This window comes from Euprymna scolopes, chromosome 10, assembly GCF_053919585.1.
Source record: "Euprymna scolopes isolate OS-2025 chromosome 10, ASM5391958v1, whole genome shotgun sequence".
In the NCBI taxonomy this organism is placed as follows: Eukaryota; Metazoa; Mollusca; class Cephalopoda; order Sepiida; family Sepiolidae; genus Euprymna; species Euprymna scolopes.
The window spans coordinates 130178427-130250515 of record NC_136491.1 but is presented as its reverse complement, the minus strand read 5'-3'; positions in this window follow the sequence as shown (position 1 = coordinate 130250515).

The following is a 72089-nucleotide window of genomic DNA, read 5'->3' as shown; positions in this document are numbered from 1 at the left end:
AAGCTTATCTATGTAGGTGCATTCTGTCGCGCACCCTCGTTGCAGCTACAACAAGCTTTTTAAGCCCATAGGCATGCAGCTCCCGTCTTTATTGTATGCGAAGAATATGATCTTTCAACCGTCACACCGGTCAGCTTTATCAAGCTACATACAGACGGCGAAAATAGCATTTTTCATAATCGAAAACCTATTTAAAAAATCCCCCTTGCAGGGTCCTGTGAACCTCTTCCAAAAAAAAAAAAAAAATAATTAACCGCCTACGTAAATTTAAACCTATCCACTTTTTTAAATTCTAATTTGACTAGACCGACCATTTTATCTTAATCTAATCTTCTGATTTTTTCATTACTATTTTGCAGACCACTAGAAAACAACAATTATACATTATATAATACAATACGAAATCATCAATGCACATTTTTCTAACAATGAACATTAACTTCTAATTACATAAAACAACCTTCTTCAGTCCTTAAAAAAATGTTCAAAAATGTCGTTAAAACTGGAAAAGCAATATTCACGATTTAGAGAACAGTCTCGGCTGAAAAAAGAGCATCAATTCCTTTTTTTCTTTTCTTTCTTTTCTTTTTTTAACCCAGTTAAAGACAAGCGATGGCCATTTTCTCTTTTTTTTTTGCAACGGTGTAAATATTTCAAGTTATGATTGACACATTTCCAAACAATTTCATTTGTGCGTGTTCCCATTACATTTTCTTACTGTCTCATCGATCCTTTTCTTTAAACAGAATAAGGCAATTCTTTGTTTGTCCCTTATAATTTTTACATTAAGTGATATTTTTCTTCGTTCATAACGAGCTAATTCCCAATACGATAAACATTTTTTAAACTATTTTCTATATATAAAGTTTTACATCTGTGTGTCTGTATATCTTCCTTTTCTTTCTTCGTGAAAAGGTTGTACGTGTGTATTGCTTTTCTTTTTTTTCTTTTTTTTTCTTAATTATTTTTCTAATTCGCCTAGTGTTTAATGGACCCTACGTTGTCTGTGTGTTGATTTGTATTGTTTTTCTACTGTTCTTTCTTTTTCTTTTTTTTTCCATATATTTTATTGTTTTTCTTGTCCTCTTTTTTTTTCTTTTTTTCCCCGTGGCAACCGAAGTCCTTTTTTTTCTTCTTTGTTTCCTTTAAAACCCACCCTTGCTAGGTAGTCTGGTCAATTACGGCACCAAATTACAGATATGTTATATATTGGTTATCATTGAAGGCACCATTTACGTTTTCTATATAACATAAGAAGATTCCGTGTGCGTATGATAGTCTCTAATATAAATGGTTGCGTGTTTGATTATCATAAAGGGAATCGTGTGTGTGACATGTATTTTCAGAACCTACCTCTGCTTCTTCGATGTTGGACCATCTGGAAATTTCTCATCCTGGAGGGAGACTTGATACCTGTTTTTGGGTGATGATTCAATCACTCCAAGACAAGGAATTAGTTTTATAGTTTTTATTCGACTTTCCCCAGAGGTCCTGCAGGAGGTGGAAGTGAAATCGGCTTGTGTGGGTTCTTCTTCTACACACGTCAGCGTTCGTCTCCCCCCTCCCCGGTTAAGAGGGGAAGACAACGGAAAAACCGTCCGTCTTCTTCAAAGCCCAAATCAAATCTCACCGATCGAGCCAACCACGTCACTCATACGTAATCTGGTCAGCTGACCTTCGGTTCTTGTAAACGTGTCTACACTCCACGTTCACTCACCTCTCTCTCTCTGTCTCTCTCTGTCTCTCTCTGTCTTTCTCTCTGTAACACATAACGGCCAAAAAACGGTCGCGTAGCTGAAACACAAATGTAACTGAACAGAAAAAAAAACGGTAATAAAAAACGAAACGCATGTTTGCTCTACAACAGTATTGAGAACTTTCTTCAGGTTTTTATTAATTACCATTTCTACTATATATATATATATAAATATATATTATTCTTTTCTCTCATTTTTCTGGATGTCTTACGTCTATTGATCTTTTTAATTTCAGCTTGTATATATATATAAAATGGCACCTACAATTTGTTGTTCAGCCATCTTCTACACAATCGCTTTCTATCTGTGCATCCGATGATCATCAAGCGACATATCAGAGGATCTCATACACAGACATTTATATATATATGTATATATATATATATATATATATATATATGATTGTATGTATGTATTAAGCATGTATGTGTATGAGGTAATAGAGATTAACGTTACATAAGAATTTTATTACATTATTAGGCCAATAATTAAAACAAATGATAACAATAAGTCAAATGAAAATAAGGGATACCTCTTTCGGCCATGGCATTTAAAATTGAAATGTTTCTCGTCGGAAGAGCGAAAATCAGTATTATACAAAGTATGGGCAAAATAGATAACGCCAGTTGTAAATACATTTCATAAAAAAAATGAAAAGCTTATAGTGGGCATACAACGAGAGGGGAAGGAGATCAACCTATTAGAAAATCTTTAAAGTCAAGTGTAGCTGAGTAAAACGGAAAGTGGGTAGAAACTTTTTTTTATTTAATAAGGGGAATGTGTAGAGGTTTACGCGGGAAAATAAGGAATTAAACTAAGGAATAAAAATAGAATTGGAAATGCCATAATTTTGGGGTATAGGAACCAGGAAAATTAGCTTAATTTCCGATCCCAAGCACGGTGTATTTGTTTGTTAGAATATTGTTTATTCACAGCAGAAGCCTAACGGACGTATTGCCACAAGACAGAAATCTCCTAAACAATTAACAATATTTTTATTTGTTACGATAATTACAATAAGTTAATAAGTTTCTTCATCAAATCATTTAATATTGAAATGTCTTTTTGTTCCATTTACTAAAGCCCTTGTATAACACCTTGCAGTTTATAATTATAAGATTTACACTCCTGGGGCAAGTTTTATTTATATATTGGTGACGTTCTACTATTCGTTATTTTTGCGTTAATTAATTTATCAAAGGAAAAACATATAGATAAAATATCAGTATTCGTTTATCGTAATTTTCAGTAAAATATATAAAAGAAAACATATAAACTGTGTGTATAATTAGAAAACAAATTATATCTAGCTTTGAAATACCCCCTCAAAAATGAAAGTATAAGTTTTTAGGCTATAATATCTGAACATACTGACAAAAAATCAATTATTCAAATAGCGTATTTATTAAAATATTGCTGAGTCATACATTATTAGCACAGAAAACTTTTGTAAGAATACATAAGATAGTTTGGCCAATTGTTGTAATATTTTTGATTCATAATAGGGTAAATATTTATTTTCCGAAAATTACAAAAAAATTCAGAAAAATTTGGCACAAGGCCGACCATGGGGGAGGGGGAGGGACGGTATTTGCTGTCTAATTCTAACTAATCTTACCTAACTGGTTCCTACTTCACTCTACTTTCACCACCGTGAGGCCTGTAACAGACTTTATCAGCGGCACCACAATGCGACAATAAACGAAGGCGTGACATAAAGCCTCAACCTCATCGCCGCACCGCTTACAAATAAGCGAATCCGCCAAGCCAGCTGAGTAAAATCTCTTACCGACCCAGAGAGCATCCTGAATTACCAGCCAGGTTAAGGATGCCTCCTCGTTAGTTAGGCATCCCGACCCAGGCGCCCAAGTCTAGATTGAGCGAACCTTCGTCAAAGGAAGCCTCTCACCAATAACATCTCTTAATGATCCCCTCACTAACACCCGATATAATGCCTTTCGGGATAACAGCAGAGTGTTGGAGAGTCTTTCCTTAACTTTTAAGAGGAACTTCAGCGCGTGCCGGCACTCGCGGTAGAAGGGACATTCATATCGGGGCAACCTGTGTGCCTCCACCTTGGACTCGTACAACCCTCCCAAAGCCGGAAAGTAACTCCAACGAAAGGGTCCCTGAAGAGAAATACCCCTCCAGGCACCGATGCGAAAACCCGAAGACTTGTCGCAGTTGATTTTGGCACCTGTTACCGTTTCATACAGTCTGATTTCTACGTTAAGGCCGGAAATTACATAACCCATCCCCACCATCTTTGTTTTTACAAACAAGTTTTATCACACCCATGGTGAAGTACTTTCGGATTGCGCCGTTCCTAAACATGAATTAAATAAAACCGTCAGCAAAGGGACAAAGATATGCGACAACCTCAAATACACTTCCTAGGGCAGACCATCGATCCCCGTTTACTTATTACGGGCAATCTGCTTTAAGCCTTCAATGACTTCATCCTCCGTTGTGCCACCTTCGCACCTAACGGTTCGGTCGACGAAAGACGAAAAAAGTCTGCCAAATAGGTGTCAAACTCTTCTAATGACGGACCGGGTTCCATAGAAAAACGCTCCTCCAGCACACTCTGGTTTGTGGTCACGGAACGCCCGTCCGGCAATGGGACACGAGCGATGTGCCTATCAACCGCTTGCCTAAACTCCTCTGCACGCAGTTCAGCGGCCATGTTTGTTGCTTCCTTGGGCAATATTTTTAACCAAGCCCTAATCACTAAATCTTGGTGCTCCTTTTCATTAAGGGGAGCAAAATGATCCTAAATTACATTAACGCTAGAACTATCCCTCTCCTCCACTGCCCGATTTAATCTAAACTCTAGCTGCACTGGAATATAGGTTGAGTCTTTTGCTAAAGTTGGCAGAAAATGACCTAATCGCTTCCTTAATTTTTACCCACCTCTTATTTCCAATAATTACCCCCGTCAATTCCCGCTGTTGGGTTAGTAATAGGCCGTCACGGAAGTTCTCCACATCGAACAACGACATGTTGAGCTTCCAATAACCGGCTAATCTAGGCTTAAGTCTATCTAAGTTTACCCGTACACGGACAAGTCTGTGATCCTAGTAAACTATATTGTGGACACTTGGACAATTCAATACTTCTACATCGACTCGCCTAACTAAGAACTGGTCGATAGAGCTCGATAGCTGTTCGGAGTGGAGCCGCGTCTACCTGTCCCAGTCCACACTGTGTCACGGGGCTTTTCATTTCGGAAGTCTTCCGCTTAGATAACCATTTGAGAAGTAGACATGAACTGCTCGATTCGCCGAAAAAAATAGCCAGCTCAACGTGGCTATTGGGCGCATAAACCTCAATAAGTCGAATCGCCCTAACCTTTATGGTAACATCCAAAACACATAATTTCCCCTCCGGATCCATGTAGCACGGCTCACACGATACATCTAGGGACCTTTTAACTAGCAAGGACACCCCTCTAGAGTGAGAATTAAAGTACGCTGAGTAAGTCCTAAAGGTCTTGGACAGCGCATATAAATGGTCGCCAGAAATGAAGTGGGTTTCCTGCACACAACAAATATCCACTTCGAAGTGCTTCAGATCTAAACTCAAGCGCCATTTTCGCGAGTCAGCCCTTAGCCCCCGGACATTTACACTAGCAAGCTTGAGATCCATGATTGTGTCTTAGGGTTGAGAAGCAGAAACGAACATCGCGGTCGTAAGCGTGCCGACGGCTCTCGTGAGGGAATAAGAACCCATCTGAGTGTCAATAAGTCCGTCACGAGAGATACTGCCGACATGCGAATGGTAAGTTAATTTGGCTATCCTATAGAGGGAAGCGTGCAGTTTGACAGGGACCCTCATAATACATTTCCGCAGGTTTCTAATATCTGAGTCCTTATAGATTGCTAAGGGGAATGCTAGATTAAACGCCTTATTGACTTCATCTAGCATTGCCCATAGGTCTTTTGTCTCCTCCTTTTTTCGGATGACGGTGAGCACTTTTTTTGCTTGGGGAAAATTAAGGGGGTCATCGATGGGCTTACCTGCCATCTCCCTGAAGTCTCTTAATTTTGTTAAGTCGACCCCCTTGGAGTAGACGGAGTTGTTAATATGGGGTTAACTAAGTTTGCAAATATCCCTACCAGGTAGGTAATGTATCTATTTCCCGTATCCATAGGAGTAGGGGTAGGGGATGAGTGTCTTGCGGGGGATGCGGGAGGGGATGAAATGAGGGGTGACTGACGTGGAAGAAATAGGAGAGACATGAGTGGAAGACTTAATTGGACTGGGATGGATAATTTGGCAGCGGGAGGAGCTGAAATGGGAGGAGGCATTCTAGAAGGCAAGCTGGTTTTAGATTTTGTGGGAGACTTCGTGATAGGGTTGAGGTTTGTTTTAAGGCTCAATTTAGGTGAAGGGTTCTGAAGTTTAAGGGGAGATTTGGGTTTTTTTTTGAGCATCAAGTCTTTTCTTTTTCAAATTGACAATTTCCACATACGTGTCTCTGCCAGGGTCTTTTTCTACTTTGTTCCAGGGATAGTCGACCAGGAGTTTTTTTTTACCAATTACTATCTGCCAGGGTTCTCGTTCTTTGGGTGACTCGTCTGGAAGGGTGAGGGGGTCTTTTGTTACAAGGTTGATCCCCCAATTCTGCCCCACTCTGGTTTGGGGGTTAGGTGTAGGCTTTTAAAGTTGGCATTCGGAAGTTAAGTGACCTATTTCTCCGCAGCGCCAGCATGTTGGGCGCCTTCCTGCTACGATGATTGGTAATTTCTCTTCACCAACTTCCAAAAAAGAAGGGATGTTGGCGAGGTTTTCTTTATCTAAAAGGATGCCTAATGACCAAGTTTCATTGAATTCGTCACAGGATACGGATACTATTTCTCCGTATTTTAGTAGGAATGCGCATAAGTGTCCACCATTTACGTAATGCGGAACATGGAATATGCACACTGTTGTTAGACGTTTGCCCATATATTCATATCTCAAAATGTAGTTCGTAGTGATGATTTCTTGTTGCGAAAGTGTTATGCAGTCTTGATCCGAGTTAAAAAGTGCGCCTCATGTGTTATACTCTTTACACTTAATTAGTCTTTGCGGTCTGTATCCAGTGGTAGCTAAGAGCGTATTAATAATGGCCGCTGAAGCTCTAATAACTTTTTTTTTGTTTTCTTGTCTACAGCAAAGAATGTTAAAGGACGCTTCCGAATTTCTTCCAATTTTGGCAGATCTACAATTAGGCCTTTCTCAGTTACTAAATGGAGACATTGTTTAACCTTTTCAATAAACTGATCGACATTAATTTCAATTTTAGGCCGCTCACTCCAGTTGTTTGGAGAAGCCTCTTCCGTGTCCACAGTTGACTTTGTGGGGTCCTCGGGTATCTGGCTAGCAGCAGCAGCCATAGTTGAGCCGTAAAGACAAGAGGAAATAGTTCCCCAAAAAGTCCGATTGGATAACAACAACGGCAATAACAGCAACAACAACAGCAATAGGAACTGATTCATAATAGGGTATGATCCCACACAGTCGGGCGATTCTATTTATAAACGATGCTGCTAGGAACTGACGAGTCGAATTAATTCACGTTCTGCTAACAACCAATCAGAAACCAGAATTGCTTCATAAATATTAAACGTGTCTGTGCATTTTACACATCGAATTCTTTTTATTTTTCTGTGGAAAAATACTAAATTGGCTGGACTGTTTTTATCGGATCCAAGAAATATACCTCTGTCGGCTTTAATATTCAATTTACTCTTTTTATCTATATATGCGAAGCGAGTTGAACCAAATATATGCATTCTGCTTAAATTTGCTTTTTTACTACAGAAATATTTATATGGAGTTTTAGATAGTGTTTTGTTAAAGCACCTGTTGCGTATACAGGCTGCCGCCATAAGTGCGTACGTCCAGAAGTTTTTGGGGAGTTTTGATTCAATGAGTAGCCATTTCAAAAAGTGACCGCCACGCTCTTTCAGTAGTGCCGTTTTGGTGTGGCGATCTAGGAACTGATTTTTCATGTTTGATATGATGGTTAATTAGTAAAAGTTCAAAGTTTTTATTGGTGAATTCCGTACCGGTGTCAGAGCGAATACACTTTACTTCACCGTAGAGTGCCATATCGCCTAAATATTTTTTAGTTGCTAGCAAGGTATCAGATTTATTCTTTAAAAAGTAAACCATTATTAAATCTGAATGGTCATCTACAAAATTCAACACATATCTATAATGTTCTCTGGCCATCGGTTCCACGGAACCGTTCAGGTCACAATACACCATTGATAGGATTTTTTTGGCCTTCTTGTCTAGTATCTTGTCTTGATATTTTGTCATTTTCCCTTGCGTACAGACGTCGCAGTTGATGTTTTTTTATGTTTGTATTTTTATTCCATCAACTACAGTCGGCAACTTTTTGATATCAGGAATATTGCAATGTCCAAGAATTTTATGCCATGTCTGTAGATCATAGCAGGCGATTTTCGATGGGATTACACTATTTATATTATATAGTCTTCCATTTTCTTTAATGTCGTATACAGGTCCATTCGGGTATACCAGTTTTGATTTATTGGGGCTAAAGTTTATATTTGCACCTTGTTTAGTGTCAGCTTGTACAGAAAATATATTTTGTTTAAATGTTGGGATTAAAAGAGCGTTTTCTAGAATACAGAAACGGTGTATCTCGATTGATACATCGTAATAAGTCCTTTGCTTTGAATAAATTCTATCCCCAAAAGCCAGGATATTTTGCCAAGATCAATCATTTTAAATATTTTACTTAATTTGTTCTTAACATCGGTCCACATTATGCGATTATAATATCATCGACCCAAAAAACCAAAATCAGTAGTTTATCATCTCTGTGGGTATATATACAGGGGTCTGAAGCGCATTGTCTAAATTGTTGTTTAATCATGAAATACTGTATTACAACATTGAGCACTCTTGTTTAGACCATATAATGACTTATTCAGTTGCCACACGCTATTTTCAATTTTTCATATTAAATCTTTCGGGAGGTTTAATAAACATTTCAAGTCTATTGAGGCATTCAAATAAGCATTTTTTACGACCATTTGAGGGATGTTTAGGTCATATTGCGAGCCGATTTGCAGTAAAATTCTGATTGTCGTTAGGTTTGTGGTCGGTGAAAACGTAGAAAATATTCTATACCGGAAATCTGAGAGTATCCTTTAGCAACAAATCTAGCTTTGTGCTGTTCAACGCGTGATGCTGTAGTCTTTTTTGTAAATACCCATCTTGTAGAAATAATATGTTTATCTCTTGGAAGAGGCACTACCGATTAGGTGTCATTTTCGGTTAAAGCATCTATTTCTGTTTTCATGGAAATTTTCCATTCATCACAATGTTCTGAATTAATTGCTTCGTTAAAGCTTTTTGGCGCATTTTCCATTGAATAGCAATAGTCGATCTTATAATCTTTTATATTGTCGACCACAAAAATATTGGGTCGCCTTCTATTTCTTTTGGGATATATTTCATCATCATCATCATCATCATCATCATCATGGATACTCTTGTCTCCGTCATTTTTGTTGTCTTCGTTTGTTTTAATAATTTGAGGAAATATAATTTCATACTCTTCATATGACGGGTTTTCGTCTTTAAAATTAAACGTACACGAAAATAAAAATGTATGTTCGCTAACAGAGCTCTCCACATTTTAAATGGACGTACGCACTGATACGGACATCCTATATACGCAACAGGAGCTTTAACAAAACACTATCTAAAACTCCATATGCACCTTTCTGTGGTAAAAAAAAAAAAATTAAGCAGAATGCATATATGTGTTGTTTTTTTACCACAGAAAGATTCATATGGAGTTTTAGATCGTGTTTTGTTAAACCATTTGTTGCGTATATAGGCTACCGCCATAAGTGCGTACGAGAAAGGAAAGAAAAAAACCCTCTAATTAAACGAGTACATAATGCAATATGTACCCCTTTAATGAGTTTTTTGTTGATTTTTTTTGTTAATTAAACAAATGCAAAAATAGGTCATTTTTGAAAAATAAGAATGAAAACTAATGTGCACAAAAATATCAGTTGAAATTTATGCGCGCCTTAAAATCAGTATGCAAAACGTATTTGTCGAAAAGAAAGCTCGCACAGAAAATGTTTGCAAAAAAAAAAAAATGACGCAAAAAACTATTTGTCAAAAGTAAATTTACAAAGAAAAGGTTTTAAAAAAGTGACTTGAATTTTTTTTTTTATTTCAACAAAAGTATTAATTACACATTAGTAGGTTAAAGTGTTAATACAAACAAAATTGATACAGTTTAACGTCTTATTCAGGACTTATTTTTTTGTTATATAGAAATTTATATACATACATACAGCTTCCTGAAAAAATTATTCAGTCGAATCGCCCAACAAGGTTTGAAGAAAGACGCTTTAACTTTATTTATTTTTGTTGCGGGTTTCGTGAATACATCAGCAATATTTTGCTCTGATGATATGTCATTCAAAATAATCGATTTCTTTTTTTACCGCGTTTTTTATGAAATAGTATTTCATATCAATGTGTTTAGATCTTTGGTTGATTATCCTGTTCTGTGCTAAGTCTATACTGGCTTGATTATCACAATTAATTACTACGGGAATTTTAGTTAATTCTGGCTCTAAAATAGTCTTTAGGATATTTTTAAGGTAAAGTGCTTGCTGTGACGTGTGCGTGATCGCGATAAATTCTGCTTCACACGTAGAGAAAGATATAATCTGTTGCTTTTTAGATGTCCATGAAATAATAGACCCATTTTCTGAGAGTCTGAAACAATATCCAGATATACTTTTTCGACTTTCGTCGTTCCCCCAATCTGAATCCGAAAATCCTTCTAATTTTAGGGGAGTTTTTGATTTTCTAAATACTAACACCCGTTCTTTAATTCCTTTTAAATAACGCAGGACTTGTTTAGCTCTGTTTAAATCCTTCATTGCCGTTCGTGATAATTTTTGTTACAGTTTTGTTACTGTACAGCATATGCCGGGTCTGGTCGCAGTCATTAAATATACAAGACTACCTATAATTTCCCGGTATAATTTATCATTTATTATTTCTGATTCCGTGTGTATATTTTATTAATACCCTTTTCGACCTGTGTAGAAGGTTTCTTGCACTCCCCATTCCAAATTTTAATAGTATTTTGTGGATGTAACCGTACGTACTTGTGGCGTATATTTTATATGGAAAACATATAGATAAAATATCACTATTCGTTTATCATAATTTTAAGTAAAATAGATTAAAGAAAACATATAAACCGTTTATATGATTAGAAAACAAATTATATCTAGATTGAAAATACCCCCTCAAAAATGAAATTATATTTTTTTTGTACCCCATCAATGAAATTATAATTTTTGTACCCCCTCAAAAATGTCACTATGTAAACATACTGACAAATCATTAATTATTTCAGAAAGCGTACTTATCAAAATATTGCTGAGTTATACATTATTTGTGCATGAAACATTTGTAAGAATACATAAGATGTTTGGCAAATAATAAAATACAAACTTTGGTTTTGTTCCACTTAACCAATAAGAACCAAGTTCTATTTGGGCTGACATAATTATTTCTATAATTATGATTCTGATTATATATTATTAGGTCAATAATATGTTCTGGTTTGCTTCATTTTAATCTATTGATTGCGTATCTAATATCAGTTGAACACACGACACATGCCTAACTATATAGAAGATCCGGAAAACAGCGAACATAATGCATGCATAGGATTATATATATATATATATATATATATATATATATATATATATATATATATATATACTAGCAACAGTACCCGTCGTTTACTGGGTTCTAAAACAGCCTACAGAAAATGGACTCTGATTTATTAAAGTTGCAAGGAGATAGCTTCGAATTTTGGGGTATCAAAACCTAAGCAAAATATGATGAAAGTAAAAAAAAAAAAATAGATAACCCCATCATTTATTATACCATGCCTGTTCACACTGAAAATCTTATCACAATATTCTGTGGATCTATATTGAAAAATCTTGTTAAACTTTGTGAGATATTTCCATTCTATGGAGGTCAGGAGCGAACGAACACCCCATAATTTTATTATACCATATTTCTTCAAACTGAAACATAATTACCAAAGTATACTTACGCAGATAGATATGAAATGTCTTTATTAAATGTTGTGCCTATTTCCATTCTATGGAGTACAGGCGCGAACGAAGACCCCCCCCCAATTTTATTATACTATCCCTATTTAAGTTAAAACATGCTTATCCAAGTATTATTATATACGTCTCTAGCAAAAACACTTGTAAACGCTTTTTTTTTTAATTTACATTTTTTATTTCCATACTTTGTTGACCAGGCGCGTATGCAGACCCAACAATTGTAAGGAATCATCATTATGCCAGATCTAACATACCCATTCCTATGTCTCGAGACACCTTCTATTATTATATGCGATAAGTTTTCTATAATAGTCAACAATATAGGAGCCTATTCGTGACCAGACACACACGCACACAGGCGTTCAGCTTTATATATATATATATATATATATATATATATATATATATATATATATATATATATATATATAAAGCTGAATGTGTGTGTGCGTCTGGTCACAGACACACACAGACGTTCACACAAACAGACGTTCACACACACAGACGTTCAGATTTATATATATATATATATATATTTATATATATATATATATATATATATATATATATATAATAGAAAGCTGAATGTGTGTGTGTGTGTCTGGTCACGAACATGCTCCTATATGGTTGACTATTTTAAAAATCTGATTACATATAATAATAGAAGATGTATCGAGGATCTGGAATGGGTATGTTTGATCTGGCAGAACGATAGTTCATAAAAACTGTTGTGTCTGCGTTCGCGCCTTGCCCCAAAAGTATGGAAATAAAAAATGAAAAAGAAAACGTTTACAAATGTTTTGGATATTAATGTACATAAGAATACTTTGATTAGTATGTTTCAACTTAAATAGAGATGGTATAATAAAATTATGGGGTCTGCGTTCGCGCCGGTTCTCTACGGAAATATGGCACGAACTTTAAGAAAGACTGTGTGTCAGAATATTTTGATAATTATGTTTTCGTTTGAAGAAATATGGTATAATAAAATTATTGGGTGTTCGTTCGCGCCTGATCTCCATAGAATGTAAATATGTCACAAAGTTTAACAAGGGTTTTTAAAAGGGATGAGGGTCTACAATAACACCTTTACTTTCATCTTTATTCACATTAGCTTTTATTTATTTCTTTAGTGGAATCATATTCTGTCGAATGAAGCCACTTCATAAATTCACGTTCTTATTAAAGTGAAAGCAAAAAAAAGTCGGAACTTTAGACAATTCTCCACAAAAAATTTGCATAACTCTGTTATTTTCCTTCTCCACTTGCACGTGGCACTCTTTCGAAAATAGATAAATAGATAAATAATAAAAAATAAGAACTTTACTTGTTATCGTGTCAAAAGAAGAAACATCCTGTTCAAGTGATTACGTGTCTTTTTAAAAACATTTACACAACCTTTTTATTTTTATTTATATATCTGCTTAAAAATTTTTTGTCAGTGTACTAGAAGGAATTAAGTTGATTACAACCCTTTTTGCGTGTTTTTTACATTACAATAGTACAACTCTGAATCCGACAGCGCAATACTACACCGTTCAATACTGTAAAACTGAAATGAAGCCGTTCTGCTTGAAAAAGGCGCCATTTTCTTCTTATTTATATTTATATCGATTCTTTGCTTTAAAAAAGTAAAGTAATTTCGTGTTTACTTTTTTAATATCCCATTTTATTTTTTCGGGTCATTTTGCTAAAGTAAGTAAAGCTTCATTATTTTACAAAACTGTTTTTGTTTCTTTGTTTTTAGTTTTTCGTCGATATTATTTAGTTAGAGTGTTTAGCAGAAAAGCCAACAAACGACTACCCGAAAAATAAATATTCAAGAAATAAATATTACCATCGTCAATAAAAGATTAGTTCATGTTATTTTTTTGTTTTGAAATAGTGTTTAATGCTCTTTACTTGTAAATAATGTTTAATGCTCTTTACTTGAAATAATTTCAGCGAACCAAAGTTAAAACGAAATTTGAGGCGATAACTACTTAAATGAATTTTTATATGAACTACACATGCCATAATTGAATTTTCCTCAAGCACAAAATAACGAAAACATTAAAATATGTTTATAAATATTCCTTACGTTGACGAAACTCTCTTAAATTGTTAACACAGAATGCTCAGGTGGCCCTCCTTTAAATTGAAAACGGGGCTTTCCATTTCAAAATCACTGCCATTTTGATTTTTTTTAAACCAGTTCCTGAACTTAAAAAAAATTTAGTTTTTTTTGCAAACTACGTAAAAATACAAAGCAATGAACTTTTCTACCATAAAAGTAACTTTTATTGACTATGGTAACATTTATTTATTGTATATATATATATATATATATATATATATATATATATATATATATATATATATGTATATAACATTTTGTAAGGAAACATAAATTGGTTGGTCAATCTTGGCTACGAATGGAAACAAAGTTGATATAAAACATATATTTTCGCAAAAATTATCTTTAATTTCATCATATTTTTCTTAGGGTAAAGTTTTTGAGTATAAAAACCTATCTGTTTACAACCCATCTTTTTCATAACCTATCATACTTTCATCCATCACAGTCCATTTTCTGTAGGCTGCTTTTGGATCCAGTCAACGAGGGTTACTTCTGCTTGTATATATATCTATATATCTATCTATATATATATATATATGTATATATATATGTATATATATATATGTATATGTATGTATGTATATATATATATATATACATATATATGGCGAATACGGATTAATTATTGTAAATTATGAATCTGTGTCAAATGGAAAAACAAAACGAAATAATTCCTAATTTACAAGTATAAATCTTTACCTTAAGTATTAAAAGACGTAGCTCTATGATTAATATACCTATAGAGCTTATTATATATCTACAGTACCATGAGCACTATTCTTTTAAAGTATTAATTCATTACTTAAACTTTGCATTCTAGACTTCCGGTTTACTCCCCCCTGTCTCCCTTAATATGTATATATATATATATACATATATATATATATCGTAATAAATAATCGTGCTACAACAATTCATGAACAATTGTTAATCGTAATTTTATGACGCATAAAACTAATGTACAATTAATGAATTCACACACTCGTTAAAGGATGTTTTGCTTTCTCTGAGTATATATTAAAAGTCTTTTGTACCGCCCAGCTTTTCCGTTATTACTTTTGCTGATGTCGCCAAGGACCATAATCGACCATCAGTCTATGGCATTTATTTCACGCTTAAACACTCTAAATGCATGCCAGTCTGCCAACGCCAGGCACAAAGAGTGGTAATCATGTTGACGGCTCACCTCAGACGTTAGGCCGAAGATGACCGGCTATTGTTCGTGGTAGACTAAATTTCTTGACTTTGATGCGGACTAGCGCCAATGAGATGGACTTGAGAGTGCTTGTCTTAACAACAGAATTAATGAAAGACCAACTTGGCAGACGTCCTCTTCTCTAACAATTCGTCTCAACAGTTGACAGCCATGATAACTTACCCCACCATTGTCCAACATGTTCTGTCACGTTGGGTGTAATTTAGAATCAAGATATATATATATATATATATATATATATATATATATATATATATATATATATATATATAACAGACGAAAATAACTTCATGTCTTTCCGTCTAGTATTTAACACTGTTATTGGTTTCAAATTAAGCGTTGAAGTAGAGAGAATATACATGATGTTGCCCGGCAGAAATTAGTACAAACTTAATTCTTTTGTTACTTATTTCCAAATAATGTTTCTTTTTACTTTCATATTATGTAACAAAAAGAAATAATACACATATAGCAAAAAAAAATGTCAGATACATCGGCTAATGGAAATACTACCTACAGTATATCATCACATTTATATATATATATATATATATATGTATATATATATATATATATATATATATAGTAGCAGGAAAATCCGACGTTATTCATTTATTCCGAACGCACCCCAATAACCAAATGTTGATTTTACGAGGGGCGTGCAATAAGCAAGTCCCAAGCCACACTTTCCATAGGAGTAGAGAAACGAAACTTGGCACAGTTATTAGTCTTTTTCTACATAGATACTACCCAGAGTTATGCATTCATCTCATTGTTTGCTGCAGCTCTGGGGAGCGTTTTTCTTAGAGCATCCAAGGTTGGTCTTCCAACCACGACGTGAAATCAAGGCTGCATCATCTGGGAAACAGGTTCCTTTAAAAAACAACTTCATGGCTGGGAAGAGGCGAAAGTCAGAGGATGCAAGGTCCGGAGAGTAGGGAGGACGGGGTGAAATTTCATGACCACACGCCTGTGCTTCTGATCTGGCGACATGCGAGTTGTGAACCGGATCATTGTCCCACAGGAAGAGGGTACCTTTGCTGATCTTGCCCCGCCTCTGGACTTTGATAGCTTCCCTTAATTTCCTCAAAAGTGAAGCATAATAGGCTCGTGTAATTATGGTACCCTTTGCCAGGAAGTCTGTCATCACTACTCCGTCCTGGTCCCAGAAGACTGTAAGCATGACCTTACCAGCGGAGGGCTGCAAGCTTCCCTTCGTTGAAGGTTGTGAGTCCAAGTGCTTCCACTGCATTGACTAGGCTTTGGTCACTGGATCATAGTGATGGACCCAGGTTTCATCCTGTATAATCAATATTTTGAGAAAAATTAGACTGATCTTCTTGGCACATCTCCAAATTCATCCTCGAGCACTCGACGTGTTCTCGCTTCTGAAATGGTGTGAGAAACCGGGGAATCCATCTGGCAGACACCTTATGCATATGCAAATGGCCAGGAATGAAAGTTTCCAGAGACCCTGTACATATCTTGACATCTTGGGCTTTTTGGCGAATAGTACTGCGCAGATCTTCCAAAATGGCAGCCTCAATTGACGGACAGATGCCTCACCAATGGCAGAAGGAGGGCGACTAGGTCTGGGAGCTGTTTCCACAGACTTCCGGGCATGTTTGAATTCATGATGCCAGCGTTTTACAAGGTAATATGATGGGGCATTATCACCATAAGTTTCTTTCATTTCATCCAAAGTGTCCTGTGATGTGCCTCCTTTCAAATACGATAACATGATCACTGTTCGATATTCAACAGGCTCCATTTCACACCTGACTCAGTTCAAACACCTGTAAAACAGAAACCACAATAAGTTCGGAGCTGTAATTTGCTACATCACCCGTAGGCCTAGGAATCATTACACATGCCAAATTTCAGCTAGATCAGCCAACTGGAAGTGGGTCAGGGGCATTACTTATTGCACGCTCCTCGTATGAAACTTTTTTTCTTAATCTCTTGAACTAAAGTTAAACGTGCAAAAGTCAAGTATTATGATTCAATTGTGCTCTAACACATTTTTTCTAACATGCCCCTTTCTTATAAAAGAATATACAGTTGATTTTATAGGCTGGACTTTTCTGCTTGTGCGGTGATAAAACGCGTCAAATGCACTTGTGATGCTATCTTGTATAAAAGTGTTAGTTGTACTAGCAAAGACACCCGACGTTGCTCGGTAGTGAATGATGATCAACGAATGTTTCACTCTTCCATATGTTATGGGATCGCAATCAGTGAAATAGTCATTTTTTAAGTCAAACTAATTAATTGACTGTTATAGATTTGCCCTACAGCGGTGCACCGGGAGGAGTTTCATACATTTCCCTTCAATAACTTAGTTCACAATACATTTATTTTACATTGCATAGTAAATAACTTACTGTTCTTTTTTAATTTAGTTTGGAATGCAAACCCTATATGTCATTGTACAATGGTGCTCTGTAGTAAAACATTTATTCGAACACGCCCATGTAATATACAGAGAACCTACTATTCTGTGCCTAAACCTAAATGTAGATTGCATGAACAAAGCTTCTGTCTTAGAAGTGCAAGCCTGTAGAACTGTCTTCCGTTTCCCTGCTTTCCAGCTGAATACAATCTGATTGTCTTCAAGTCCAACGTAAACAAGTTCTTGATGAGCCGTTCCACTTAAGTTAACAAATTTACCGAATTTCCATTACTAACGACTCTTATCATATTCAATTGACTACTGTACACTCTTTACCCTTATCCTCGCGTGGACTCTGGGTCTGGAAAAGTGGTGACTCCTATGTAAAAAAAAATCAGACCCTACTGTTTGTGCAATGACAATGAGTTTAATTTAAGTTAAAATGAAAAAATATAGTATCATGGCACAGTTGTGAGTTAAACATAACCATTGATTTCGAAGGCTGTAACACTAAAGAGAGGCCACATCAGACGTGTAGGATTGATGTGACGTTTCTTTTGGTTAAAAGTATTTTTTTGTTCCCGGACGATGATCGGGTTGAAGGAATAAACATTATTATTAATTTTTTTTTGTGAATAAATTCTGAGCTAAGACTGTTGTTGAGATGGCGGCGGCAAGAGTGCCTTTGTAGCGAAAGGTTAAATCACATTCTAGACTTCAAAAGCGAAAAAGAATGCATAAAATATTTTAGCCAAAATACACAGGCGTTTGATCTACAAGGGCCGAAATCATAGTTGTACAGGAGCCGGAGGGGTGGGGATTTTACACCCGCAATTGGCAAAACTATGAGCCAAGTTGACCTGTGAGTTTGACAATTGAAAAGTCCGGTTGTTTTTGATCTGAGAGAAACACACGCAATGACTCGGCATTATGTTTAGAACAAAGAATAGGAAAAAAATGAATTGTCCGAAATTTCAAAACAATAATATAACGTATCGTGAATTGTCATTTTGTGAATCAGGTCGAACGAAAATTGAAGTTATGGAATATTTTGGCTCGGATGGGAAAATGTGTTGTCCGATAAGTTCAAAGCGACAAATGCATTCTTGGTCTTTTGACGTAAACAAAATATCTGATATAATAGAATGACCGACAACCAGAACTTAATTCAAAGATAAACTAAAATTCCTTTGAATTATCAAAGCGAAAAATGAGATCAATAGATAATTTTAAAACAAATAAAATCGCGTGATTTGCTTTAAGTCAAAGGAAAAATAATTTTCCTGGGTATGGAAAAATTCCATTAGTAAGCCAGGGAGGAGTTAAATAATACAACGTGTAAGTTGGGCGTTAATTAAAGGAGGAGTCAATCCAATTTTGGAAATGGACCAATGAAAAAGGGCCCGTCGAAGTATAATCAACCAATGAGAAAAGGCCCCGTCGAATTATAATCAAGCAATTTGATTGGTCGATGACGAACATGGGTGTCGTCATCATTCCATAATTGTATTATAAAAGAAATGAAAAATCAGAGATTAAGTAAGAACAGAAGTCAGAAGAAGAGAGAGTCCGGAATCAGAGTCAAAGAGAGCTAAGTCTCGGCAGAATCAGCTCTCCTCTCTCTCCCCCTCGCTTGTTGCCTGATAACTCAACGCTTATAACGCGTCGATCACTTAACGAGAATTACGCAAAGTCCGCGATACCGACCAGGTATTTCAACAATATAAGCTCAGTTGTAGAACTAACTGCTTGCTTGAATTAATTGCCAACTATATGTATATGCTGTAAATACTTCTTTTATGAATTTCTGAAATATATATAATATTAACCAACCTCCGAAGTTTTGTTGCTGATGTGCGTTGATCCCTATATGTGGATATTTCTTTATTTGCCATTTGTGACACCGTATCCGTCAATGAACACCCAGAATAACTAGACGATCCACGGAGACCAGGCCTTGAGGACCGAGCATCCGAGAAGAATCCCCAACGCCTTAATGAAGAACTCACTGGGTGACGCGACGTACTAACGGTTGGCAGACCTGGTTGCCCAATCGACATATTATAACTGTACCGACCAGGATGCAGATCATAACTGGGACGCGATCAGGGGTCAAGGGCGTGTAAGACCACGTGTTCAAGGTCACAAGGCAACCCTGTCAGATAAAAAACTACTTATTTAATATGTCAAGCCTTGCTGCTTCTGCACTAATATAACTTTTTAGATGCACTAGTTATGTTAGTCTTATAGGGGATGAACTCAACGCGAAATCGCCTGTCGCTTCTTTTATAGATTTTGTTTTGATTATCGGTACTTATCGAATGGCATTCCGATATAAATCGTATATGAGAACACTGCCAAGAAAATAAAGTGCATAAACATCGGCGAAGACGTGTAAGTGTTGATAGAGAACAAACGCACATGTACACATACACAGACAATGTCCCTTATATATATATATATATATATATATATATATATATATATATATATATATATTTATATATACTAGCATTTCAGCCTGCCGTTGTCCGTGTGTTTGGAGGTGTGTGTTGAGAAAAAAATGTGTAATTTTTTTAACTTCAACGCCTGAACATTTATTGTTTTATGCTCAAATAAGAATATTAAGTTAGATCCATGTCCAGGGAACATATATCTAAACTTTTCATTGTTTATTCCCAAAATTGGCGGAAGAGTGTGGTAGAGTTCTCAAAAGTAACATCGTTGAACTTTGACCCCTTAGCAGCTAAATATCTGACCGTAAACTGATTACAAATATTTTCTCAAACCTCAGAACTTTGTATATCAAATTTCAAATCTGTAGACTGAAATTTAGCAGAGTTATGTGGTAGGGAAATGCACACAGACACACAGAAACTTGCAGAGACAGACAGACGCTTTCATTTTTTATAGATATAGTAGCATTTCAGGCCGGCGTGGCCCGGGTGTTTGGATGTGTATGTTGAGCAAAAAAGTGGGGGGGGGGTAATAAGAAGGCAGGCTCGAACCCCTACCGCGAAGAAGGAAAAGCAAGGGGGAAAACCTGTCGTCTTTGCTGTTACGACCACCGCCAAACCGGAAGTGATGTAATTTTAATTAAGGCGAGACAATCGAAAGGAGAGGATGAGTTTCAAAAATATCCGCGAAAATCGTGGCTCTCCCCCTGTAGTAAAAGTGCCAAGTTGAAGGTGAAGATATTAATGTTTTTAACCAAGTTTTCGATATCTGTCGTCTGAAAGGTCGCCCTTCAAAACAATACTAATCCTGGTAAAATTTGTTTCCTCTGCTAAAAGTTTTAGACAGACATGTAAACTTACATACATACTTATATATATTCGTAACTAAAGTTTCTCGACCCAAACCGATTAAAAAGCTTGCCCTATCTCTGAATACTGTTTATGTAAAATTTCAAATGTTTAGACCAGAAATTGAGTAAATTGGTAGAGACCGCAGAGGTAATTTCTTTTAAAATTTGACCCATATTTCGATCCCTTAACATTTATTGTTTTGGACTCAAATCAAGTTATTAAGTTAGATCTTTGTCCAACGAACCTGTATCCAAAATTTTAAGTGTTTAGACCCAAAATTGTCGGAGGAGTTTGGTAGAGTTCTCAAAGGTCAACTCCTTGAACTTTGACCCCTTAACAGCCAAATTTCTGGCCGAAAACCGATTACAAAGATTTTCCCACGGAATAGTATTCTGTATATCAAATTTCGAGTCTTTATACTTCAAATTGACAGAGTTATTGCATTGCACAGAAAGACACATGGACACGTTCACTTTTGTAGAGATACTAGCATTTCAGCCCGGCGTAACCCGGGTGTTTGGTGGTGTATGTTGCGCAAAAAGTGGTAGTAAGAAGGCAGCCTCGAACCCGTACAGCGAAGGAGGAAATGAACGGAAAAAACGTGACGTCTTTCCTGTAAAAATCACCGTCAAGCCGGAAGTGACGTAGGTTTAAATTAAGGCTAGACAATCGAAAAGAGGGGATGACTTTCGAAAATATCGGCGAAAAAAGCGACACCTCCCAGTAGAAATGTGTCCAGTTGAGGGTGAAGAAATTAATGTTTTAAGCCAATATTTCGATATTTGTCGTCTTAAGAGTCGAGCTTCCAAACACCATTGCTCTTCGTAAAATCCGTCGCCTCTGTCAAGTTTTAGGCAGACATGCAAGCACACATGCAAGCATACATGCACACATTTATATATTTCGAAGCTCAAATTTTCGGCACATGATTGAAATACTTGCCATATTTCTGAATACCCTTTATGTAAGATTTCAAATGATTTGACCAGACATTGTCTGAGTAATTTAGTAGAGACCGCAGGGGTCAATTAAAAAAAAAACTTTTACCTCTATTATGATCCCTAAAACTGCTTGTTTTGAACTCAAATACAGTTATTAAGTTAGAGTTCTACAATGTCAACTCGTTGAAGTTTGAGTACTAAACAGCAAATGTTCTTCCCGACATTGGATTACAAAGATGTTCCCAAATCTCAGTACCCTGCATATCAAATTTCGAGTCTGCAAACTTAAAATTGACAGATATTATAGATATACTAGCATTTCAGCACGGCGTTGTCTGTGATTTTGGATGTGTCTGTTGAGCAAAAGAAAAGTTGAAGTAAGAAGGCAGGCTCGAACCCATACGGCGAAGGAGGAAAGTAACGGGGTAAAAAACCTGATGTCTTTGCTGTTACGACCACCGTCAAAACGGGAGTGACGCAGGTTTTAATTAAGGCTAGGCAATCGAAAGGCGAGGATGACTTTCAAAAATATCGGCGAAAAAATCGACTCCTCCCTGTACCCAGTTGAATGTTAAGATATTAATCTTTTTAGCCAATTTTCGATTTTTGTCGTCTGAAATGTCAAACTTCAAAACAATGCTAATGTCGGTAAAATCTGTCGCTGTGTCGAAGGTTTTACGCAGGAATGCAAAAATACATACATACATACATACATTTCTATATTGTTAACTAAAAATTTTTGATCAAAACCGAATAAAAAGCTTCCCCTATCTTTGGATACACTTTATGTAAATTTTCAAATGTTTAGACCAGAAATTGTCTGAGTAAATTGGCATAGACCGCAGAGGTCAATTATTTTTAGCTTTGACCCCTATTATAACCCCTTAATTTTTATTTTTTGGGCTCAAATTAAGTTATTAAGTGTAATCTTTGTCCAAGGACCCTATATATATATATATAATTTCAAGTGTTTAGACCCAAAATTGTCGGAAGAGTTTAGTAGAGTTCTCAAATGTCAACTCGTTGAAGTTTGACCCCTTAACAGCCAATTTTTTGGCCGTAAACATATTACAAAGATTTTCCCAAATCCCAGTACACTGTATATCAAATTTTGATTCTGTAGACTCAAAATTGGCAGAGTTAGTGCGTAGGGAAATGTACACACACACAAACAAACACACAGACACACACACTGACCCGTTCTCTTTTATAAATATACTAGCATTTCAGGAAGGCCTTGCCCGGGTGTTTAGATGTGTCTGTTGATAATAAAAAAGTGGTAGTAGGAAGGCAGGCTAGAACCGTACCGCGAAGGATGAAAAGAACTAGAAAAAAACTGACGTCTTTCCTGTAAAGACTACCGCCAAACCGGGAGTGACTTATATTTAAATTAAGGCTAAACAAGGAAAGGAGAGGATGGATTTCAAAAATATCGGTGAAAAAAGCGACTCCCACTGCAGAAAATGGCCCAGTTGAAGGTTAAGGAATTAATGTTCTTAGCCAATTTTTCGATATTTGTCGTATGAAAGGTCGAACTTCAAAACGATACTGATCTTGTTAAAATCCGTCGCCTCTGTCAAAAGTTTAAGGCAGACATGCAAGCATACATATATATACATACGTGCATTTACATATTGGTAATTAAAAATTTCCGATCCAAACCGATTAAAAAGCTTACCTTATCTCTGAATACCCTTTATGTCAAATTTAAAATATTTAGACCAGAAATTGTCTGAGTAATTTGTAAAGAACGGAGAGGTCAATTATATTTTTAACTGTGCCCCTTATTATATCCCCTTAAAATGTATTGTTTGGGGCTCAAATCAGGTTATTAAGTTAGATCCATGTCCAAGGAATCTATATATAAAATTTCTAGTGCTTAAATTGTCGGAGGAGTTTGGTAGAGTTCTCAAAGGTCAAATCGGTGAACTTTGAACAGCCACATTTCTGGCCGAAAACCGACCACAAAGATTTTCGCAAACATCAGTACCCTGTATATCTAATTTCGAGTCTGTAGACTTAAAATTAAAGTGTTATTGCGTAGAGAAATGTACACACAAAGACACACAGACGCACAGATACACAGACCCGTTCACTTTTATAGCTTAAACAAAAATATATACGTATACATAAATATATAAGGAAAAAATTGTGTTTAGTGTAAGATTTTTAGGCAAATATTATGCAAGTATAAATCATATAGATTATTTGCATGAATATAATTACACGACTAATTAACTAAAGAGTATCATCCCATAAAAAAACGAAAACACTAACAGAGAATTAATTAAAATGAATGTTTAAAAGAATATGCAATTTAGCTAGATCTTTTGCTAGTGAATTCAATGCCACAACCCATATATAAGATAATTGTATTTTCTTTTAAAATAAATAGAAAAGAGGGATTTTAATATGAATATTAATACACACAAAAGAAAAACGAATTTATAGGAAGTGTGTGTATATATATATATATATATATATATATATATATATATATATATATATATATATATGCATGTGTGTGGTTGCGCGTGTGTGTAAGAATTTAGATATTTTTCAGAACAGTAATCTCCGCATTATAATATTAGGTTGGTGCAAAACAATATAGTTTTCTCATATGTGTTACTTTTATTTTATTTGCTTCTTTCAGTCGTCTTACTCTCCACCGTTCCACCTTGTCTATAATTTTTACTTCGTCCTATAGTCGTAGACGGTTTCCCTTTTCTTTCCAGGTATAGTCACCTATACCTAACTTTTCAATATCTTTTTAAAAAACTTAAATATTAATTATTTTAAATTAAACTACTTTTGCCTATGATTTATTTGCGCATGTGCAAAACTAATAGAACATATATTATTTTAATTAGAACTAATATAATATATATCATTTTAATTGGAATTCATTATTGAAATGAGTATTATTTATATTAATTTATTTATTGCGGACTATTATTCTCATCAACAACTAATAAAAAGATGAGAATAATAGTCCGCAATAAATAAATTAATAATAGAAATATGTCGGCATATTAAAATGAATATTTTAAATTTCAACTTGCGGACATATTTCTGAATGCGCACTTCAGCTATACAAATATGTTACTAGTTATAAACACTCCTTATCGTATGATTACCGTTTCCTGTGTAGTTCAGAGTAATGCGAACTGTAGTTTAAGACTATATTGATTAAATAACTACATGCAAATGAACATATATTAAGTCTATTGTCTTATTTATATAGATTATATGGAAGTATACTGTTCTTAATAGAATGTTATATATACAAAAGTATTTTCTGCGTATTTACTATTTTCGCACCGCAGAAAGATGTGAAACAATAGCGGGAAATAAGGAAGTCCAGCAAGCATCCTTAAATGGGGAAGCACTCTGTTAAGTTCAAAACTGTCTTGACAGTTTCGTCGGTATTGCCTGATAGAAGCGCTTCAGTCAATAAAAAATAAATGTATTCTACCAGAACCACGGGAGGAAATGATCTAGAATTGTGGATGTTGTGCACTACACAAACCATAGTAACTCCTTGTTTTAAAAACTTATGATTTCGCTAGAGTGGTAAGCTTTTCAAGATGTGCCAGCTTGTACCAGCATGAGTAAATGTGTGATTTAATGCTTAGAGTCGATGTAAATATAGACATATTTCAATTGATTTTTCATGTATCATTCGTTTTTCTTTTGGCAGTTTATGCATTTGATTGAATGCATATGATAGGATTTGTAATCCTCGTGGCAATTCTTCTTTCTAGTTTGCATGTCAACGGCAATCAGCAAAATAACAAATCATCACTGTTCCCTGTTCTCTCGCTCACATAATCTCTTTCTTTTTTCTGTATCTGTTTATATGTTTCTCTCTCTTTCCCTCCATATATCTCTATTTTCCCAACTGTCTCTCTTAATCTCGCCTCCCCTCTTTCTCTTTCACCTTTTCTGGCACTTTTTATCCTCACTCACTCTTTCCTCGCTCTCTTACTATCGATCTCGCTCTTACTCTATCACTTTCTCTTACTTCCTTTCCCTTTCTCTCGCCCATTTTTCTCTTTCTCCTTTTCTCTGGCTCTCTCCCACTCTCTCTCTCTCTCTCTCTCTCTCGCTTTTCTTTCTCACGCACTCCTGGTATAAACATATTTTTTCCTCGATATTTCTTCTGAACGAATTTCAATGCTGAAGATCGAAATTTAAGACATTCGTCGACGTAGACATCTCCAGATAACTCGTCCGGTTTATGGCCGTTGCGTCGTTCATTGATCGCACATGTACTCTAAACGCCAGCTCAGAATTCTTAGGAATCGTAAAAACATATCACACCTAAACTCTTCATATTTTTAAAGACATCTGCCTATATTTCGGCAACCACTCGAATTCAAATAGCAATCCGATGTAAATAATAGTTTACTCATAAACAAAATAAATAAACATAGTGTATCTTAATAAATTTACGGCGCGTTCCGTTATCTTTTTTTATATCCTCTGATGCATAACCTACTTTAGTTTATTTAGTAAACACAACAAAAGTCATATAAAGTGCGTTCATTTAGGTAGACTTCTGAAAGAACTAAAAAATTCGGAGTAGGTAAGAGTATGTTTTATATTTAAAAAAATAAGACAATTGTTTGGGTGCGTCTGTGATATTTTACTCCGTTTTGTGCGTGAAAACCGACAGAGAAGTTGAACAGTCTGACTCAGGTTAACGCAAAGTATATTTACCCGTGGAATAAACTACTTTTTAAAACTAACACAGACTGACATATTTACTGGGATTTTTACAAGGCTGCACAAAAGCATGCTATATAATACTCATAGATTTTTTTCTACGCGTTAATTTTTAAATTTTATTGCAGTCTTAATCGTAGCAGACAAACCAACGTCCATAAATATGAAGATAAAAAATCTTCTATAGAGAGATATAGCGTATCACACATAAATAAGTTAGTGTACTAAGTTGCATATATATATATATATATATATATTTATATATATGTATATATATATATATATATATAGATAGATAGATAGATAGATAGATATAGATATATATAGATATATAATACTGGTAAATCCGTAAATGTATATATCACAATAATACTGGTAAACCCGTAACTGTAGAGGGACACCGAGAAATAGTGCGAGAAATAGGGGATGTAGCCAGAAGAACGATATTATGTTGTATATTATTCATATATTTTCATATAAAACTGGCTATAAAAACTTGTTTATTCCTAACTTGATCACATGTAAATGTAACAATGTGGAATATATTCGGAGAGAACTTGACTGTTTACTTGACACCGCCCTGGAGTGCCTAAGGTGTTTATGTACAGAGGCTTGTCACCCAAGCTGGTATGGAGATACTATCAAACCAAAGAACCCCAGATTAAATAATGCAGATGATGTTAGAACTGTTACTGGCTCACTCGATTTCAATATGGCAAAGAAGATGTGAGAAGCAATGCGCGTTCAATTTTCAAAATCAAATCATCTAAAAAGCTGGTAAAAGTTCATTGATAATATTGGTAACTATATAAGAAAACAAATTCTTGAGAATAAAACTTCACTCGTTCTAATGATAAACGTTTCTATTTCTACGTTAATTTCCAATGTTTTATTCCAGGAATTAAAATACAAGAATTCTTACTTTTGAGACGCCTTGGGGCATAAAAAATATATATATCAGGCTGCCAAAAAGTTCGTGTGTACTTTAAAAAATATATCTTTATTTATATTTGCGATAGAAATAATCTGTAAAAAATGTTATAAAGTTTCATGTATCTAGTTTTAAGTATAGTTATTGAATAATTTTTCACCACAAAATTCGTAACAATTTTTAGATGAGTAAAAAATGAGTAAAAAATATGTTCTTTTGTTTTTCAGAATCAATTTGATCCCATGGCTTTTATTTTACACAGTGATCACCACTTATCAAGGCCCGGAAGCCACTCAGGGATAAGGGTTATTGCAAGTACATTACGTTAGTGTGGAGATTTGATGCAGTGTTTACTTAAAGGGGTGGTTCATTAGGAATATGTTAACGTTGGACTTGAAGACATCGAAGTTGTATTCAGGTGGGAAGCAGGCAGATGGAACATAGTTCCACAGGCGTGTAGTTCTAAGAAAGAAGCTTTGTTCATGGAATCCACGTTTTGATTTAGGAACAGATAAAGAGTGGGGGAAATTTTTCACAGTGGATTCAGCTAGACGGGTATTTTTCGTGAAAGATTGGCGAGGGGGGACCAGAGATTTGAGTTCAGACGAGCACCTGCCATGGAAATAACGATATAAAAGGATAGGCTCTCAACCTCTCTTCTCTGGGAGAAAGGTTGCAGGGTAGAGAAAAGGGCATCCCCGACTAAGCCACGAAGTCTATTTTGTACTCTGTCCAAGCAGGATATCCTGTTTTTAGCAGCTCCTGTCCAGATATGGCAACAGTATTCCATCCTTGGACGTACTTGGCTTTTATATATGTAGAGAATTGCATCAGTAGTGAGATATATTCTGGAGCGGTAGAAGGGTCCCACCAACTTTCCAACGACCTTGGAAAAAGACTTGATGTACGTGTTCCACCCAGAAGGTTGTCAAAACACGGGGCCTCACCCAGAAGAGAGCTATCCATCCCAGTTGATGCCAGCTGGGGATCAGAGCGTTGATTATGTAAGGATAGGAGTTTGGTTTTGGATGCATTAAAGGGAACCAGCCACATCTTCCCCCTCTGAACCACGCGCTCGAGATCAGAGGAGAGAGAATCAGAGAGAACTTTGTCATTTACAGCCTTTGATGTGTTGCCGTAGATGGTCGTGTCATGAGCATAGATGTCAACGAATGATTTAAGTATGTGCTTAGGGAGGTCATTGATGTAGATCAGGAAGAGAGTTGGGCCCAGAATTGACCCCTGAGGGACTCCAGCATTTACATTGCAGGCCTCCGATTTTTGTCCATCTACCACTACTCTTATGAGCCTATCGAAGAAGAAATGATTTAATGATTGAGAAAACATTTCCAGTTATACCGTAGCTGAAAATCTTGTGAAGTAGACCCTTATGCCATACCTTGTCGAAGGCCTTTGATATGTCAAGAGCAATTGCCCTAGAAATAAAGCCTTTGTCGAGAGATTCACTAATCCTGTGGGATATAACCGTCAGCACATCTGCGGTAGATCTTGCAGAGCGGAAACCATATTGTGTGTCACTAAAAATGTTTTTCCTGCAGAGGTGGTTGCCTATTTCTCTATGAGACTTGTTGGTCTGTACTGAGAGGGAGATGACTTATCACCTGAATTCTTAAATACAGGGCAGACTGATGAGGTCTAAATAGTTTCGTAAGTATGGGAGCGAGTTCTGGTTGAAGCTTTTTTAAGACTATAATTGGGATGCCATCAGGGCCAGTTGCTTTACTGGAATCTAGGTTCTTGATGAGCTTGGCGACCTCATGCACGGATATTTGTATGTTACCTAGCTTGTTCTGTGTTATAGGAGGAAATATGGGGAGTTGATGGCCTTCGTCGCATATGGTAGAATTAGCTGTAAAGTTCTTTGCAAATAGTTTGGCTTTGTCTGACTCTGACGAGATGACTTCTGGTCCATTGATAATGGTTGGGATAGAACGTACACTTTTGTTTAGGATCCTATTTGTTATTTGCCAAAACTGGTTGAAACCAAGGCGCTGATCAGCTTCCTTGGATTTAACAGACTGGGCATATAGCTCTCTTGTATTTTTTATTACTCTTTTACAGTGTTTTCTGGCAGTCCTGAAAGCAGCTTTAGTTTCAGTGCATCTATTACGTTGGTAGCTATGGAAAAAGTGATTTCTGTGCGCGATAGCAGCAGCACATTCTGGGGAGAACTATGGCTGGCTGTTAGGTTTTTGTTGGAATTTTTTAGATGGTATGATTTGGTCTATGCCTACAATTAACCATTCGATCAGATCTGATACTATAGAGGACACTTCCTTTTAAAACATGGAGTGCAGAGGTAAATCAGATATAGATGTACGGAAACTGTCCCAGTCAGCCATAGAGTATCGATATACAGTACGGTGGAGGGGTACGTCTGGGGGCTTCTTACATTTCGTTTTTATCTTAACTGATACGACGGAGTGGTCGGAGGATCCTAGAGGAGAATGAACGGAACATGAACATAGCTCAGAGGAAGTTGAGAGAAAAAGGTCCAGGAGGCTTGCATATTCACTGGGTGTATCCGGCACACGGGTGGGCTCGCGAACAATCTGAGTGAGGTCATAAGCAATGGCAAAATCATGACAAAACCTCCCCTCATCGTCTGTATTATTTGAGTGGGTCAGCCATTGTACGTTATGGACGTTGAAGTCACCACAGATGTTGATGTTAGTCGAGGGATGTGCAGACAGTATGTGGTCTATTTTCTCAGATATGCTCTTAAAGATAGTAACTCCGCTGTCGTGGGGCCGATAGAGGGCAAATATAAATGCAGTGGTGTTAGCAAGTGCAACCCTGTAGCACATATAGGGTAAATTAGGATCTTCTCTAGAGATATCCCTGCCAAACGGGAAGCCATCCTATATGTAGGCACATATTCCATGACCATGGCGATCTTTTGTGTCAGATTTAGTTTTTAACTTAGAGTATCCGTTAATTATGAAGTCATCTAGGGAAGTGGTCGGCCCTATTCCGGTTTCACTTAGCTTCAATTGAAGAACAAGTAAACTGTGTTCTTTGGTTGGCTGAATTGAAATTTACTATTGCTGCACAAAGAAAGTTTAGAATTGAATACAATAAAAAAGCGCCTTATAGGAACATCATTGTTAAATGGATGAAAAAATTTAAAGAGCCAGACTCTGTCCATGATAAACCACGGTCTAGAAGGTCATGTGTCAGTAACGAAATTGTTGCTTGCATAGAAGAATCCTTTACTGCAAGTCCAAGAAAGTCTGTAAGACGGGCATCATTAGAGCTCGAGCTGACAAACTCTACTCTGCATAAGATTCTGCGGGCAAAACTTCATATAAAAGCTTACAAAATTCAATTACATCAACAGTTGTTAGAAGAGGATTATTATACACGGCTAATTTTTGTCACCAGTTCAATGAAAAACTTTGCAATGATGATGCATTTGTGAGTAATTTACTGTTTTCTGATGTAGCAACATTTCACATTAGTGGCACGGTCAACAGGCATAATTGCCGAATTTGGGGAACTGAAAACCCAGATGAAACTGTTGAGCATGAAAGGGACTCTCTTAAAGTTAATGTGTGATGTCCTTTGGGCATACATCGAATCAAAAGGGCAATATTTTTTGAGGTCGTGTTATTAACAGTGACGGCTACATAGATATGATGCAGAATTACTTCATTTCGCAACTTGAACAATTAAACTTGAAAGATGGTACAGTGTTTCAACAAGATGGAGCTCCTTGTCACTTTGCTCGGCGTGTTAGACATTTTATAAATCAGGAATTTCCCAACAGATGGATCGGAAGGGGTGGACCATGTCATTGGCCTCCACGTTCGCCGGATTTAGATTTAGATTAGATTTTTTATGGGGACATGTGAAAACAATTGTGTATGCAACCAAACCTAGTTCATTGGAAGATATGAAAGCTAGAATAACTAATGTGATTTCAGGCATTACTATAAATCATTTGGCAAATGTTTTCGCGAACTGCACAATCGTGTTATCCTTTGCATTGCTAATGATGGGGGGCATGTGGAAAGTTAAATCAAATTTCAATAAAAGGTTTAAACATATCGATTTACTTCTTTCAAATCCATTTCAAATAAAGTTATAATTTATTTAAAGTGCACAGACATTATGGATACCCTGAATATATATATATATATATATATATATATATATATATATATATATATATATATATATATATATATATATATATATAAAGCTGAGCGTCTGTTTGTGGCTAGTCACGAATAGGCTCCTATATGGTTGACTTTTATAGAAAACTGATCACATATAATGATAGAAGATGTATAGGAAGGGGTATGTTTGATCTGGCATAATGATGATTCATTAAAATTGTGGGGTTGCGTACGCGCCTGGTGCAAAAAGTATGGAAAAAAAAAATTTAAAAAAAAAAACGTTTACAAATATTTTTGATATAGATGTACATAATAATATTTTGATAATTTTCATTAGGCTGTTTTTTAACCCAGTAAACGACGGACACTTTTGCTAGTACATATATATATATATATATATATATATATATGTATATATATGTATATATATATATATATATATATATATATATATATATATATAGAGAGAGAGAGAGAGAGAGAGAGAGGGAGAGAGATTAGATGATGAATTAATGTTGCCACATATGAGGAATGACTTAAGAGTAGGCTACCCCGCCTTGAACGGGTATAAAACCATTTTTCAGAATTTGGTGAGAGACGACGTGTACTGATTCTTAGTTGCTCTTTCTAACAGGGGGGACATTGTGAGGCTTTCTCTTGTCTACCTTATCTTTTTTATGTAATCTATGACTCCCTGTAAAATTTCGCAACCAATACGCGTTTATTTACAACAACCGTCAATAATTCCTTTCACTTTCTATCTCTATCTAAGTCTAAATGCAAATTCCATGAGCAAGTTTTCTTTTCTAGAACTGTAGTAATGTGAAACATTCTACCGTGAGAATGCTATCCATCTGACTTCAACAATTCCATTTTGAAATGTAAACAAATGTCTTGCTGAATCGTCCTTATAAGTAATTGAGCCATACCTAAGTTCCGCTGTTGTTGATCATGTTTTTTCGCGATCTACTTAACTTTGAAATATACTTGCCGTTATTATCTGGTATTGGTCTTACATTACTTTCTTAACTCGCATATTGTTTTGGTATTTGATTATGTCACTTGATGTCTAAAATTTATATGGCGAAGAATTTTGAACTTTCCGTGCTATCTGTTATTCCCTAATCGTATGGGAAAATATTGATTGACAGATTCTATCAACCAAATTATTCCACCGAACATATTCTGATTATCCTTAAAAGTATACGCATTCCGAATGTACTTTGTAAAAAATTATATTTATAAAGACGTTGAATACAAGTTTACGATTTCTAATCTGCGATGAGTTGGACTCTTTTTTATTCTAATACTATGACATTCGCACACGGATACAAGTTGACTTATGTAGAGAAGGATTAATTCATGTGTGTGTTTTCCCATTTGTGCAGCGAATTGTAGCTACATTTAAATGTCACATATGTTGCATCTCAATGAAAAACACCCTAAACAGTTGCAAGAGCTCAAGTTACAAATTTAATACGAAGGGAGCCATTTTCGTTCAGATGACAGAAAGCAATTTCCCAATCCAATTTCTTTCGGACTTTTTGGATTCAAACATCTATGTCTGTTTTCTGTTATTAAATTGATTGAAAAAAGAACATAATAAAAAATCCATTTTCCCAATTTATTCTAACGAATCGATTTATTATCTTTGGGTTTCCTCCGCTCACTGACGCCATTTTAAAAACGTCTTTCTTTCTTTCTTTTTTGCAATCCTCCCGCATGATTATGCAATTCTATTATGTATAAATAAACATAAAAGTTCATTTTCGCTAGCCATGATCTTGATCATGGTACTCTCGCGGCAAAATGAAATATGATTCTGATTTTAGACACGTACTAATGCATCGAAAAGATAAGCGCGGTGCCAAATGTAAGGCCTACTACGTTTTGCTTAAAAAAGAGTTGTAGAAATGCAAAGGCTGGAATATTACCATTAAAAATGAGCGACTTCTTGTGTCATATAATTTATTTTTCTACATAGTCACCGTCATTCCGTATGCATTTTTACCAACGATGAACGATGACTGGGCATTGCTGTTCAGAGCGTTCTCTGCCATAGGAAAGTCGTTTTAAAATAAAAGGCATCTATTTTTTAACTCCAAAAGTTTAAGAACTACGAAGACCGGAGTAATACAATTATAAAGAACACCTTTTTGTGCCTCAGAATTTATTTTACTACATAATCAAAATTATTATCAGTGCATATTTTCTAGTAATCAATAACGCATATCTGCTTCTGACATACGTCTATGACAGGAGTTGCTATTTAGAGATACACATCATCAATATCTGCATCAAAGTAATGAATGTTTCAGGTCATGAATGCATAGGTCTAGTCATCATGAAAAACAATTTCTAATTTTTTGTGGGTTAATTAAAAAAATAGAAGGCATTAATTTTGTATGTTTCGATCATGTGTAAATTGATCTGTCATAGTTTTGATTTATAATAGTAATTTAATTTATGCACTTGTTAATACAATAGATTAACTTTAATAAAATGAGTCCAATTGTTTATCACACTTTTTACCAGTTCAACCGAAGGGGTATTCCTCAGCACTCGAATCAACAGAGTATACGCCATTAATTAAAGTTTTTTTTTTGTTGGCTGAGGTATGGCGGTCTTTAGTGTTACGAATTTCCATGAGATCCACCCCACCTTCTTTGCTTTTTCCCCTTCAAAAGATTAGTTTAATAATAACTGTCTGAGACATCCCTGAAGGGGATTCGGGCGTATTTATTCAAGTGTATTATTTCTAGTCGAACATTTTTTCTCCTTAGCAGCTGGCCTTTCAACCCCATTTTCTAATCCTTGTGTAACTTCATCCCACCCTGAAAGGGAGATAAACACATAATTTATTCTTGTAGTTAGAGTTTTATTTTAAAATATCATGTTCCTCGTATCATCGACAAAACAAAAGTTAATTCCCGGACGCGTAGATAAAATGAACTCGCTAGATGCGTACACATATGTTTATTTACAAGTGTTCAGGTTCAACATTGAAATACCATGCTTTCTTCCTGTCAGGCTAAATTTGTAAGTATTACTCGGATGCTTCCAGATCGCCATGTCTGCGTATAATGGCTTTTTGCAAGAAAATTTATTAGAAAAAAAAATTGCAATCAGTATTATATATTGGGTTTAATATAATAAGCATTAATGAATTGACTCTATAATAAGGAATATAGAAACTTGCATCAATTTACACATCATTTGTAAGCATTATTTTACAACTATGCAACGCCGGGCTGCGTGCTAGTACTTGACAAGCATATATTCTCATCGTTTATTTAACATTTTGATCTAAACTTATTTCATGATCTATACTATTTAAAGCAGCTTAATAAGAGCTTGCTGAAGTTGTGTCGAATGCTATTAATCAATTTTAATGTAATTGAATAGCTTGTCCATATTTTGCGCTCTTAAACTCTTTAATATATCCACAGGAACTGATATTTGTGAAATATAAAATTATTGATGTCTTATATTTACTGTTAAAATTTAGAAAATATCGGAGTAATCTGAACTTTTACAAAAAAGTAAAACCCCATTTGGATCCTTTCATAAAATAAAATTAAATTAATAGGAACACATTACAACTCTTAAACCTCCATAGTTATGTTTTAAAATGCATAAAAATCGTTCGAATTATTTGGATTCTCCAGATTACTGTCCTCGTCGTAAGTGTTATTTAAACACTCCTTCGGTCGATATAACCGTCAACACGGTCCGGGTTATCTACTAAGCAGCTCTAGTGGAGACCTTAACGCACTATATATGTGAAAACCAGATGAATAGGGTTTGGAACTGTGAAACAAATTTACTTTTGTATATATCCAGTATAAATAGCCGCTGAGAGGTCAGAATTGACAAAAAATAGCATTTGGCCGGCTTAATTCGATATACATTTTTCTATGTCTTCACAAGTATGCATTTCTATATTTTACAACTTTATTTTTAATGGTTTTCTATGCGCCAGAGGACAATATGCGATGATAACTAATAAAGCGTGTTACCTATTTATTTGTCTCAGTTCTAGCTCTTGGCACAAAAATAATATATACAATTTATCTTGGCAATTACTAATATATATATATATATATATATACATATATATACATATATATATATATATATATATATATATATATATATATATGAGACAATATAATAATCGATAGAGACGAATTTATTTTATAATAACAAATATGAAATTTCCATAAATTACAATATAATATCTACATTATGTTACGACGGTTCAACCCCCGGCGCTCTGAGTCTACAAAACTATGAATAATTCGACCATTAAATAATAATCTGTAAAACGCGAATATATTTCTAAATCTGTAATAATTCCATTACCTCATGCAAAAATATTACGAGATTAATTCAGAATTCTTGGAAATAATCCGTTCGTTTATTCAAAGTATATCACCACAAATTGAAGGCTATTTTACAGGCAGATTCTTCGGCATTATTATTATTATTTTATTCTTATTACATACAGATATAGACTTCGAAAATGTGACTACTGCCTTAGGGGTTTCCAATATATTCATGCTGCACTAGTGTTTTTTTTTAATTTGCATATTTTTTCATCGTGTTTTATCTGTCAGGTAATTTTAAGGTTAACAGGCACTTGGCTGATTTTTTCAAATACCAAATAAGGTTCCTAATCCGCCTTTTCTAATAAAAGCTGGGTTTAAAACACGTGTTTCCTGCTCAGTTCCGAAACACATTCTGTCGTGTTTCTGTTTCTATCTATTCTTTTTTTCTTGTCTCTCTAAATCCTGAAAAAAACTCAAATCAAATTTCGGTTGTTTTTAGCTATACAATCATCTTTTAAATTTGATCCGTGCTTCATCCCTTACAATCAAAAACTTGAGATCACACATATTTAGTCAAAACTAATGACATTCCTATTTTCCTAACTCTTTATTGTGTGGCTCCAGATGGTCGGCTGTCAATAATCCTGTAACATATTTATCAATCAGTGTCGTCAGTTAAATAGGAATATATATTTTAAACTTGGAAAATATCTCAGTCTTTGTCAGTACACTGTTCGACAAATCAATCAAACAGAAAATAAATAGATTTTATGGGGAAAAAAAAACCAACCATCCAAAGAAAATGGCCTGCTTCTAAATACACACACACACACACACATATATATATATAGCGTAATGGTTCGGAGCCTTGACTGCCGTACAAACGGTCGGGTTTCAATCCTGGCTTGAGGTAGTTGCCTGTCTAGCCGCACTGATGAGCTGTGAAACAGCGAAACAGTACTGTATGTGGATGACTATATATATATATATATATATATATATATATATATATATATATATATATATATACATACACCATGCATGAGAATAGGAATACGTTTACAAAGAGCAACAAAACAGTCCAAACTGATTATATAATTTTATTATACTTACCCCGGGGCGGGTTAAATTAATACAGCAACCAAAAGAGTACAGAACGAATATCATACCTTTGAATGAGACGAAAAATCAAGATATAAAGCGCATGACAAGAATTAAAATATTCTAGAATATTCAATGCAAGGTAGAGATTGTAGTAGATGCCTAAATTTGAAGATGTCTTAAAAGAAACTGAAATTCAAAGAATCATCCTAATTGTTTAATGTTGTGAATATGATTTAACACAAATCTGAAACATCTGATTTTTTTTATTGTGCTGTATCCCGCATATTACTCCCTGAATACCCTGGAGACATTATAGTGCCTAAAAACAATTATAACGTACACAATAAACTGACATTTGAAGATTTATTAGTTGATGTATGGTAAATATTGTAAAAATCGATTTTAATTGCAAATAAAGAACGTAGAAACGGCTGGAAAATTTTGTTTGAAAAATTCAGGCTATTTCCCTCACAGAAACATTCTCTCAGAAGTTTACGCTGCTGCAAAAGTGTGAAATAACATTCCAAATGAGACCAGGTCCTCGAATAATCAAGTTTCACTCTTTAACTTCCTAAGATTCGGTTTTAAAAGTACAAAAATGTAAACTAGTTTTCTGTAAATAAATGTTGACAAGCAATACTTATATTAGAGTGGTAATGTGTAGGCATCAATATCTTTTTTATGTCCAAGATATAAAGCATATATATCGAAACCTGGTCTTCTGTTGGGATATCCTTTTAGCCTGTAAACCCTGTGTATTGTTTTGTTGCAGGTCAATTTTTTTTATTTGGAAATTGCTATGAAATGCAGAGAAAAGAAAATGTGGTACACTGAAACAGCATGACAAGGTGCTTATTTATCTGATTTTTGTGAAATTTGAACAAATATTTTTAAAGTTAGAATAATTTTTATATTTTCTGCTGATAAGTGTATAAAGTGTATATTTTCGGTAAAATAAAAATAATATTCTAACTTCATATTTCTATTTATATGAAATAAAGAACATATCCAGTAATAATATTATCCAATATCGGAACGAATTTTACATTATTCTGTTTAAGTAAATATTTATTTATCAACAAACTTCCATGCTTCAGAATCACTTTAAATATCATCTTGTCAACTGATGATGCAAATCGGCGGATTTGAGATGATATGATGCTATAGGAATCTTCCATCCAAAGTTAATCCTCCGACTAAAATTGAGCACCTCCTTCATACACTTTCACATTTATTATTGACCAGAGATGCTCAATTGAGATTATATCTGGAGAACAAGGTGACCATGTCATCAAATATTCTCCATTAATGCCTAATGGCTTAAGGTAGCATGTGGTAGCCTTAGCTGAGTGGGATGGTGCATCGTAGTGCAAAAAAATATATTTGTGGTTACGCGCCAACGGAATGTCATCAAGCCATGATAATAAATGCTCATTTAAAAAAAAAATATATGACTGGTTCGTCAGTTGAACACTTTCTGGCACTCTAAATGATCCAATTATTTCATCAAAGATTATTTCAGCCCAACATATGGCACCTTCACTTCCATGTTGACGATGGAATCGACAAGGAGAAAGGAATCCATGCAGAATCTAAAATTTCGCCCACCCGCCAGGTCCATCAAAGGTTGCTCTGGGCTTATCGGTGAACAGAACATTTTTAAAGCTGGTTTTCACGTATTTCTGAAACCAAGCTAAACGTTTTCGCTGATGAGTTGTATTTAAAACAGGTCTTGCTATAGGCTTAATGCTTTTTTGCAGTTTCGTTTAAGACATTGCAGCGTGTCTTTCTGAACAAGGATGGTATTCCGGCCTTGTCAAATATAGCAGCACTGTTGCTGCCAGGGTGCTTGATAAGTTGACCTAGTATTTTTCTAACATCACGAATAGAAACTGCCTTTTTTGTGTTTTTATCCTTCCTTGATTTGATGTTTGGAGTTTCAACCAATGAATATCATGTTCTTCTATCTCTTCCAAGTTCCTTGGCTTGATATATGATAGACAAACCTTATTCAAGGGTTGCAAGAACACGTTCCTTTTCACTAGTTCTCAATCACTCCTTTCTAGGCATTTTGGGAAACCCAAACAAATAAAATTATGCATACTTAAAACTACTAGAAAATAGAAAAATACGCATTATTTTCAAAGTATTTGTTCAAATTTCACAAGAATCAGAAAAATAATTCACCTTGTTTTGACCTTCCAGTGTACTAAATCTCACGTCTCTTCGTTGCATAGAAATTTAAAAGTTAAAAATACTTACCGTCATAAGCCCTCTGAAAAGCCTCTTGTCAACTGACAAGGTTCAGGTTTTGTGTGGGGCATTATTACGACCTATGGTCTAGGGCGTTTAGTTCGCTTGCCAGAATAAAAGGCATATAAAATAAGGTATAGTTTGTTATAACAGTTACATTTCTCAACCTTTCATACAAATATTACTTTTTTCTTAGGTTTTAATAAATGAGCTAACCAACACAATTTATAGTTGCCCTTTTACTATCAGTATGCTAACTACTGTCTGAGGATAAAGCAATGATTTAAAAGACAATGGAATAAAAAGATTGTTAGAATTTCCACGTGCATCTTTCGAATAATTTATGTTTAGTGTTTAAATTCAATTTCAATATGTATATATATACAGAGCCGGCAAAAAGAAATGTTTTTTTCAAAAATTGCTAATTTAAGCTAAATTTAATGTAACTGTTTAAACAAACTATACCTCATTTAATCTGTCATTTACTCCTCGATAATTTTACTTTTTCATATTTTACTTGTGATTGAAATATTCTAGAGTTCACGTCAAATAAAAAAAAATAACCTCAAATTTAGGAGGCAAAAGGAAAGTCCGCAGTAGCACATTCGCTTTAAACCAGCCTGAATTATCGCCCCTAAATCAGTTTAAAATGCCCACCAACAGGCAACAACACATATCTAATCGTAATTGTTGTTGTTCCAGCGTATAAAACGTAACATTAAGTCCGTATGTCACGACTTTCTGTCAGGAGCTCATAATCTCCACCTTTCTAGTTTATCCAATCGAGAAATCACCCGCAGATTGAAATTTGATGAGAAAACGGTACGAAAGACGGTGCAAAAAGCACCAAAACATTTGCAGTGTTCGTGATGCCCTTAAATCTGGTCGTACTAGAGGTACTTCTAACAGGCAAGGCAATGCTATCAAGATCCGCAGCCTAAGAAAACGATTTGAAACAGCTCCCTATATTCAACAACAGTGCAGTCGTATTAAAAAGTGCTCTCTTTATACTGTCAAGAACAGATTAAAGGAATGTTATTTGCGAGGATATGTTACAAGACGCAAGTCAATGTTTTCTGTAAACAACAAACGCGTCTTCTGGACTTCGTCAGATGCAATGGAGATCATGACTCTTCTTATTGGTCAAAATGCTTTTTAGCGACGGAAGCAAGGTCAGTAGGCTAGGCAGTGATAGTAGGCAGTATGTGCATTGGAGGAAAGATAAATAATTTAATCCTTGGTGCTGCAAAGTGATAGAGGTTAAGTTTTGGTGTGGGGCATTATTAGTACCAATGGTCCAAGGCCTATATTCGCTTGCAATGTCAAAATTGTCTACCTTACTTTGGTTTAAATTTGGATGAGAATCCACTCTTTATTCAGGTACTATTCCTATTCACACAACTGGAAAGGTCAAGAGGTTCCTGGAAGAGAATTATATTCTGTTTTTGGATTGGCCTGCACAATCTCAAGACCTCAATTCTATCAAAAACGTATGGCATTGCATCAAGCAACAGTTACGCAATGATAAAATTTCATGTTTGGTAGAACTTTGCACAAAAATTTAAGAAACGTAGGATGGCTATTCCCGGAATATTGCTGTAGTCTAATTCAAGGAATTCGCAAAAGATTGCAAGCTGTCAATTTGCAGAAGGGCTATGCTACTAAGTGTTAACTAGTTCATTGTGTTCCTTTTGTATTTGTGTTGCATTAATGTTCCAAAGTTACATTTAAATAAAAATTGAAGTTATTTCTTTAATTGACGTGAACACTAGAATATTTCAATTAAAAATTAAATATGAACAGGTAAAATTATCTATATATATAAAAGCAAAAATGTATGTACGTATGTATGTTTGTATGTATGTATATGTGTGTTTGTGTGTCTGCTAAAAACTTTCGAGAGACAGATTAAAACTTCAAAGATTTGATCTCCTATGAAAGCCCCATCTTTAGCCCGACAAATATCGAAAACTTGGCCCAAAAATTTAATTTTTTCAACCGGAAATCAGCACTTTTCTACAGGGGGGTCAGCAAATACCGTCCTCTCATGACGATGTCGCTCCTACGCATGCGTCATACGACGTCGTAACCTGATTTAGTTAAAAATTTTAAAACATGACCTAATTTTGTGCACGCCATCTTAGGTCAGTTGTTTAGAGCGCTGAGTGATTATCTGAAGGTTTTGGATTCGAATCGTGGTGTGAAACGTCGTTTTTTTTTTCGATTTTTCAAATTTTAATATTGAAGCAGGGTTATTTAAGCCATTTTTCAGGAAACTTTCGTTTTACTTTTTTTTTTTTTACTTCGCTTATTCTTAGGTTTAAATTAACACCCCCCTCCCGCGACCGACCTTACACACCCAACAACACACGAGCAACGCCAGGTACCCACCGATTTTTAAAATTTTAATATCGAAACAGGCTTATTTAAGCCATTTTCATGTGTTTTTTGGTTTTTATTTTTCACATTTTTAAAAGATCTTTTAACGTTCGTTTTTCTGTTTTGTTTTTTGTTTTTGTTTTTCCGATATTTACATTTAACATCGTTAGTTTTTTTGTGTTTTTTTATTTCTTGAAGTGTTAACCTGAATCCATATTGTTTGTCAGTTAGGAGTTTAGCAGCTGTTAGGTGCTGGACTAGGGCTTGATTAACTAAGGACTCAAATATCTTGGCGAAAAGCGGGAGGAGGCTAATGGGGCGATAATTTAGTGGGTCAGTTCTTTCACCAGAATTCTTGAAGACTGGTACCACATAGGCGATTTTCCAGCAGTCGGGAAAACAAGATTCGTTAAGGCATTTATAGTAAAGTTTGGACAGAACTGGAGCAACATCGCCAGATCATTTTTTAATAGCACAGCCGGGATGAGATCTGGTCCACACGCTTTTGAGGTGTCTAGGATTTTTATAATAGCATGTACCTGAGAAGGGGTGATTTTCAAATCGTCTATTGTGGCGTCCGTTCACAGAGGAAAATCAGGGAGTGAGTTGTGTACCGAGTTAAGTGTGAAGTTTGAGGCAAACCGACTGGCAAGCAGATTAGCCTTGTCAGTTGCCGTGCAAGCAACCTCATGATTGTTTGTTAGTGGGGGAATAGTTGACTGTCCATTATTTACTATGCTGTTGTAGATTTTCCAAAAATCCCGGGTTCCTAATTTCTGTGCTTCGATGCGCTTTCTGGTGGTTTCAGAGTAATCTGTCTTAGCTGTCTCTGTACCTGAGAAGGGGTGATAATAAAAAACAAGATTGTTAAAATGAGGAAATACTTATGTGCCTATTCCTTTTAACATGATATCCTAACGGAATATATATATATATATATATATATATACATATATATATATATATATGTATGTATGCATGTATGTATGTATGTATATATATGCATATACATTTATTTTATAATATATATATATATATACGTATATATACATACACATTTATTTTATAATATATATATATATATGTATATATATATATATGTGTATGTGTGTGTGTGTGTGTGTGTGTGTGTGTGGGTGTGTGTGTGGAAAAATAGAGAGAAGGGATAGTACTGGTATGTAAGATAGATAACTTAAACATTTGGTGACTATTTTCTCGACTTTCTGGATAGGCAATGTTGAATTTTTAAAAAAAATCGTTTCCCTAGTTTGAAATGTAGAACTTATCACTTTAGACTAACGTCGCGTTATCGAATCTACTTCATCGATTCAGAACGCGTCCGGTAAGCGGAAAGATCGTTTCGAATTTCCCCATGGAAATTAAAAGAAGGAAACTGAATAGACGGATACCTGGATAGCCAATAACGAAATGATTTAAACAGGGCGCTATTTTCTGTAGAAAAAAAAAAACAAATAGTAAACATGACTTTGAAGTCAGAGTAAAATAAATAAAATAATGAAACTATACTTAAATAAATGGGGAAAAACGTGAGAAAGACGAAGAATGAAACGACGTAAAAATTGAGTTAAAATTAAATAAAAAATATAGACCAAAACTAATCCTAAAATAAAAAAAGAAAAGATGTAAAATAGAGGTAATCCGAAGAAAAATAGAGAGATTATCTTACCTTAAATCTAAGCGTAGAACTTTCCCAGAGAGTCTAAGATTTAGATTAAATAAAGCAAAAACACTCAGATGTGAAATAGGAAATGATTGGACGATAATGATTGAAATACGACGAAACATTTATTCATCTGGGTTTCCATTTCAGGTTCCACAGTGAATTGAGTTTTTGTTTAATATAGTGCTGTACCTATATGGATGTTTAAAGGCTTGTTCAATTATTTAAAAATAATTCCCTTGGTTTGGTGGTTTTAACATTGGAGGTATCTGGCGGGTTACACCATATGAATTTCTCGCCTTAATTCACTATTTTTATTTTGATTATTATTGGATTTAATCCTAGTATTGGTGTAATTTGTGTTGGGGTTATGCTTGTTCGAAACATCACAGACAGCATTATAATTTTTCTTTTGGGAAAATTTTTATATTTTTATTCACAGAATTTAACTTTCACCATTAAACTTATATATTGCCTTATTTTTTAAATATTGAGCTTTACTTTTTGGCTAGAATCCTCCTGAAAGTATTACTTGAATGTAATATCTGACAGGATAATTCACTTGATCTTTAATCTGTGACTTATCTCACTTTATATATATATATATATATATATATATATATATATATAGCTTAATGTGTAAGAGTAAAAGAGAAAGTTCAATGCCACAAAAGGAGACTTATCCGGATAATTCCAAGCTCAACAATTATTATTGGGGATTATACAATAGGACAACAATATTATGAAATGAAGGCACACAACTATATATTAATAGATATAGAATATAGAATGTATAATTTATTGAATAATAGAATACGGGCAAAATTTGGGGGATAGAAGGAACTCTTTATGCCAGGGCATTTCAAAGCCTTATACTTCTCATCAGAAGAGTAGAGAAGGCGCTAGGTAGCATAGGGAAGATGCGGCGCCTAGCGTAAGGTTCATTAGAGACGAAACAGATTAAGATAAATTATAGAATGTTGGGAGAAGCTTTATTGAATTCTAAATAAATAAGGGGAAACTTGTTATATATTGTATGCTATATACGATTATATATGTCTTTAACATAGTGTTGAGATTAAGGGGTATATGCATTAGGGTAAAATTGGGGGGTATTATTACTGCTCGGTAATTTATTTTAACGGTTTGGTGGGTGCATATTTTCCATGGAGGGGTAATTTTGATTGGTGCCATCTAAACGGTAAATGGCGGCTCTAAAATCGCTTATAATTGGAGGGGTAATGCAAGGTTGTAAAACTGAACGGTAATATGCGGCAATATATTTGTAAGTTTCTTCTGTGATGATATAGGGAGTATGATTATAAGGGGCGGTCGGAGATTAGGATGCCAATGTCTGAGTGCGTTTAACTTGATGCAAAAGTTAAGGATACATATAGATGGCAAAGTGGAGGACCAAGGAAACCATTACTACTTATGACTGTGGTAAAATATACCAAATAATAGTAGGGTAATTATAATAGTACGAAAGATAATAATAATGAAAATTATAATAATAGTTGTAATAATAAAGATGAAAATAAAATAGAAGTAAAATTGAAGATAAAAATCAGAATAAACATACAGACAAAATTAAAGATAAACATTAAAGATAATATTATCAATATTTGTGATAAAAGTAAATTCAAAGTAAATGTTAATAACAGTAAAAATGAAGATAATGGTAACGGTTATGGTGGCAATAACGAGGATAATAACGGGGATATTAATAATAACAACAACAACAACAACAATAATAATAATAATAATAATAATAATAATAAATATAGTAGTAACAATACTACTACCGTTATCTCCACCATCACCACCACTACTACTACTAATAATAATAATGAAAATACTAATATTAATTAGGGGTTCGTTAGAGAAAGGGATACATACAAATGGGGGACAGAGTAGCAGGAAATGGGGTTGAGGAGTGAGGGGTAAGTGGTCCTGTAAAAAATAAAGTAAAAGAAAAGAATATATATATATATATATATATAAGCATATACATACATCCATATATACAAACACAGATAAAAAAATCCCTACCCTATCTAGGAAATCCTACATCTCTAAATTAATAGCAGCTATCGGTAAATTCATAATTAATGTTAGATGGAAAACATACCACCATGACCTTAACATGAGTCTAAAACAAAACGACTTGGTCATCCCAAAAAAAGGAACCCTCCCCCCTGCTTCACAGTAACTTACAAAATCCCCCTCTGCCAATAAATAATATTTCCCGACAGAGTGAGCGAGAGAGAATGGCGGCGAAATATTATGGACTAAAATCAAACCAATTCCCTTAAGATAATGAACATTTAGAAGAATTTAAAAACGGACTAATTAATCTAAGAAAATTAAATTTAAGAAACATAATAAACATCCACACCCGATAGTTAATAAAATTAACGGCTTTGCACGTAAAGTTAAGAATAGGACAGAACTATTTGTACCCGTGGATAAATATTTGTACCCGTGGATAAAATTAAAGCTATTACAAATTAAACTACTAAACTTATGAGAGCCTAATATATAAAGAGGTTAGAAAATCGTATAAAGAAGTACTGCAAAATGCAATGCCTAATATTAAAAACAAAGCCAAGAACATACTTACTAGCATGAACCTGAGTAACCACACAGAAATCTTCACCCATCTACCCCAAGATTCACCCTAAAGGACCATAAGCCTAACTTCAATAGCAACCTCTGTATCAGGCTAATCTGCTCCGCTAAATCAGACCAAGGAAGAATAGGGGAAAGCATATTAGATAGAACAATACCGAGTATAAAAAAGAAAATAAGCTTCTCCCTTTGGCAATCATCGGACAATGTTATAGATTGGTTCATAAACGTCAGAGGCAAATCAAGAAAAGACACCCTGATTAAATCGACATATTGATGGCCACGGCAGACTCTGCACTAGTAGCAGATCTGGTAGGCATCTACCTATTAAATGAGTTTAACCACATATTCAGCAATAGCGACCTGCAAGGAGGCCTGTATAGCGAGGACGCTCTATTAGTAACTGGGGCTATGCCCAGAATGTACAATAGGACCAGAATCTAACTATGAAATTTTTTTTTTTAATTTTCGGCCTTAGTATAACTTTAGAGAATGAAAAAAGCACCTCAAACTGCTTAGACGTAACATTAAGGAAGGAACATACTACCAAATCTGTCGCTATACTATGTCCACAAATTCTCCAATCACCCCAGATCTGTTATTAAGGTAATCCCTACCTTGGTATCCAAGAAAATTTTTAATCTCTCTGCAAACCATTCAATGACAGATCCACATTTTATAACGACGCACTAGCAAACTCTGAATACAAAGACACAATTAAGTACGATACAAATAATGCTAAAAAAACTATCCAGCCCTAAGGCATAGTGACCCACAACATGACTAAACGCAAATCCAGGCAAAATAATAAGGAAAGATCGAATCATAAGTATCATATGCCAAATACTCCTAACAAGGAAAAGCTCATACAAGTTGAGCAGACACCCCAAAAAACGGATCAGAAGAAAGTCCAATATTTTGTTCAACCCCATATAAAATAACGTTCAAACTAATATTCCAAAAGCATTCTTTAAATTAATAGAAAATTCTTTCAAGCATCCTCACATATACAGCACGATCCTTAATAAAAACTATTAAATTATCCTTTTCAACTATGCCTAATGTAGTACAAACTATTATAATCACTAATAATAAGAAAATAGAATCAGCGCAGAAAAGTAGAATTAGAACATTATAATATTTGATTATATATATATATATATATATATATATATATATATATATATATATATATATATATATATGGAAGCGTTATTTGTTGGTAAAAATGCGAAATCACCGGTTGAAGTTACGACTGCATGCATTTTTTTGTTTACTGTTTAATTTTTTTAGTAAACTCTTGAATTATCTCTGCACCATAATTTCTCTTTAAATATCGATCAAATTTTTCATTAAAATAGACATAAATAAAAAAAAAATACAACGTATATAATTATTCAGAATTGTTTCTATCTTAAAAAGATAGTGTTTATTAATTAAGAAAAACTTTACTGGGTGCGTGTTCGTGTTTACATATTTCATAAACTCTTGAATTATTTCGGCACCTGATTTTTTATTAAAAAAATAACTTCACGAGCCGAACTCATTTTTCTCTTTAAGGTAAGTAAAACGCACTTCAGGTTATTGTATTTATTTCAAATTTTATCAAGTGTATGAAAACATTTTTGGTACTTATGCACATATGCTACCGTGCTGAAATAATAACATTATTATTTAGAAAACTATTTTAACATTGAATTTAACTTGAAAATATGATTTTTTTAAATAGCACAGTAAGATAAGTGGATGGGCACTACATTTTTACTCAAATTTATTTAAAAATTGTTTCTATAATTTAATTTCTGAGTGTATTTTTTCAGATATTTACATCAAAATATTCCGAAAATCTACAATTACAACTCGCAGTAAAACTGTATACATTTTCCGCTCTGCCGACACCATTAAATAAAACGGAGCCTACCGACAAATTACTCAGTATAGTTACTATTTAGTAAATACTTTTCCTCAGCCTTAGACTTTTGCTATTTCCAAATTAATAACCACTGAAGTCATGGGTATTTGAAAAGCGGTTAATCCATGTTTACCTGTTTTAAACCAAATAACTATTTTAAAAAAAGGTGTCTGTGTTTCAAAAATGCCAAACAAATGAATAGAAAATCTCTGGCTAGAAAAACTGGATTCACTATTTGGTGTTTCGCCCTGTTATTGCAATCTACCAGATTTAAGTTGTGACAACCCTCATGTAAAATGTAATAAAGCAAATTGCCAAATCGAGCACATTATTTGCACCTGTCCTCTTCAACAAAAGGTGAGTTGTTTTCTACTTTTTTCCAATGCCTTGTGAGATAACCTTATATCCAAACCAATTTTCATATGTTAATGCAAACTAATTTTTATATTAATCTATTTTGATGTATTTTAATATGACCAAAATATGATTTTTCAGGTTCCAGTTAAGGACCGTAAATACCTAAAGGATAAAAGGAACAAAATAGGGTCGAAAGGTACTTTTCAGCTTGGTCCAGTCGATAAAAATGCTATAAAAATGTAATAGCGAACAAGATTATTAAAAAATGTACCTTCACCACCAACACCTTCAACTTAAAATCTCCAGAATATATTTCCTCCCCCTCTTTTTTATTATTACATTTTCACACCAAACAAGGCACATTGCCACTTTGGTGTAGGGGGCTACTATCAGGGGCAACAACTACTGGGGAACTATGTTGGGATTTGGGCAGCAAGATGTCGGTTCACGTTGCACTTGAACTTCTGTACGTCAGTACAGTTGGGGAAGCAGGGACCTGGAATGGAATTAGAAAGTCTAGCGGTTCTGGGGAAGAAACTACTAACGTAGAAAGATCTTTTACATCAAGGGATCTCTAGAGTGTGGGGGTGGGATTTAGCAGCCTGTTAAGTTTGTCGAGGGTGTTCAGGTCGTGGGGGCACAAGTGGTTACAGTTAATTAAAGTATTCACCGTTAAAATACTTGTATACCAGGCAGAAGAATGCAACGTTTCGTCGATCGGACAGAGGCTGAAGCTTAGATGCCAGTTCAGTGCCTATCAGATTTACGAGTCTCTTTTGAACCTTGTCAAGGAGTGAGAGACTAGTAGCAGATGAACCATCTAAAATATGACAACATTGTTCCATACATGGGCGAATGGTGGCCGTGTATAGGTACAGAATACTTTCGGATGTTAGTAGTTTTCTAGCACGGTAGAGAGAGCCCGCCTTCCTTGCAGCGTCCCTGGCAACGCCTTCAACGTAATTGTGCCAACTCATATTTTCTGTGAACGTTAGGCCAAGGAGTTTGAAAGATGTACTCTCAGATAAAGAGTCGTTGGCCATTGCTATAGGTGGTACAGAAGGTTTCTTGTAATTATTGAATGAAACTAGTTTAGTCTTGGCGGCATTGAACGTGACGATCCAATTTTATCCTCATTTCACTACGGATTGGAAATCATCCTCTACTGTTTCTGCCATTTCTTTAGATATGTGTTCATTTGTTTTCCTGTCGTGCCTGTTATAGAGTGTGGTGTCATTAGCATATATACCCATCTAGGAGGCAATTTTTTCGGGGAAGTCATTTATGAATATCAGGAGCCGTAGAGGACTAAGGATAGATCCCGCATTTATACCACATTGTTTAGATGTACGACCGTCGAGGACAACCTGCATGTTTCTCTGATCTAAGAAGGATTTAATTAAGTATTCTACCAGTCATACCGTATGATCTCATCTTCATGAGGAGCCCCTCATACCATACCCTGTCAAAATCCTTAGATATATCTAGAGCTACCGCTTTGCCCTCATCCGCTTTGCCCAGTGAGTGGTATATACGTTCAGAGATTACAGTGAGGATGTCTGCTGTGGAACGAGCTTGTCTAAATCCATAGATTCATGTCAGTCAGAAGTTTAGCATCTGATGGACTAAAGCATGGTTAATAAAGGTCTCAAATATTTTGGCAAAAAGTGGGAGGAGGTTAATGGAGCGATAATTAGATGGATCAGTTCTTTCGCCAGAATTCTGGAATACTGGTACCACAGAAGCAGTTTTCCAACAGCCCGGAGAGCATGATTCATTAAGGCATTTGTTGTAGAGTGTGGAGAGAACTGGAGCTACTTCGGCTGAGCACTTTTTAATAGCACAGCTGGGATGAGATCGGGTCCACATGCTGTTGAAATGTCAAGGTTTTTTATGATAGCATGCACCTGAGAAGGTGTGATTTTAAGATCGTCTAGCGTGGCGTCTGTCCGCATAGGAAATTCAGGCAGGGAGTGGTTGGTAGGGTCGAGTGTGGAGTTCGAGGCAAACCCACTGGCAAGCATATTAGCCTTCTCGGTTACTGAGCAAATAACCTCGTGATTGTTGGTTTGTTGAGGAATTGTTGATTGCCCATTATTTACTACACTGTTGTAGACTTTCCAGAAGTCAGGTGTTCCTAATTTTTGTTGTTTAGATGAGTTTTTTACTGGTTTCAGTGAATTCTCTCTTAGCTGTCATTATTTCTTTCTTAGCGTTACTTCTAGCTTCTATGTATTTCTGTCTGTTTGACCTGGACTTATGTTGGTTAAATCTGTGATATACATACTTCCTTTGAACAATGACAGTTGCACAAGTAGAAGTACAACATTGGGGAGTGTTGGGCTTGCTATAGAATTTCCGCAAGGGAAAATGTGCTTCAATTGCTGTTTTGAACCATTCACTGGTCTTGTTTGCGCACTGTTCAGCAGGAAGAGAAAAATATTTCGCCATGGGGCATCTCTGATAAGATCTCTGATGCTTTCCCAGTCAGCCTTTTCATAATATCTCGTTGTTTTGAGTACTGGCTCTTCGGTTTTGGGTCTAAAGTTTAGGGCGATTTCAACCATTATCACTTCATCAGTGGTCTGTCGGCATTCGTTATACTCTCATCGGGACTGTGGTTCAAAACAGATCTAGAAATGATGCATGTTGTTCTTCCTGGTAAGTGAAACGGGTTGGAAACGTAACAATTTGTTATAGGGAGTGATATATAGCGCAGCTATGTGTTGTGCTGCCCGCTGCATCCGTGTAAGTAGAGAATCAAAGCCAGTCTTTGTGGTGGACATTAAAGTCACCATATACATGTACTTGTGTGCTAGTGTCGAGTGAGAGTGCTGTGTCTATGCTGTCAGAGACTTTGTTTATCATGGTACAGTCCTGTGTCGAGGGAGAGAGGTAGAGAAATTAAAAGTAGCTAATGTTGTGTTGCAAGTTTAGTCTAAAGCACATAAAGGCTTGATCATCCGATTCTAGCGTTGTTTCTCTTGTCAAGGAAACAGTATTACGAATATAATCTCCAAGTCCGTGCATGTGTCTGTCAGAGTCCGTACGGTAGAGTGGGAGATATCCTGGCATGTAAAAATAGTTAGACTGAAGAACCAGAAGAAGAATATTTGCAGCCAAAGAGTAATCTAAAAGGACCTTATAGCCTGATTGAATTTCCCATATATGTTCTGTAGTTAGTCAGGGGGGCGTATCTTCTAATCTTGGAGCCAGCATTGCCAATGCCTTGTTCTTGGATTTGCAGGCTATGGGGCTTCTTATACCCAATATTAATATAAGCAAAATTCTTATTGATACATGTAAAGTGGACAGGGAAAATCTAAAGTGAAAACAACTGCCACAGAAAAACATAATGAAATTTAGACAATCTGATATGCATTAGGGTTGATGGGAGAATAGATAAGGATAGATTGTTTTATAAAGAAATTGCGGAGGAAAATGGGCAGTAAAATATGAAAAAAAAACTAAGGAACCAGAACACCTTTTAACTTTTGCAATAGAGACACCATATGAAAGTAAATATCTGACATACAGAGTTCTTAACAGTAGTGCAACAGGTGTTGTTCATGCAGAGAATGTGATAGATTGTTTGCATTAATTCAACAGCGAAACACTATCAAGGCCATTCTTGTTGACAACACTTATGTCAACACAGGTTGTTAAGCTGGAATGGTGGCAATTTTAGAGAAAAAGTGTTTAATAAATCTTCAATTCATTACAATTGGTTGCTCTTTGCACCATAACGAACTACCTTTCAGGGTTCTTTTTTAATACATGGATGGTTGCACAAAAGGCCCTACAATATTCAGCGGGCCCTTGTTATGATTTACCCCAAATATTAGCAGTCCTCTGGATTCAATTTTGAAAATTGATGAAATAAATTACCTCAGTTGGGATCTGAGATTACTGTATGTACGTAGGTATTTCTGGAGGTAAGGTTCACTCTAGATATGCCTCGTGGAAAATTTACCCTTTAAACCAGGCAAGATCGCTAACTTTAGCCATCAGGCTCATGTGTTTATGGAATCGTGGTGCATACTCCCAAAGGCTCACAACATAACTCCCGAGATTAATAAATTTTATTGTAAATGTGTATGCCATGTTTTTTTTTTGTTTTAACTTCAAAAAATAATAAATTCCACAATCAGCATTTGCATATATTTAATATTATCAAGAAGATTAAAGATCTGACTCATGAAATTCAGCATATCGCATTAAAACACACAAGGAAATGCATTTAGTTTACTGCCTGAAAAACTTCCATATTCAATGATCAAATCTGAGTAAGTTCTAAAAAGAATTTGGGCCATTACATTTATTCCAATTTATACAAACATTTTTAAGGTTTTATCTAATTTCACTATAATTATTAAAGCATTACACATTAATTTTTTTTAAATATTCAATTCATTTGTATATTCTTTCAAGATCAGGGAGTCAACCGAGAAACGATTAACAAGAATACTAAATATTAATTTTAATGCGAATCATTGGCCATACTTAATAGATATGACATTATGTGGTATTTTTGAAACACCAATGACGGAGGATTTTTCTTATTCCGAACTTTGAGAACCATTATTTCATGAGAACAAGCTTGACTTGCCAGATTTGCCATCACATTCTCAGGGCGCGGAATGGGGAGTTAACAAAGGAAGCATCACAAACTGTATATGGTTTGAATCAAGACATCGACACCTCACAGCCAAAGTTTGGAGTCAGAAATTGAGACCTTCATTTTCGTCTAAGGGATATACTATGGGGTTATTTCACTCTATAATGGGGTGTCTTTTCCTTATTTTGTTTGTTTGTTATATTTTCACTTATGACAGAAAAATAATTTTAAAATATTGAAATATTACTGCTAAATTCATAACATTATAAAACAGTTTGCTAATGCAACTCTATGATCAATGCAGAACTTGTCAATAACCTCAACAAAAGTAACTTTTTCAATGACATACAATTGGGTGTCTACTTAGAGATCAACAGCTGATGTGGTAATTGTGATATCACCCAAAATCAGTGAATTTATTGATGAAGGTTTCATATTTAGAGCGGCAGCTCTTAGCATATCTAAGACATTTGATAGGATCTGACACAAAGACTTACTTCATTAAATCTCTATCTATAGAATAGCTTGAAATGTCCTCTCAAGCATAAAATCCTGTCACTCTAATAGGTCTATTAAAGTGGTCGTTAATGGTCAGACATACGTAGGGCACAGTATTAATGCTGGCCTGCTCCAAAGCTCCATATTGGGCCGAACTATCTTCTTTATCTTTATCAAGGATCTTTAAAACCATATTTTTCAATCGTTTATCAATATTTATGCAGACAATATTACCATCTATGGCAACACTACAAGAGCCAACGAAGATCAGAGGTTTTTTTTATATACTCTCCTATGATTTTAAACGTGTGCTGCAATGGGGTAAGGAATGGCTGGTCAGCTTTAATACATCCAACACCAAACTGCTATCTGTTCACCACTAAAGCTTTTATCCCCAGTTTACCCCAATTGAAATGACTATCTCTTGCCTTGATGAAGCACTCGGTTTTGACAAGCTTCAAGAAGTAACCTTTACCCTGAATCGTAATGAAATACCTACATCAGATCGCTAACTACCCCAGAAATATCTCACTCCCGCCGCGATCCTCTACCTGTACAAAAAATGCGCTAAGAGGGAGTACTGCTGTCACATCTGGGTTGGAGCTCCAAAGAATATCCTTTCCTGTCTTGACAGAATGCAGGGCATCTATTGAGAGTTAATCCTTATCCTAGAATTGCCACAGAACCTAGATAAGTGGTGATCCTCAAAGAAAAAAATGAAAAGGAGGGGGTGCAGATTTTCAATTTGAAGATGATTAATGATTTGTTATATTAATATTATTTTATAAAATAGAATTAAATAATCTGATTTGAAATACTGAAATTTTAGGTATTCACACGAATATTCAAGAACAAACCTTGCAAAAACGAAGAATTTTCAATAAATATTTGTCTACAAATTTGATAAAAAAAACACTAAAACATCCGCTCAAGCATTTGATCTAATTATATGCATGAGCGCTTAATAAGTCCAGCAGCAACTTACGATAAGTGCCATTTTTTAATATTCTGAGAAAAGTGAAAATCGACCTACCCTAATATATATATATATATATATATATATATATATATATAGCAATGTTTTTTATTTGTCTGTTACTCTGTTTATATATATATATATATATATATATATATATATATATATATATATATATATACATACATACATACATATATAACAATGTTTTTATTTGTCTGTTACTCGGTAATGTAAAGATATATATATATATATATATATATATATATATATATACAGAGAGAGAGAGAGGGAGGGAGAGAGCAATGTTTTTATTTGTATGTTTCTCTGTTTACCTCTCTCTCTGTTAATCTATCGAACAATCTCAATCATTATTTGTTTCCCGTCTTCTTCAATGACCGAATTCCCCAGGAAACTGTGCGTAATTATCGATCTTTAATTACGTGTTCACTCTAATTAAATATTGTCGCCAAAAGTTACAACCAATCTAGAAACTGACGTAAATAAAATAGAACCAGTATTTGTTACATGTTTAAAGCTATTTCCGTCATATCACTTTCTGTTGTATTCATAACATCTAAACCGGAGCACCGTTTAGTTTGCGCTTGCCATATAATGAGATAATAATATAATAGAACTTATACTGAGGTAATGGACTAAATATTCTAATTAAAATTATAAGCGGTTTATTAGCTATAATCAAGGAACAAAATATGAAAATTTTAACTGAAATATAATGTAGGTTATCTTAGCTTTCTTTCTGTGTAGTTGTCCGGCTTCTTGTGTATTATGAAACTACTGAAAGATTTTGAAACACACTTACCAAGATCAAGAGTAAATATAAAGCTAAGAAACAAAATAAGTTCGTAGTTCGAACACCCAGGTTAACAGCAGCCACATCTTATTGTTTATAGTATATTAAATATGAACTGCAAAAAGAATTCTAAACGTGTATGAATCAGAATTAACCGCAATTATCAGCTTATAAAATAGTACTTTGGCATTTCGCATTATAACTAAAAAAATTCTATGTGATAAAGCAACCCCTCTCTCTAAATGTCTCTGTCATTTTATTTCCCTCTCTCTGTCTGTATATATATATATATATATATTATTTATTTAAATATATATATTATTTATATAAAAATATTGGTACTTGTGCATTTAACGAACCAGACGTAACTCAGCATTTGCTCGGCTTTGTCCGGCGCATGACGTCAACAGCCGGATATAACCGAGCGTTGCCGATTAAGCAGACGAGAATTTCGCTATCAATTGGAAGAGTCACAACTCAAGAAACGCTTATTTGAAGAGTTTAAAAAAATTGTTTTAAAAAGATAACCGACGAAATAATAATGAACCTTGCGGACCAGCTCCAGACCCCAGAGGCTGCACTAAACTTTTGCCAGCAACGGAAATTGTTGGCAGAAGAGAAAAGGTGGTTACATTTTGGCCAGGATTGTATACTTGCAAAGAGAACAAGCCTTTCCGACGGTTACGGTTGGAGGTGTAGAAGTGTAACGTGTCGTCGATGGACCTCCATTAGGATTGGGACCTTCTCAAAATCTCGACTAACCATCGCGTGTATAACAAAAAAAATATACTTATGGGCGTTCGAGATGGCATCTACAAAAAATCTTCATCCCGAATATGGGTTACGTTCTCGCCACACAATTGTGGATTGGAAGATTTTCCTGCGTGATATATGCAGGGACTATTTTCTTCCCCGGCAGATTGGAGGCCCAGGCCATACGATAGAAATCGTTTTTAACCGCAGAAAACACAATGTCGGCAAACTTCTGACACCGGTTTGGGTCTTCGGTGGATACGACCCCGCCGAAAAGGAGGGTTTCTTGGTCACTGTACCAAATAGGAACGCCGAAACCCTCCTTCCACTAATAAATAAATAAAAAAAGTCCTTGTTTCTGGCGAAAAAATGTACAAATAATCCTTGTTCCTTCCCCCCCCCCCAAATTGCCGTTTTTTAGGCTTTTTCCATTTATTTGACAAAGAGTTGCAAAAAAAAAATTAACTTTTACGTGTTTAAGACATAGACAATATGGTTTTTACGTTAAAAATGAAAAAATAAACAGTTAAGACAAAAGTTTCCTATTATTTAACAAAAAAACTTGTTTTATATGTATTTATTTTGAAAACGGAAAACGATTTCAAACAATATTAATAAAAAAAAAAACAAATGAACGGTAGGTTTTTGCTTTTTAATTTTTTTGTTTCTACATTTTACAATTTCATTGTACAGTTATTTTGTTGTAGCGTTGTTTTTATTTTATCGCCAACGCTCGGTTTTATTCGGCTGTTGACGTCATGCGCGCCGGACAAAGTCGAGCAAATGCTGAGTTACGTCTGGTTCGTTAAATGCACAAGTACCAAAATATTGTATCTAAAATGTATTATTTATTTAAAATTTATTTATATAATGATTACATATTTATATTTATTTAAATACAAATATTTCATATAAAATATATGTATTTAACATTTATTATAAATGCTTTGAATATTGAAAATCAGATCTAATGTACCTAAATAATTTCAATTACTCTCTTGGATAATCTTCAAAGGAAAACTATTGAATAAAGAACAAATACGGTAAATCCATCTACCAATTCCAAAGTAATACAAAAGATTATTATATACACACAATATACATATGTATATGCTATTATTTTAAATATATATACATACATACATACATACATACATACACACACACACACACATATATATATATATATATATATATATATATATATATATATATATATATATATATATTACATGTTCACCCCAAACAAGGCACATTGCCTCTGTGATGTAGGTCGCTACCACCAGGAACATAATCTACAGGGGTACTATGTGGGAAGTTGGGCAGCAAGATGTCGGTTCACGTTACACTTGAACATCTGCATGCCAGTTGAGGAAGCAGGGACCCGGAAGGGAGTTCCAAAGTCTAGCGGTCCTGGGGAAGAAACTACTGGAGTAGAAGTCTGTCTTACATCTAGGGATCTCTACTGTGAAGCGGTGTGATTTAACTGATTGTCGGGTTTGTCGGGGGTATTTACGTCGAAGGGGTTTCGAGTGCTTGTTGTTCGTCTGAACATTCACCGTTAAAGTACTTGTAGAACAGGAAGAGAGATGCTGCATTTCATCAATGGGATAGAGACTAAAGCTTAGATAACAGTTCAGGATCTATCAGGTTCGCAAGTTTCTTTTGAATCTTGTCTAGGAGCGAGAGACTAGTAGCAGATGCAGCAGACCAAATATACTCCATATATGACCGAATGGTGGCCTTAAAGAGGCACATGATACTTTCGGACGTTAGTAGCTTTCTAGAACGGTAGAGAGAACCTACCTTCTTCGCAGTGGTCCTGGCAATGCTCTCAATGTAATTGTTCCAACTCATGTCTCCTGTGAACGTTAGGCCGAGGAGTTTAGACGATGTACTTTCAGATTATGAGTCTTTGGTAATTGGTGGTCTAGAAGTTTCTTGTAATTATTGAAGGAAACTAGTTTAGTCTTGGCAGCAGTGAAGGTGACCATTCATTATTGTCCCCATTCCACTACAGATTGGAGGTCATCCTCTAGTGTTTCTGTCATTTCCTTAGAATGTGTTCATTTGTTTTCCTGTCGTGTCTGTTAGAGACCGTGGTGTCATCAGCATATATACCCATCTCACAGATAATTTTGTCAGGGAGGTAATTTATGAATACTAGGAATAACAGAGGGCCAAGCACAGACCCTTAAGGCACTTGTATATTTATATCATATTGCTTAGATATACGACCGTCGAGGACGACCTTGCTTTTTCTGTTATCTAAGATGGGTTTCATTATATTAATTTTAATTTATTTTTTACTGCGGACTATTAATCTCCTCTTTATTAGTTGTTTTTTTTTCATCTTTTATGAGTTGTTGTTTTTTCACGACGTTTCCGCCAACTATTCCTCTGGCCTTCGTCATGTGGTAACCGCGACGGAGAGGACGCTCGAATCTCCTAATTGCATTCTCAACGATCACTGCCATCTGTAGTTGTTGTCGTCTTACCACGTTTTAGCCAAGTAAACCTCTGGCTGGCTTTGGGTAGGATTGAAACCGCAATCTTCAGACAATGTTAACCTGGAACCGTAGAGATTCAACGTTTCTATCAACTGCGCCACGGGCCCCGAAGGGCGATCGAGGTAGGATTCTTTGATCTTACAAATCCACATTTATTTATTATCTGATCTCAAGGGTTTAATTATGTTAAGTATTCTTCCAGTAATACCGTATGATCTGATTCTCCTAAGAAGCCCTTTTGTCATACCCTGTCAAAAGCCTTAGTTCTATCAAGAACTACCGCTCTACCCTCTCTGCTTTGTCCAGTAAAAGGTATATACGTCTAGAGATTACAGTTAGGATGTCTGTTTTGGAACGGGCTTGCCTTAATCCGTATTGTTAGTCGGTCAGATGTTTAGCATCTGTAAGGTGGTGGACTAGGGCTTGGTTACCTATACTCAAATATTTTGGCGAAAAGTGGGAAGCAGTTTTCTAGAAGGCAAGAAGGCAAGATTCATTAAGGCATTTGTTGTAAAATGTGGAGAGAACTGGAGCTACTTCGGCAGAGCACTTTCTTAATAGCACAGCCGGGATGAGATCAGGTCCACATGCTTTTGAAGTGTCAAGATGTTTTATGATTGAATGTACCTGAGAAGGGGTGATTTCAGATCGACTAGTGTGGCGTCTGTCCGCACAGGAGAGTCTGTGAGGGAGTGGTTAGCAGAGGTCAGTTTGGAGTTTGAGGCAAACCGACAGGCAAGCATATTAGCCTTGTGCCTTAAACGGTTACAAAAGATTCAGCGTACGAGTGATACTTATTGTTGATCAGGAATTTCGTACTCAGTCCCAATATCACCCTTGCATTTGTAGGCTAGGATTCTACTTAAAAACCAACAATAATTAGCGCAACAATTGAAAGAAACTTAGTGCCTATAAATACGAAGTAGGAGAACACAAAAAGAAAAAGAAACGTAATATAGTAGTCAACAACCGAAAATCGGAATGTTGAATACAATTGTCCACAATTGGACACACATACACGGTTTTTAATTTTTGAATTTATATGAGCATATCAAGCAAAAATTTATTGATCGAAATAACCAACGTCAGAACTAACAAATTTTTAACAACGCAAAACAAGAGTATTCATGACAATAACGTAAAAATCTTGCGTTATGTTGGGATGAAGTCGCTGACAGATTTTTTGATATCGCTTACGTTTTTGAAGCATTTTTCACGCAGAAAGTTGTCGAGATGCTTGAAAAAATGGTACTTGATAGGTGAGAGGTCTGGAGAGTATGACGTTCTTGTGGCGATGGTAGTGTTTCATTCTTTCGGGAACAAGCAGTGCAGGGTGTAACGATTACCACCGATCGAAAGATTCGAACTCGGCTATGAAGCAATCTGATTTCATTTGCAAGGAACACACCCACACAGCAAACTTTAAATTGTAAATTTAAAAATTCTAGAAAGTACTTCTGGGAGGTATGGCAAATGAGTTAGTGTTTCGTTGCGAAATGTGCTCAACTTCTGCGGGGTCGGTAGCAACGTTCGGTCAGGCATTATTTGGAAGGAAATTTGAGCCTAATATTTGGCTTATGCTGGATGCAGTTTTCGAAGTTTATGATGCATTTCATCAATTTGTTGACAGTACTTTGCCGCAGTAATTGTTTAGTTTGCACGGAAAAAAAACTGTATCTGATGAGACCGATGGCAGACAACCAAGCAGTCAGCTTGACTTTTTTGCGTGCAATTTGCCTTCAGAATATGTTGTGAAGCTTCATCCATTTCTAACCACTACGCTGAGTGTCACGGTTGTCGTAAAAAAATCCATTTCTAAAAACCCAATCGATAAAAAGGGTCGTTCTTGTTGCGTAAAAGAAGATCAGATGACACTTTATTACAGCGTTTCTTATTGTTGTCGTTCCATTCGTGATACACTTATTTATCAAGTTTTCTTTTTTCTCTAATGTCTCTCAAGTTGATGGAAATCATTGTATCATTACGTCAAATTCAGAAGCTAATTCTCGAACAGTTGTGTGCGCATTGGTTCTGACTTATGGCTCTTAATTGATAGTTGTCAACAGCGGATACCCGACCACTACCCTAATCATCTTCAAGGCTCTTGTCGCTATTATGAAATATCTTAAACATCCATCATGTCATGCATTTAGTCGTAGTTCCTGGGACAAACTATTCTAGTAGAGTTTTGGTCGAGTTTGAATTGAACGCATTTCTCCTAACAAATACCCCGGATATCTTAAGACTAAGTGAGACTAACTTACACTCCTCCATCCCTTCTAACTACTTTAACATGCCAGACTATCTCCGATTCTGCCGTAAGGACTGACAGACATATGCACGGACTTGGAGTTTACATTAGTAACAACATCTCCTTGACTAGAGAAACAACGCTAGAATCGGACGCTAAAGCTTCCATGTGATTTAGACTAAACATACAGCATAACATTAGCTATTTTATTTTCTCTACCGCTCGCCCTCGACCCAGGACTGCACCATAATAAACAAAGTATCTGACAGCAAATACACAGCACTCTCCCTCGACACTAGCTCACAAGTACATGTATTTGCTGACTTTAATGTCCAACAGGAAAACTGGCTTGGATTCTCTACTTACACAGATGCAGCGGGCAGCACAACACATAGCTTCGCTATATCTCACTCCCTATCACAAATTGTTACGTTTCCAACCTGTTTCCCTGACCAGCAAGAACAACACGCAACCCTTCTAGATCTGTTTCTGACCACAGTTCCAGAGGATTGTACAACAAATGCCAACAGCACACACGGAATGCTGATCATGCAGTGATAGTGGTTGAAATCGCCCTAAACTCCAGACCCAAAACTGAAGAGCAAGTGCTCAAAACAACGAGATATTATAAAAAAGCTGACTGGGAAGCCATCAGAGATCTTATCAAAGATGCTCCATGGGGAGATATTTTTTCTCTTCCTGCTGAACAGTGCGCCAATGAGACTACTGAATGGTTAAAAAATGCAATTGAAGCACATTTTCCCATGCGGAAATTTTATAGCAAGCCCCACTCTCCCCAATAGTTTACTTCGACTTGCGCAACTGTCATTGCTCAAAGGCAGCATGCATACCACAGATTTAACCGACATAAGCCCAGTTCAAACAGACAGAAGAATATAAAAGCTCGACGTAACGTTAAGAAAGAAAGAAATATCGACAGCTAAGAGAGAATTAACTGAAACGCATAGAAGTACAAAAAATTAGGAACTCGTGACTTCTGGAAAATCTACAACAGTGTAGTAAATAGTGGGCAATCAACAATTCCTCAACTAACCAAAAATAAGAGGCGTTTTGCTCAGCAACCGAGAAAGCTAATATGCTTGCCAGTGGGTTTACCTCAAACTCTACACTGAACCCTTCTAACCACCTCCTGCCTGACTCTCCTTTGCGGACAGGCGCCACGCTAGACGAACTGAAACTCACCCCTGCTCAGGTACATGCTATCATAAAAACCTTGACACTTCAAAAGCATGTGGACCCGATCTCATCCCAGCTTTGCTATTAAAAAGTGCTCAGCCGAAATAGCTCCAGTTCTCTCCACACTCTTTGTTGGAAAACTGCTTCTGTGGTACCAATGTTCAAGAATTCTGGCGAGGGAACTGACCCATTAAATTATCGCCCCATTAGCCTCCTCCCACTTTTTGCCAAAATATTTGAGACCTTAATTAACCATGTTCTAGTCCATCAAAGTACAGATGCTTAACTTCTGATTGTCCAACAATATGAATTTAGACAAGCCCGTTTCACAGCAGATATCCTAACTGTAATCTCTGAACGTATATACCATTCACTGGACAAAGCGGGGGAGGGCACAGCAGTAGCTCTAGATATATCTAAGACCTTTGACAGGGTGTGGCATGAGGGTCTCCTCAGGAAAATTAAATCATACGGTATGACTGGTAGAATACTTAACATAATTAAATCCTTCTTAGATAAGAGACAAATACAGGTTGTCCTCGACGGTCGTGAATCTAAGCAAACTGATATAAATGCGCGAGTTCTTAAGGGGTCCATCCTTGGACCTCTATTGATCCTAATATTCAAAAATGACCTCCCCGAAAAAATTGCCTCCAAGATGGGTATATATGCTGATGACACCACACTCTATAACAGGCATGACAGGAAAATAATTGAACATATGTCTAAAGAAATGGAAAAAACAATAGAGTATGACCTCCAATCTATAGTGGAATGGGGACAAAAATGGATGGTCACATTCAATGCTGCAAAGACTAAGCTGGTTTCCTTCAATAATTACAAGAAACCGTCTCTGCAACTAATAGCAATGGCTAGTGGCTTTTTATCTGAGAGTACATCTTCAAACTCCTTGGCCTAACGTTCACAGGAAACATGAGTTGGAACAATTATATTGAAAGCATTGACAGGGCCGCTACGAAGAAAGTAGGCTCTCTCTGCCGTGCTAGAAAGCTACTAACACTCGAAAGTATTCTGTACATCTATAAGGCTACCATTCGCCCATGTATGGAGTATTGCTGTTACATTGGGGCTGGTGCATCTACTAGTAGTCTCTCGCTCATAGACACGGTTCAAAAGAATCTCAAATCTGATAGGCCCTGAACTGGCATCTAAGCTTCAGCCTCTGTCTCATCGACGAAATGTTGCATCCTTCTACTTGTTCTAGAAGTATTTTAAGGGTGAACGTTCTGATGAACTGCAGACACTTGTGCCTCCACGACGTGGACACCCTCGACAAACCCGATAGGCAGCTAAATCCCACCCCCACACAGTAGTGATCCGTAGATGTAAAAGATCTTTCTACTCCAGTAGTTTCTTCCCCAGAACTGCTAAACTCTGGAATTCCATTCCACACCACCGCATCCCCAACTGTACTGATATGCAGAAGTTCAAGTGTAACGTGAACCGACATATTGGGTTCAAATCCCAACATAGTCCCCCAGTAGTTCTTTCCTCTAATAGTAGCCCCCTACACCAAAGTGGCAATGTGCCTTGTTTGGGGTGAAAATGTAATCAAATAAAAATATTGTTCGAATTTGATTTTTTTCCTACTTGAGTTCAATGTTCTTAAAAGAGACAATTGTATTTAAACGATAGTAATTTCAACGATTAGATGCAGTGAAAAACTCCTTTAAAATGATATATAAAATAAAGGTATTATAATGAAAATATATTGTAAAATTCTACAATTGAAATTAAATCTTCCGCTTTCTTTCCAAATTAATATATATACAAAGTACATACATATGCATTCCATGCGTAATTTATAGACTACATATAATATATGCATAAATATATACATACTCTATAAATTATATATATATTTATATATATATATTTAATATATATATATATATATATATATATATATATATATATATATATATATATACAATTTTAATAATACTGAGAGCAGTGCCATTATTATGAATGATTGCGGGTTTTTTTTTTACGAACAACCGCTTTTGAACAATATATTAAAAATGCATAGTTTGAAATTAAAGTTCGAACTTCCACAAGAATTTCTTACAAGTTAATACAGAAATAATACATACATATTATATGTGCATATATATAATATATTCACATCATATAACATATGCATGACTGCATACACACAATCTCTCTCTCTCTCTCTCTCTCTCTCTCTCTCTCTCTCTATATATATATATATATATATATTTATATGTATTTAAAGTGATGGTTGTGTAGTTCCAACGAGAGAAAAAATGTATATTTAAAATCAACAATTGTGGGTTTTTTTTAAAGGTTTTCATCATATTTTTATTTTAAAACATTTTTATAACGCGTTTCGAGCTTAGGGTGTGCTCTCTTCAGATATTTTCGTAAAAAGTTTTTCTTTAAAATGGGAGTTTGTAGAATTACTTCCGCTGATATTAAATATGTTTTTCAGAGTGATGTTCAGACATTCTGTTGTTGTTGGCGTTCAGACATTCTGTCTCCAACTGTAAGTGTTCACAGTGTCCGGTCAAAGTTATTTTCAAAGAGTGTTTTTTAGTCCATATGGTGAAGGTTTTTATGGTTTTTTAGGGTTCTTTTTAAAGACTTTCTTTCCCCATGTATAGCATACACTCACACACAATCACACACGCATACATATACATTCATGTACATGTACACATGCACACGCACACGTACGCAGGCACACACACATACACACACGTACATACATAGAAATATATGTAGGAGCATACATATATACATATATACATACCCACCTACACACTCACACACGTACTCGCATACATCCACCGCTAACAATTATTTTTATTTTTTATTTTATATATATATATATATACTTTTTTCCCAACCAAAACACGCATGTATACATGCGCTTAATCATTCAGACATACGTACACGCACCCACACACACACACAAGTAAGATGGAGAATAGGTAGAAGATATATATATACACACACAAACACGCACATACACACATATATGTACACACATATATGTATGTGCACATACACTCACAAACATCCACATACTATGTGGGCACATACACATACACACACATGCACACACACAGACATATGCAGGGGCTCACACATACGCGTATATCCATATCCACACGAACAAATTTACCCACTCATACATGTGCATACATATGTATATATATACATATACACACACATACATACGAATGTCATACAGACACCCAACAATACCTACACTTTAAAAGTCACCACCCTAAAAGCTGCATAAAATAAATTCCCTACACCCTAGCACGTAGAATCTGCACCATAATCACGGACAATAACCTTCGAAAAATCCGACTCAAGGAACTACGAATAAATTTAAGAAAAAGAAAATACCCATCACAACTTATAGACAAAGGGATCCAACTTGCGACAAATATACCAGTAGAAGATTTGAGAACCCCTAAAGAACGAAACAAAGAACCAATCCTAACATACGTCTCCACACACAACACAAATAACCCAGAGGTTTTTACAGAGATAACGTAAAACCTCGTCCTACTTAACCAAAACAGCAAACTAAACAACTTCTTTAAAACAACAAAAATAATAAAAAGCAAACGCCAACCCAAAAACCTAAAACGCATTCTTACCTCATCCAAACTCAATCAAGACGCAACAAAAGGAGTCACAAAATGCAACAAACAACGATGTGGAGTCTGCAACACAATATTAGAGGGAAACACATACACATTTACGAACCCCATACAAACATTCAAAATTAAAAAAAAAACTAGATTGCACCTCAAAAAACGTGATCTATGTAATAAAATGCCCAGCATGCGATAAATCCTACATAGGCGCTACAAAAAACCTTAGTAATAGAGTAGCCCTACACCGATCCAACATCAAAATCGCGGAAAATAGACACCTACATGTATCACAACATATACACACATGTAGTGGAGGCAGATTCGAGATAATGCCCATCTTCGAAACTGACAACTACTTCTACTTGCTAACACAAGAAAAAAATTTCATAGCAAAGTTTAACCCCGCCTTAAACATCTCTCCATAATTATATACATAAATAGGCAAAACACAAAATACACTTACACGCATGCATGCTTGGGTAGGTGTGCACCCTCACACACGAAACAATAAAAAAGCACAATAAGGCACACGCACACTTTCGCGGGTGCGCGCGCCCATACCCAGTACAGTACCATTTCTCTTAACTAAACAAACAACTAGAAATTAAACGTATGTATGGGTATGTGCGCGTGTGTGCGTGTGTATATGTGTGTGTGCGTGGGTGTGTACATGTGATTGTGTATGCGTGTGTGTATATGTATATATCATCTTTTATCTGTGCTACATCTTGTTTGTATGTATACGTGCACTTATGTTTGGGTGACCGAATCCATGTATGCATATGTGCTTAGATTGGAAAGGAAACTTCAACCAATATATACATAAGGTGGGATGTATGAATATGCATGTGTGTGTGTGTGATTGTGAGTGCATGTGCCCATATATATATATACGGGTGGATGAGTTTATACACATCCGTATGTATGTGTGTATATGTATATATATACATATGTATGCACATGTATGAGTGGGTAAATTTGTTCGTGTGGATATGGATATACGCGTATGTGTGAGCCCCTGCATATGTCTGTGTGTGTGCATGTGTGTGTGTATGTGTATGTGCCCACATAGTATGTGGATGTTTGTGAGTGTATGTGCACATACATATATGTGTGTACATATATGTGTGCATGGGCGTGTGTGTGTGTATATATATATCTTCTACCTATTCTCCATCTTACTTGTGTGTGTGTGGGTGCGTGTACGTATGTCTGAATGATTAAGCGCATGTATACATGCGTGTTTTGGTTGGGAAAAAAAGTATATATATATATATATATATATATATATATATATATAAAATAAAAAAATAAAAATAATTGTTAGCGGTGGATGTATGCGAGTACGTGTGTGAGTGTGTAGGTGGGTATGTATATATGTATATATGTATGCTCCTACATATATTTCTATTATGTACGTGTGTGTATGTGTGTGTGTCTGCGTACGTGTGCGTGTGCATGTGTACATGTACATGGATGTATATGTATGCGTGTGTGATTGTGTGTGAGTGTATGCTATACATGGGGAAAGAAAGTCTTTAAAAAGAACCCTAAAAAACCATAAAAACCTTCACCATATGGACTAAAAAACACTCTTTGAAAATAACATTGACCGGACACTATGAACACTTACAGTTGGAGACAGAATGTCTGAACACCACCAACAACAGAATGTCTGAACATCACTCTGAAAAACATATTTAATATCAGTGGAAGTAATTCTACAAACTCCCATTTTAAAGAAAAACTTTTTACGAAAATATCTGAAGAGAGCACACTCTAAGCTCGAAACGCGTTATAAAAATATTTTAAAATAAAAATATGATGAAAACCTTTAAAAAACACACAATTGTTGATGGCTACACTCTTTTAAATATATTTATATGTATATATATATATATATATACACAAACAATTTGAATAATACTAGGAGTAGTGCCATTATTAATGATTGTTGAGGTATTTCAAGAACAACAACTAGAAGCAGTGCCATTATTATTGATTGTTGAGGTATTTCAAGAACAACTGCATTTTGTCTAGTTTCCGAAACCGATGTCTTATTCCTATCCTGTGGATGACTATTTTTTCATGTGTTTTCTGGTATGGAATCCAGGGATTGTTAAAACAATTAAACTTTCCTCAGTCTGCATTGTCTATTACTATGGAGAGTAAGGTTCATTACTGTTGTGATATGTTCTCGTCAAAAAATCTGGTAGGAGTTTTATTACCAGTGTATATAGAAAAATATATTTGCTTGGCTCTGGGTTCCCCTAAAACCAGAAAAAATATATGTGATAAAAACCTTAGTACATCGGGCTTTATTGATCTGCTCTTGTACTAAACTAAAGTCGGAACTCAAAACCTTAACTGAAATTCTTTTCGATCAAAGATTATCCTTTACACACAATTGAAAATGTGTGAAGAATAAAATCATGACGTTTAAAGATAGAACTTCAGTGGGCTCTACAAATGTCTCATATATGTAAAACCCCTGTGGATTGGTGCCAAAAGCTAGGAGTCTTCAAATACAAATACTAATCCGTTTCACGTAACTATTTTCAACTATGGTTAAAACGGTATTTGGGACACAGATGTTTTTCCTTTTCTTTTTTGGAAAGACTAGCATTCTCTACCACTAAATACCATATTGTGGTTTATCGTTTTAACGGTAAGTGCGAGGTTAACTACGTTGGACATGCCATAACGCGTTTGCCGGTTTGTATCTCCAAACATGTCCCCGCTTCGATATGTAAGTATAAAAATATCCAACATCCAAGCTGTACAGGTTCATAAGTCAGCGATCGGTGAACATTTATTGCAGTGCCATATCTACCCCGCAGAGTACACAGAGGAAACTCACTCTATCTTACTCAGAGCACATTCGAAAATCCAGTGAACAATTCTCGAGTCGGTATTTATTGATTTGCATCAAACATCTCAGTGTAAACAGAAGGAGAATACTCATACTTTAGTGTTTATGGGTGTTCGAGTAGATTGTTCTCTTTTCCTGTTACTCCCATAATAATTTTTTCTTGCTCTCACTAATAATTTATGGCCTTTTAAGTTAGTAAACGATGCTGCCCGCCGTTTCCGATGTTAATTTGGAAAAGTGTCGGCCGAAAGTCGTCTTAAAATTTACTATCCACCCCTTTACTTATCCCACTTTTCTCTAATATATGTTTTTTAAGCATTGGATTATAGCTAAGGAGAAAACAATCGATGAGGAGTGTATTTTAGTTACTTTTCGTTGTAAATATTTGCTGTTTTAATAGCATATTATTAAACTATAACAAAATCTCAACAAGTGTTACTAATTATTAAAACGTTTTATGAGATTACCCATAAAAATAGTTGTATATATATATACATACATCTATGTTATATCTATATATATATATACAACAATATATACATGTATATATGTATAGAACTATATATATACAACTATATATATATATATATATACAGCTATGTTATATCTATATATATACAACAATATATACATGTATATATGTATAGAACTATATATATATATATATACAACTATATATATATATATATATATATATATATATATTCCCATTATATTAAACTGAGTTAACGTTTAAAGCACATGCCGTTTGCTTCTCACCGTAATAACCATATTATCTGATGAGTGCAGCTTAATAGTACATTAGATAAGCAATCAAAACGTAATTCGAAATCTAAAATAAATTTAGTAAGTAATTCTCTAATGAATAATTAAAAAAAATCAATTTTTGATGTGTTTTATATTAAAGTCATTAAAAATGAAAATCACAATTTATGTTTGAAAGATTTAATTACTGACGGATATCGGCGATTTTATACATGGATACTTAAGTAATGTATATAGATAAATAGAGAGTGTTAACGTTGGCGAAGCCTGTTTATTTGTGGCTCTTTTTCGTTTGGAAACAACAAATATTCTTTTCGCAGAATGCTAAGTAAACACACAAATAGATATGTTTATTTTTGTTTATTAATATCATATTTACTGCTCAATTCTCGAGCCAGTAGGTTCGACAGAGCAAACCATGTGTTTTTATGAATAGATACACCATCTAGAAATATACTGATGGGTTTATGTGGCTTGACCAAAAAGAAGTTATAATTAACTATTTTTAGTTTTAGATTCTATTGTCGTTGTTATTGAAGTGTATGGGAGCAAGAGAAACGCAATTTGAAAACCGTATTTTGTTTATTTTACTGTCGCACTGATGATTCACCTAAGACTGTGCCCCCTAAATTTTTAGTATAGTCAACTACTTGTTGGTTTCAGTACAGTTTTTCTTAAGTAATTGCATCTTATATACGTATTTGCTGTATTTGTTTGTTTATTTTGTGCGAATTATGTTTAATTGTGCGTGTCTCTATATATTTCCTTCTAATGCTGACATTTATTTTCACCAAACCCATTCAGTTTTACACACCCACTTTTAAATTTCTTCACAGGTGTGTCGAAACTGGCAATCTCTCCTATATTTACGACGTTTTCCGATTTACCGATTAGGTTTTGACAAAAAAATAATTTAAAGATTCAAAGGGATTGATATACGTAAGTGAGATATGAACTAACCTAAAACGAACAGGCCTTAAAGTTTTTACTATATAATTCCAAGTAAGAGATCTGGACCAAGTTAACTACATTTATGTGATAAATTGTGTTAAACATTGCGGCTTCCTTAAAATAAATCTGTATTATACGATTAACTTTCTTATGTTTGTGCATACATCATCACCGTTCACCGCATATACATTATTCACGATTATGCTGATGTTATTGCAAACAATATTAAATTAATTGTTCCATAATTAAAATAAGTGCACTCTTAAATAAATACTTCCAAATGTTGCATACGTTTTATTGATTTGAAGAGTAGTTAGATGACAATAATCTTTTTGCTGAAAAGTATATAAATAATTGATTTAAGATAAATTACATTGAATCAAATTTAAATGAATAATTAAAGAAGTAATATATGATTTTCATTTATTAACAAAATATATAATCGACAAAAACAAGTAGTTTCACAGGAAAAGAAAGATTTTTTTTATATAATACTGAGCGTAATCAATATTTATCATTTTAAAAGGCGAATAATCTTTAACTACATGGAATCTCTACTGAGACAATATGTGAATCGATTTTAATAAGCTTTGTTAACAGCATAAAAGTAATAAACAGTTGATATACATAAACGAAATAACAAGTATTGAGACGATTAATCGGGATCGGGAATCTGAAAAATCAAAAATTTTATGGGAATGGGAATAAGTATTATAATAGAAAAATATGCTTTAGTTCCAATGACAAAAATATTCATTTAAGTATTTCATTTGATTTGGTTTAAAACAAGACCTTCCACTGCTGGTAGTCATAATAAGATAATAAATATTCATTAATTTTAAACTACCTCTAAACCTAAAATCTAAACATCAGTCTCACCCACAAGTCTATAGTTATGTTTGAGAAAATACTTGCACATTTACTATGTGTGTTTTACGGTTATTGGGAGAGAATAACAACTCAATAGTTGATTATTAAGAGATCTACAAATAATCTAAATCGGTAATTGTATCGGAATCGGGAATTTAATAAGAAATAGGAATTTTTATCTGAATCGTGAGAATATTGGAATCGTCCGATCATTAGAAATCACCCCGTAGAATTGATCAACATAAAACACAAATAGCTTTTCAATGCTTGTACTCTATAAATAGAACTTTGGTATCTGGCCAAAATTGAACCCGGAAAGCTGCTCTGATGAAATATATTGTATGCAAACTGGTGTCCGTTATCTAATGAACTAAATAAAAATATTATTTTAGCACGGATAGGAAAAATATAACCAAATATTTAAGCTAGATAAAATCGTATTTAAGAAGAAAATGTAGTGACCGGCAGTATACCGCAATAATCAATGAATTACCGCTGAATATAAAAGAAAATTGAATATGAAAAGAAAAAAGGATTCCATCATGGGAAAACGCACGAGAAATACAAAATAAACATTGAAAAATACACGAGGAAATCAAGCAAAAAGAGAAATCCTAATAAAATGGAAAAGGTCGGTGGACACCTTCATTGCTAACAAAAGCAAAATCCAGGCAGCTGGAACAAAATCTATTTAGGCTCTTTGACGCCATTCCAGTTCCTTTGCAAACATTCATTTCCTTGGATACCGTCTTTATAATCCATGGGACGACAATTTCAATCACAGCTGAAAGCGCGTGCGTCTCGCTTGGTTGCTTTTTGTTGATCCGTCGTTCAATGGATGTCCCATCGCTCTTGTTCGATGGCCTTCTTGGCCGGACCATTGCTGTCTCCGAAAAGAAGAGCAAATGGGATAGAGGGTGGAAGGAATGAGTCAAGAGTGCAGTTTAGTCTTCCGCATGCCGGGTTAAAGGTAATATCCCTCTTAATAGAACGTTTTATTGTATCGCTTTCGAAAATAT